This window comes from Lytechinus variegatus, chromosome 4 (genome assembly GCF_018143015.1).
Source record: "Lytechinus variegatus isolate NC3 chromosome 4, Lvar_3.0, whole genome shotgun sequence".
NCBI classification, from domain to species: domain Eukaryota; kingdom Metazoa; phylum Echinodermata; class Echinoidea; order Temnopleuroida; family Toxopneustidae; genus Lytechinus; species Lytechinus variegatus.
The window spans coordinates 51,908,379-51,980,467 of record NC_054743.1 but is presented as its reverse complement, the minus strand read 5'-3'; the positions used below and the strand labels follow the sequence as shown (position 1 = coordinate 51,980,467).

Here is a 72,089-nt window from a genome sequence, read left to right as displayed (position 1 = left end):
TAAGGGTCAAATCATGAAGTTCTTTGTTGTTGGACGGCCATGGTCACACATGAAGTGAAAACGACCAGGGACGTACTTATGTAGTTAGCAATATGCACTAACTGAGAACAAATTCACCTGAAATCAAGCACAAAGGTGTCATTAGGTCTGAAACCAAACCGAATATTTTCTGCTAGGATGTATTAATTAGACATGGCTCAAGCAGCCGCCAGTCATTCACGCTTATACACTGTTAAAAAACCCTGATTTTACAGAAAAATAAAAGATTTTGCAGAAAGCAATACCAGAATCATTCTTTAAATTCATGAAACATGTGAAACAGGAATTTTTCTGCAATTTAACAGAACAGGTATGTTAGAAAAAGGGGAAAAGAGTGTTTTATTTAAGGAAATTTGTAAGATTACACACACCAAATACCAATTTCCTGTAAGATTACGCAATCTGGTAAGATTACAGGTGTTCTCGAGACTCTGCTGCAGGAACTTCCTTTAGTTTAAGGATAAATTTTCTAACAGTGTATATACCTCCTCGAATCTTTCTGCTTCCTAATTCATTTGAAATGACCATGGCATTTAGTAGACTTGTTAACTGCAAAAAAAGGGGTGAACGCTGCATTTTTGAGTACAAATGTCCCACTTGGCACAAATGTTCCTTGAGTCAAAAGAAAAAAATTCATCCAAAGAGACACGCTGTATCTATGCAAATAAGCAAGTAATTTGCATAAATTTGCATATTATGTCGATATGTAAAAACAAGTAATTCAGAATATATATTTCACCAGAACTGCCCTAAAATTGGAAATAAAGACTTAGGGTAAGACAGGGAAGAAAATTGTCATTAAAAAATTGGGATATCCTTGTTTATTATTACCTAATTTACATAAATTATGCTAATTATAATTTAAAACAGAGTATTTTTTTCAAGAATCCTGAACTGTTTTACAAATAACAGCAATTAATACAAAATGTCAACATTCTACATGAAAGAGAATATATTAGCGAAAACATCGATATGCTTCATGACAGTATTAGTGTCTTAATTTTCTTAGAAAGAGGGCAAATATGTCAAAATGTATGACGTGATATTGCGCTAAAACGAGACCAAAACAACCTCTATGTCACAGTCACACTCACGAATCGGACAATAAAGCGATCAATGGTATGTCATTCGAGATAACACAATCTCAACACAATAGCTTCCATCGGCTTCTCGTATCGCTTTTGTTGGTGTGTCTGCCACACCGTAATCTATGCTATATACGGGCAAAATGCATTTCGGTATCGGTAAAACACTATTAATTTTGTTTTATTTGTTTCTAATTTGTTTCTCTTTGAAAATTTACAGGAGACATTGCTTTGCAGGTTACTGCTTAAATGAAGCTCTGGCACATGAATCATGACGAATGTACCCCACCTCAATCCATATTTTAACTTTGTTCAAATATATGTCTTTTGGAGACCCCGAAGTGGCAAAACTGCATTCCCCCGCGGCATTCCCGCTACATTACAAAACCAGTTTGACTTGTATTATCGACTTGGAAAAGACAGATGTATGAGACATCAGTTAACATGTTTCCTGAAGATAGGTTTTTTTTTGTTTATTTAAGCCTACGTCCACGGGAGCCCTCCGAATTTACTCCATCCCCTCTCTGTATTTCGACACTAAATAAAAAAAAATATCGTGTTTAAAAGCCACCGGCAAGGCAAATTGCGTTTTTGGTATAATAAAGCAACTTTTATATCTATATTTCATATTTATCTATATTAATATCATATTAATGCTATTATTATTATTATTATTATTATTGTTCTGCAGTTTGAAATAATGCTCAAGCACAGTAAAGGCTATAACCCAACAGAAGCATGCCTAGGATACCCTTTTCCCTTTTGGTTTTATGTATTCAAAAATAGTTTATTGTCTTTAGAACTCTTAAAAGATTACTTTTGTTTGTATTGATATCTTGGAATAGATTGAGGAGAAAATACTCTACATTTGACATGTAGAAGAGCTGTAGTACATTGAAAAAAGAAGCCACACGTAAGCTCTATAATACTCAAACCCCGTTATTGCTTTCACTCTATGTTAAATTTAAATATTTTCAGAGCCCATTCGGAAGAAAGATACATTTCTACTACACACAGTAAAGCCTCTTTACTTTCTCCTCTTGAAAAATAACATAGAAGGCATTGTTTTATATCGCATAAAATAAGTTCGTGTACATGACGGTGGCCTGTCGAAGTTGCCCAACCGTTTATTTTGTTTTGACAATATATATTTACAATATCGTCTAAATGAAGCCCTCATCTGGAAAAGGGCACTTATTAAAGGCAGCATCTACATTATATAGAGGAGGCCCTGGTACTTGGAAGCGGGGGCTTGTTTTAATAAACAAGGATATCCCAATTATTTTATGACAATTTTTTTCCCTGTCTTACCCTAAGTCTTTATTTCCAATTTTAGGGTAGTTCTGGCGAAATATATATTCTGAATTACTTGTTTATACTATATCGACATAATATGCAAATTTATGCAAATTACTTGCTTATTTGCATAGATACAGCGTGTCTCTTTGGATGAATCTTTTTCTTTTGACTCAAGGAACATTTGTGCCAAGTGGGACATTTGTACTCAAAAATGCAGCGTTCAACCTCTTAACAAGTCTACTAATTTGGATGGATGAAAAACTATACCAAGGCCGGTTCTTTTACATCAAACAAAGCTGTGTTTCCGTTGTTGCTAGCAACAAATATCTGACTCTATCAAGGAATAATTTGCACTCGCCCGTTCCGAACTGCAGTGGATGAGTAATACATTTAGACAAATACTCGTAACCCCTAGCAACGGCTGTTTGCATTTATTCAGAATGTCCTCGCTGGTTTTGTTTCCACCACAGTGCATCCATCTGCCTGTATTTCAATAGACGCCTCGTTACCACGGCAACCATTCATGACTAATCGAAGCGCTCATTTTCCTAATTATTCTCTAAAAGATGACTCGTAAATTTTGTATTGGATAGCGATGGCAATAGGGCAGCATTTTTTTTTGTATTCAGTATGCCTCATTTTAGTGGAAAGAATGTCAATAATACAGCTTTTCAAGTATTTCCACTAATTAACTTTAAGAGGTTTTAAAAGACGTCGTTATTAGATTTACGAATATCTAAAATTATTAACAGTTAACCTAAGGTGAATTATATTTCTTAACTATTTAAATACTAGAGATTCGTAATCTGGAAATATGCATTTGATTAAAGACATTTCTCAACTTTTCTCAACTCTGTTGACACTTGGGAAACACATCTCATGATAACAATTGAGGATTGATACCATGATTTAATTTCGACTAAATCTCTTTCTGGAAATGGGCCTACCGTTGTCCTTATGAAAATGAAATTATAAAAAAATATAAAAATATGAAGCCATCACCAACTGCATAGAGAAGATGAGTTTCATTGAAAGACATGTTACAATATTTCATGATATTTAGTAAATAAATAAGACCTGTTGTTTTTTTTTTGTTCGAAAGGAGAGGAATGGGGCTGCAACCGCGTAGCCAGGGTTTCATTTTGGAGGGGGCGGAATTAAGCTAAAGCGTTTTATCAATTTTTTTTTCATGGAAAGGGTCCCGAGAAAAGGGTATTCTCAAAGATATATTGAATAATTCTCTTGGAAAGATCAGATTTGATTACAAAGATTTTAGCGACAGTGCATATCTTTAATTCGCAAAACAGAGGAAAAGAAATATATTTGTCGGGAGGAAGATATTCCTTCCCGCGCAGAGCAATGAAACTCTGAAATTTCAAAGGGCAGACGTTTCATAAGATGCAGGTATCTTGTACCACATCGGCTCTAATTCAATTGATTTTCTAAGATTATTTAACTTCATTACAAGGAAAATAGTGCGCAAAAAGTTGAAACTTCTCTGATTTATTGAAATTATATTAACAAGGATGCCTAATTTCTTTGACTTATCATGAAGCGCTTCATTTTGAATCAAAGACACGTAAGTGTCATTAAAAATTTCAAACTGAGGGCGCAAAACAGGACAGGAGATGAATGTGCAGGGAAATGACATGAAATTTAATAGAATTTGATAAAAAAAATATTGTACTTTTTTATTCAATACGACACGAATTTTATACCTTCCTCTTTTTAAATTAGGAACCTGTTTCCCCCAAAATTATGGTTGTTTATTAATGAGCTGAAAAGCTGCGGGAGAAGTTGACTTTATGGAGGTGACGGCAGAAACTGATATAAAGATTTTACCCGCCCGGAGCCGACCAGAAGTTGCGCGATAAAAAAAGGATAACTTCATATACTTCGGCCTAATTACCTTACTCTAAATCCATGCCCTATATACATTTGAACTTTAATTGGCAAGAAACACATATAGCTGAGGTGGAAAAATAGGGTAAGAGAAAGGGTGGGTGAAACAATGGAGAACTTCAAAATTGTAATTTACCGCGCGCAGCGGGGAAGCAAAATTCATATAAGAATATAGAGCAAGAATGAAGGAGTTTCTCTTTTGAGAAAAAAAAAGAATAAAAAGGGGAAAAAGCACAAAGCTACCTTTCTTCCCTTTCCTCCCTTCCCTTTTCCTTTTCTCCTCTCTTTTTCCCTTCTTTTTTCCGGACTTTTTTTTTTTGGGGGGGGGCGACCGCCCCCACTGGCTACGCGCCTGTGGGGCTGAACACCACATCCTTCAATGTTACTAATGGAAATGTAAAAGTGCCCTTTTGATAGCCCAGACGCTCCCTATTTTTGAGTACCTTCAACAAAAAGATACTACGCGTCTAATCTAGAACTTGGAAAAACTCGGCGTACGGCTTTAGTTGTAATCGAACAAATTATGAATAAGCCAAGCACCATCCCCCCAACGGTGTCTATGGGATTTTGCCCCCCCCCCCCCCCATTCATCCAGAATTGCTTCTGATGCGACTGGAGTTAATACAGGATTGGAAAGAAGGGGAACTAGATGGATGAAAGAAAGAGAAAGAGAGGGAGGGAGAAAGGGGGATAGGGAACAAAAAAAAAACATTTGTCCTATACCATATTGATATTGGAATGCAGGTTTGATTGATGAAGCAGAATCAACCTAAAACTACATCTCAAGGTCCCTCTGAGACGACCTTCTCGGCCCTCTGGTTGGTTATACGTACAAATCACCACCAGACACTATTTATCTTTATTACCCTTTACAGTATACGTGTTAGCAATAGATTATCTTTTAACTTATAGACGTTTGACAGATTCTTTTTCTTCTGAAATAAATATAGAACATCCCAACCACCTACATATTCAAATTCAAATTATATTTCATTTTCATGAGAAAGACATATATATGATACAAAATAATTGCATACATGTATAATCATAATTGTTCAATAGTGCTAATTTGAGGTAACAGCTAATGTATACAAACATCAAACAGTCTCACAAGAAATATATGCATGGAATCTAGTTTCAAATCCACTCACCATGATAGTTGATTTTCAATCCTCGTGTCTTGCGATGAAACACAGTGAGTGATGACGGTCTGAGTCAGATATGGAGATGGTTTGTATCCAGGCTGGTTTTTATCCCGTAAGCCACGCCCATGATACATGTCCCGATGCTCTGTAATGGTCCAATCACCTTCCGCGATTAAATCTCCCCGAAATAATTAGCATATATGTACATTAATTACCATGCTTTGCTATTGAAATACCTGCTATGACGACAAGGAACTAATTTGCTCTCATTTTTTTGTCATCACTACCAATAATCAAATGAAGTGGTATTGTGAAATGCACCGTGATGTGCAGGGTTATACGAAGTGTGATTGAATTGATTATCATTTCCAAGGCCAACGTGTTAATCATTTCCTTCAGCAAAAAAATTTATCCACATTGTGCTGCACTCGACCCAGGTGAGGTGAATGGGTACCCGGTAGGATTTTTCCTTGAACGCTTTAGCGCCTATTAATATGGCGGCTCAGCTACAGCCGGGGTAATAATATGATACCTATTATCAAAGTGCAGTAGAGTATATGCACATAGTAACTGCGCTATATAAATGGACCTATTATTATTATTATCATATATAGTGAACATATAATTAAAGAATACACAGATATGTTTGTTTCATGGATTGGATGTTCGCATTAACGGAGTGAAGTCAAATTCAAATAGGTACAGATTGATGCTTTTCAGAGATGTTATGCGGTTAATGCTGGTGTTGAAATTGATTATTTCTAATTTCTCCCGCTATTCTCCTTCGCATCTTCCTTCTTTCTGACTCTCAATTTGTATTTCCCTCTCTCTCCCTTTCATTTATCTTTTACCTTTCTCTCCCTCTCTTTCTATTTCCTCGTGTGCTATTCCATTTACTCAAGAATTTCCGAATGTATATTTAAATTTTGTTATGAAAGAAAGTTGCCTTCTGCAATGACAAAAACTTGTTGATGAGCAATTATTGCAGGTTATTATCTTAGATTATCATTCGTTTGTTTTGGCTCTTATGAATCAAAGCCATCATGGTCATCGAATATAGAATAACAATTTCAATTTTCACAGGTACTCTGCACGAGAGATCAGAGTAGGGGTGGGGACAATATAATTTTTTTAATGAAAGAGAATAACAGAAGCGGTTTTGGTCGTGTGGCTACGTACAATGTATTACCCCTATAACGCAACTGGGAATAAACTACATGTATGGCGTAACTTGTTAGGTCATTTTGTCCCCTCTCAAATAATCTGGCGCCTTACCGGGTTCTAAGGCCATGCTTAGGGAGTGAAAGATCAGGGTTTTGATCCGCGATATGTTATAATCTTGCCTTTGACCAGACAGAATAATTTATTTAAATATACATGTTCGTGGGATAAATGAAAATGATGTTTAAAAACAATTATGTTGAAAAATGATATTTCGTTTGTGAAAATGGAAGAAAACAATATTTATTTAAACGAATGGAAAATTCATCATTGGCACCAACACATCCACATTGACTTGCGATAACAGTACTTAAAACTCGACAACGGTACTCAGGTTCTTTTTTTCTTTAATTTTAAACAATATTCTTTATTGTGCATGCTCTATCGAAACGATGAATGCCCCATGTGCTATATGTAACAGTCACACCATCGAAACTAACTCCAAACCGACCGATTATTATGCCAATCGAATAACGGTTTGTAGACGGTCTTGTTGGTGTAACTGTGACAATATTATGAATAAGAACCTCTTTTGTAAACATGTTAAATTGTATTGCAATGATCCAAGAACTGACCCTCTGGCACTGGTTTGCGAACAATTGCAAAATGGAAAAGATCTGAATCAAGATCATTGTAATTGCATATAATTATTCAAATAATCACCGACTATCAACCAATCACAAACTGTTTACACCTACATGACTTTGTGTAAAAGTGTCCTGGTGAAGATGTGAACAGTTTAAGTGAAGATTAACATGATAAAAGGTTGGAAATAACTGATTAGTATCCCATATCGACTGTGGTTTTCACCTTCAGATACATATACGTGCGTGATTATTTGCTTGTGCATTGCGCCACATTGTGCGGATGGTGTAAGGTTTTAGGGGAAACTGCCGTGGTAACGTGTAATGGGTTTTCTGATTGTAAAATAATAATCCTTATTTTTGAAGGTAAATGTAAATAATTCAACAATATCAAATGCCGAATGTATCTTTGATTTAAAAACAAACGCAAGATTGTCTGTACACTCGAGAAAAATGAAATATTCAATAAAAAAAATGAAAGGTTTGGGGAGTGACCTTTTCTAAATGTTGCATTTACCACTTAAAATTGTTCCACTCAACAATTGAATTGGTGAATTTATCGTTATGCAACATTTGGAAGAGGTTATCACTCCTCCAACCTTTCATTTTGGGGATAATCAGACGATATGTCTCCATCGAGTGTGTGCAATAATTGAGTTGCATTTTAGCTTTGAGTATTATGGATAATATTGGTGAGAACCAGACCATTAACGTTTGAGATTTTTTTTCCTATTCGAAAGACGATCATCGTAATGGTAATCTTTTAGTATTCCTCTCCTTCTTCTTCTCCCTCTTCATCGACGGAGTCGACACCGACTTCTTCGTAATCCTTCTCGAGAGCAGCCAAATCTTCGCGAGCCTCAGAGAATTCTCCTTCTTCCATACCCTCTCCGACGTACCAATGGACGAAAGCACGCTTGGCGTACATCAGATCGAACTTGTGGTCGAGACGAGCCCATGCCTCTGCGATAGCGGTGGTGTTGCTCAACATGCAGACAGCACGCTGGACCTTGGCAAGATCACCACCTGGAACGACGGTGGGTGGCTGGTAGTTGATACCGACCTTGAAACCAGTTGGACACCAGTCGACGAACTGAATGGTACGCTTGGTCTTGATGGTAGCGATTGCGGCGTTGACATCCTTGGGGACGACATCACCACGGTAAAGGAGACAGCAGGCCATGTATTTGCCGTGACGGGGATCGCACTTCACCATCTGGTTGGCGGGCTCGAAACATGCATTGGTGATCTCAGCAACAGTCAACTGCTCATGGTAAGCCTTCTCGGCAGAGATTACTGGGGCATAGGTCGCCAATGGGAAATGGATGCGTGGGTAGGGTACGAGATTGGTCTGGAACTCTGTCAAATCAACGTTGAGGGCACCATCGAACCGCAGAGATGCAGTGATGGAGGAGACAATCTGGCCCATCAAGCGATTGAGGTTGGTGTAAGTGGGACGTTCGATGTCAAGGTTACGACGGCAGATATCGTAGATAGCCTCGTTGTCGACCATGAAAGCACAGTCGGAGTGTTCCAGGGTAGTGTGGGTAGTCAAGATGGAGTTGTAGGGTTCAACAACAGCGGTTGAAACCTGAGGAGCTGGGTAAATGGCAAACTCCAGCTTGGATTTCTTTCCATAGTCGACAGAGAGACGCTCCATTAGCAGCGAAGAGAACCCTGACCCGGTGCCACCGCCGAAGCTGTGAAAGAGAAGGAAACCCTGTAGACCCGTGCATTGATCAGCCAGTTTCCTGATCCTGTCGAGGACAATATCGATGATTTCTTTTCCAACCGTGTAGTGGCCACGGGCATAGTTGTTGGCAGCATCTTCCTTACCGGTGATCAGCTGCTCAGGATGAAAGAGCTGGCGGTAAGTTCCGGTACGGACCTCATCTACAATGATAAAAAAAACATTTCATCAACACTTGTGTGTGACAAGTCCTTGAAATCGATAAGCTGATAAGTACATGTCTGGTTATTACTCTCTTTACTGTCAGATAAAACATTATTTATATTATTTTCCTTTTCTTCTGTTTCTATATCCTACTACAAGTATATGGATTATTTTTTTTCTTTTTTTTCTTTTCTTGGATTTATATATGTAATGTAAATAATGTATAATTTTAGACTTATATACATAACCTCTGTAGGCCTAAACTCCTCTTCAACTCTTGATTCTGAGTGTCTAAAAAAAATCCTCATAGCGATATTTAAGTATTTATGCTAGATCTGTTATTTATTCATTTATACTTACTACAGACAACTGGATTAGTACCCCCCGCCCCTGTTTTGTCGTGCTGTGTACTTACCTTCCTCTACCCTACTCTAGTTAGTTGTTCTTTTTTGTTATTACTGTATTTATATGTATGTATACTTTTTTTTTTGCTTATCTGCTTTTTTTTTCAATGCAGACGTTTAATTATATTGTATCATACATATTTTGTTGTTGTATCAAAGGTGATCTGTGCTTAACAAGCGTTGCTTCTATACAGACCACCTCTTTCCCATATTTTCGATATCTTTTTTTTAGCTCATTGTCCATAAGCTTTTATTCCTGTTGTGTTTTTTTTTTCTTTTAACCTTATTGATATCGTACATGTATGCATTGTATTTTGGTTGTGGAAAGAAATAAATGAACTTGAACTTGACACATTATTTTGTCGAATACAATATTCGACCAGTCCTTTCATTTCATGAAGTCCCCAGGTTATCCTGTCAAGTCTAACATTGACGTGCGTTGGAAGAGCAATGTGTTTTAATTGAAACCATTGGGTTGTGAGGAATCGGTGCTGCAACTATAAACATGATAAATGTGAAAATCCCAAGATGGTGATTAGTGCACAATAATGATCACTTATAAACCTAATAGATGTTATTCGACCATGATGTGAATAAACAAAAATTCATTTTCAAACCGAGGTCACCGTGGTAATACTATTTCTCTATGGGTCTGCAAAGACCCAAACATATGTATACTTTTTTTTCTAAATGGCTTGTTTATTTTATTTACAAGTATGCACCCAACGCAGTCTCAAGAACAAACGGGGGATTATGATTTTAACAGATGTATTTAAAGACGTTATGGACATGATATGATACTAAGACCATAATGGGACTGAAAAGGTTCCAAAAATATAATGTTCACGATTATAAGTAGAGAAAACAAAAAGAATGGCTAGACGTGCATGAGTATCCGAAATTGGACTTTATCAATTTCTGTAAATCCGTAACGGTCGAAGATCGGAGGTGCCGTGGCTTAATGGACATACCTAACGAGACACACGCAAGTCCGGGATTCAATCCCCGCCCACGCCATCTACGCCATTGAGCAAGGTATTAAATTGTTCAATGGTTCTGTGTTTTCCTACACTGGAATAATTTGAAAGGCGTTGGCGTTATTGGTGCCAGAATGTGTGAGAAAAGAAATAAAGATGCATGGAAAGACAGCTTATTAGCCTCGACAGAAAATAACATTAGGATTCATTTGGGATTGAAATGACGTAGGCTACCACTCTGACAAAATGATCGATTTTGCTTACCGACTACGGTTGGCTCGAGATCGACGAAGACGGCACGGGGCACGTGCTTGCCAGCTCCAGTCTCACTGAAGAAGGTGTTGAAGGAGTCATCACCACCTCCAATGGTCTTGTCTGAGGGCATCTGACCATCAGGCTGGATGCCATGCTCAAGACAGTATAACTCCCAGCAGGCATTACCGATCTGGACTCCGGCTTGGCCGATGTGAACTGAGATACATTCACGCTACAAGGAAAGAGAGAGATGAATCAGTGAAAAATCATTAGTATGATAAGTATATAATAAGGGCGTGTTTAAAAAAGATGCAATTATTGGTAATAAAAACTACCCCCCACCACTCCTTACCACCAATGGTGATCCCCTTCTTGTCATGGAGAGTCTAAAGCGATTTGATATGTTGAAATCGGTTGATCGCTTGCAAATTTATTTATTGATATGAATGCAAATGATATTTTTGCTATGTACACATATTTGGTTAAATTAAAATATTATGAACATGTAATTTGTGGTGTTATGGAAAACCTTTGGTATAAAGCATGTTCCGTCGAAGAAAATCAAAATTGCCAATTCATAAACTCATCGGAATTTTATCTAAAATTCTTTTGATTGGAGGTATGATTGATGTTAAATCAACGGATATTCTATTGTAATTATTTAAACAAATGGAAGTACATTTCTAATTTCCAATTTCATAAATATAGATAGAAGATCATCATCGAAATCTTTCCTCGATTTGATTGGCTAAGAAGCAATGTTACTATGGTAACTGTCACATAAAACAGCCGGCATGTCATTTCATGAAACGCTCTCCTAAACCTTTCAGACGACATAATTATATGCCGACATACATGTGACAAGACATGTTACTTCTAATTGAATTTCTTTCTACAATAGCCATCTGTTAACACCACGTTATGATTATTTTCTTTGATCAGAAAATTAATTCTTGTTCACCTTTTTCAAATTCTTGAATTGGAACACTGCATTTTTTATATCAAGGGAAAGGGGGTTGATGAAGAAAATATTGACATGCGTCCGTCGGTAAACACTAAATTGTGAGAGCCCATAATTAGAAGCCTACTGGTTCTTATCACTCTGACCCGGTGTTTTTTTTTAAGGGAGAGGGGTATATGCCCACGGTGGCGTTGTACATACATCATTTCAACCAGTTGCAGCAATTTCGTTGGGGGGGATCAAAATAATTACGAAGCATAACTTCTTGTTGATCTCAGGGCGGTGATTGCCGGGAACGCGTCATAAATGAATTTATATGAATATAAAATGAATTCATGTTTCAAAATATGTCGCGTATGCTTTGAAAGTGGTAAACCAAATCAAGCTTTGAAAATCAAGAGGGGGGGGGGCACGTCCCCCATCGGGGATCGACGGCTATGATTTCAACGCCCTATAACGTGACAAACCAGCTCATTTTTTTACTACCATACTACTATCTTCGACATATAAGACCATCTTCGAAATATTAGCTGTTTTTCTGACCTCAATCAGTATTCTACCGTGGACTTAATTACAAATATTTGCAGACGATGACTCCATATGAATAACAATCTTGAGTTACAAAAAAAGTTTATTTGATCGCCTCTTTGTTTATGAGCTGACAGAATGATCGAATTTGTTTTCGTGTCCTTAATTACTTGTATCATATTTCGTTTTTGCTATATCAAATGGAACTGAAGGAGATTCTCGTTTTGTAAATGTGGATCGCTTGGGGGATTTGACGCCATTCATAGTTGGTCATATATATTTTATCAACCTACAAAATGCCATATAATAAGTGTAAACAATGAAGTACATCGATTTTCGTAATAACTACATCAATATGAAAGAAAATTTACATCTTTTTTTTAAAAAAAAACACGATATTTTCCAGAAGCAGTTTTACACTAGGACAATACTGCAAATGTTTTTTTAATACATGACTTTACACTCTACCATTCGTAAATTATACAAAAATTAATCGAATTAAACTCCTAAGTTTTTTTTTTCATTTTTTATGGCTTATTGAATGATTTAACCTGGTACTATTCGTCAAAGAATTCACATTTGATTGAATTTAAAAAAAGTAGATTTATACATGTATATCAATTACTTGATCCTCGACTCAAAATACGGTTTAATGTCAATCTATCTCATTTACGTTCATTGAAAAATTAAATTATCTGAAAATGTGATGATTGCACGAAAGAGGGAAATAGAAACCATTCTATCGTATTCACATGAACTGATAAAGAGGAACTGATTTAGTCAAAATCTACAATTCTGCAATGCGAAGTAACCCAATGCAACCATTAAAAAACAGCCTCCATCTCAATGCTGAGTGATCTTATCATTTATTGTTTTTCAATCACGTAAATATTACCGAATTGCTGAAGCTAGGTGACATCTTTCGGAGTTTTATTCTTTGATTGGATCATAGAGCTGTGCTCTTCATTGTTTACTTGAAATTCGACTAACCGTTATTACTGTTATAGATTTACGCGTTACAACCATGTATACGTTTATCGAAAAGATGCTTAATAGGAGACCGATGCTCTACTAACCTTGTAACAAAGCACGATTTCTCTGTGAACTTGGATTTAAATCAGATATTACTGAAAATGGGGAGCTAGCTGCACGACGCTTTGGGAATATATTCATATTTTGATACTTGACATCTGTGGTATACACACAGCAGGCAGGCGTATCTAGTTATTTGATCTTTAGTCTTGGGGCTATCACAAGATTTCCAGCGAATCATACCACACAGAGACCATGTTATAAATACCTTTGACATTTTCCCACGCAAAAACATATATATATATATATCCACTCTCCACGCATGATCCTTTATTCACTTTCGCTCCCTGGACATGTGGAATTAGCATTGTTTAATGGTTCATTCAATTTGGTCCTTATTTTAAAATATGTAAAAAAAAAAATAATTCAAACAATAAAAAAACAACAGAAATAGTGAGTGAAGGACACGAGCCTTCATATTGTGCATATCACAGTTTTGAGCAAAATAAGCGAAAATTGAAAATGTCATAACGTTCATAATTTACATCCGATTTCGATGAAATTTTCAGCGATAAATGCTTGTTTGTTTTTGTCTTTTTATTCAAATCAACATTCTTCTGGAATGTACAAGATCTTTAATATACCAATGGGAAATACAAATAGTCCTCTATTATAGATGATCGCTAGATTAATAACTGTACGACACACAATCTGTATGATGTAAAACTACACTGGCATTGGTATGTCTTGGTTATCACGATACTGCTCAAAATAGTCTTTGGACTTTGGTCTTCTGACGGTTGGATTGTGGACACAGTTGCTAAGCTGCCAACCTCGTTTATAACCATTGAAATATCTTAACAGATATGTACCTCCAATGAGAACGGGGGTAAAAATGGCGCGCAAAAAATAGAAGAAATCATTCGTTATGGAAGTGGATTTCAGGATGCAAATCATGATTAAGATAAGCATCGGGTATTGTTAAAATACGGCGTATAGTCAAGGAATTGAATATGTATAGAGAGAACTTCCGAAAAGCATGTATAAAAAGCTTTGATTCATGATAAGCTAGATTCATTCTTATCAATAACATAATGAGATTTATAATGATACAAGAGTCAGTTAGAATGCATTCTTAAAATAAATTGTTACTGAGTCTACAGTAAGGTTAGCAACTGCTGGGATATACCACAGAACAGAGTAAATTAAGAATAGGCGATGGCAAGTTAAATGATTTAAAATCTTAAAACCTGCCTTGGTGTCGAATCACAATTTAAAATACTAACACTACTAAAAGAAATATTTAAAACTAACTCACCATGATTAGTTTTGGGTGGAGGTTAGACTGCTGTGCTTTACGATGTAACAAGCAGACGACTGTGATATCGAATGATGATCGTTTGCCACGAACCAACCTTTAAATACGACACATTACAAACCTGGCGCGAAAGATCTGACGTTGACATTTACTAGTTGTCATTTCTAGACCCCGTTAATACGAAATAGGCTACGAAATATAACATATTCTCCCTTTTCTGATTTTTCCATTTTTCTCGAAGGGATTGATTACGCATTTAGATTTAAGATGAGCTATGTTAGACAATATGACATAAAAAATCCTTGGTATACTTTACTCTGATAGTTTTATCAAATTTGTTTTTTTTTTAATAGGATGCAGAAAATAGGAGCGAATTTAATAGAAAAATATTGGAGTTACTACAAACGATATACTCGTTCAATTATATAAACAAACAAGCTTGATTTTTTTTCAAGATCTGTTCTCATGACTTTATATTGAGCCGTATTATTATCAAAGTAACAAGTTGCTTTTATTTCATTTCGTTTGTTTCATTTTTAACAAAAGGAAAATTTTAACAGGAAAATACAGTTTGGTTAAGTTACCATGGATACGCTGGCGTATAGATTTGGGTTTTGGTGCCCTGGACCCACAGCAGGTTTATGAAGAAGTAAAATAAAAACAAGAAGTGCAAAAGCAAAAAAATGAAATGGAAAAAGTGAAATATAAAGTCAGCTACAATAAAAAGTAGATGCTGTTCTAAAGAGGTTAAAATTGCCTTGCGCTCGCTCGTTTTCGACCGGCTTTTTAAAGAAATTTTGCTGTATGCGCCTTTTTGCGTCCCCTCAAAATGTTTGGCTCATAATGCGAACGTATATTATATGAACATGGACATACAAGACCAAAATAACTTTTTTGAAAATGTCCCTTCTCGATATAGCAAGGTCTTAAACTAAAGACTTCTCCTAGTAACGGTCGCATAAACTTTGAATTCAACAATGGAATGTGTATATTTGTTTTACGAAGTGACACACCTTACCACGGTATATACTGATATCAGTTTTATAGATTATATAACTCCCGAATGAGTTAATCATTAATAGTTGGTCGTTTTAGGGTGACGTCATGCTTATTTCGCCTTTTCTATGACCATATTTTGCGAGTGCCTATTGGCTGATTGGTTCATGTCTAGGTCATACTTTAAACGTGTCCGGGTGGGTATCTTGGTATCGGGGTGGCAAAAATATAGGCCTAATATAGAAAGATTTTTGAAAAAAGATCTGACATATACACGGTCCTGCATACTTACTAAATATGCATGAATGACATATATGAATAATACAATACATATATATCCAGACAACATAGAGAGATTACATAACATAAATACGCGCCCCACTCAATTTTTTTTTTCTTCTCGTTATCATACTCATGACTGCAATTTTGAATGTATGAATTTATTTCTGTTCTGTTGGAAATGAAACCGAATTTTATTTTTATTTTTTCTACCTAAAAAGAAATGATATCATGGCAATTGCTAAACTCGGATTACGTAATCTGATGCGCCTAATGAAATATATTATTATTATTGTCCTTATTATTATTTCATTCTTTGGCTTCTTGGAGAATAAATAGTACATATTTTACTAGAAGCCAGTAATGAATTAATAATATACGAATGAACTATTTTCCGTATTTGGATTACTGTTTTCGAATTTTATTCGAGCATAGATTGAGAATAAGATCAGATATGACTCACAGAGGGTCAAAATGACCCGGAATAAGGTCAGATGTGATTCACAGAGAGGGTCAACATGACCCGGAATAAGGTCAGATGTGATCATAGAGAGGGTCAACATGACCCGAAATAAGGTCAGATCTGATTCACAGAGAGGGTCAACATGACCCAGAATAAGGTCAGATGTGACTCACAGAGAGGGTCGTCCTGACTCCGAATAAGGTCAGATATGACTCACAGAGAGGGCCAACGTGACTCAGAATAAGGTCAGATTTGACTCACAAAGAGAGTCATCATAAGCCGGAATAAGGTCAGATGTGACTCACAGAGAGGGCCATCATGAACCAGAATAAGGTCAGATATGACTCAAAGAGAGGGCCAACATGACCCGGAATATGGTCAGATATGACCTACAGAGAGGGCAAACATGACCCAGAATATAGTCAGATATGACTCACAGAGAGGGCCAACATACCCGGAATAAGGTCAGATGTAACTCACAGAAAGGGTCATCATAAGCCAATAAGGTCAGATGTGACTCACACAGAGGGCCAATATGACCCGGAATATGGTGAGATGTGGCTAATAGATCATATGATCGCACACCTTTGGATTAGTCCACAATCTGATAAAATTCATTTTTTTATTTCAGGTTCAGATTAAATGCAAAAATACTAATATAAAATGGATGATTGTAAGCCTTTATTTTGGAGCCCGATGTTTGATTTCGATTTGTAGGCAATTACATAACTGCTAAGTCATTATTTCGACTAGATATTCAATTCTCTTTTATTCTAATGATAGTATAGTCACAGATCATTTAGAACATTACACAGTAAGATGTTCCATGTTTCAATACTGCAACAAATTCTACTACGTTTTATTCTAAAATCTGGTCGCAGACCAGTCGTATGGTGTGTGGTTGCCTGCAGATAGAGTGTGGCCCCAACTGACAGACATCCGCGGAATCTCGAAATAGTTTATGTCTATGTCCCTTTGTCATGTTTGTGTGAATGTATCTTTACCTTAGACAAGAAACGACTATATACGGCCTGCTAGGAAGACTATACTCTTCATCCTCGGAGCGCTAAACCAAAATGGAAGCTGCAAATAGTTTCCATGGCAACATGTGCCGATGTGTCATATAAACGTGTCAACTGTGAATTTATGATCTATTTGTTTGATAGGAGAGTAAGCACATGTTGGTGCAACCAGATTCATTTCAGGAATAGAGAACACCTGTAGGTAACAGGGATGCTTTCCGGCCTCACTTCATCTCTGACAAAAGAATGGAAATAAAAGTGGATACTAAATTATAAAAATATCTGCAGTCAGCGCTTTTCCGCAGCAAAGGCTTTGTTTCATTATGTTATATAACCTTTCCTTTTATTTCCATTTTGTGCATGTGTGTAGAGTTTGCAAAGTTGCACTTTCAGAATACACAGGTCAGCGCAATTGCGCAAGGCATTAGTTTGTCCAGACATATTTTTCTACATACAAATAAAAACATTTTTCTACATACAAATAAAAATAGCGAGGGTCATTATACGGTGGGAATAAGAGAGAAACAGTATCGGTGACCCACGAAACCGAGGTAAAAAGAGGGGGTTATGAGCAAAATCGGCCTTTTGAACGTTCAATTATCCTCGTTCCAACGAAACCGACTCCTTACCAATCGAATATGTAACTGATGTTACATTATTTTGGATTACATACATCAAGAGTCTGTATAGAATGAGTGGGATATCAAAACTTAAGAAACGGTCTGGGATTATTAAACATTTGCATCTGGCAATAAACTATGTTTCAACAGATAACCTATGTTTGGATATTTAATTACGTACAAATGTAATCTTACATTCTTATTTGTTATGAAATAAAAATATATGTATATAGCATAGTGCTGAATGAAGAAGTCGAATATCAAATTTTAATGAAATCAAACCAAATTACCCCTCCCCATCACCAATACAATCGAACCTCGATGTTGATAACCATGATAGGCTGACATGTATATAAATAGACCGGACAACATGAAAAATGGAAATGTTGGGGGGGGGATATTGATAGTATTTATAACAACATACCAAAATAAATGTTGCATTCAGGTATCACTTGAAAGCATTGCGATCTCGATTCGACCATTTTGGTAAAATACAGTCACATCTCGACACATACTGAGTGAAAGGATTATGAATTCATTTATCTTTGTATTCTGTTTCGTTGTGTATCTACTAAAAAGAAAATCGATTTATCTGGCGAATATTATCCATCATTGTGAATCATACGCGTATTTTAATACCCCTCAACATTGATCAATGATTTGTCAACATGTAGTTCGATACAGACGATGGTACAGGATAGATATCGATCATCTTAGCACCTATCGCTTTGACTTTTAATGGAATGACTTTGTCGCCAAAACACCGTTTCATGTTGTGTAGATTTTAAAAGTACAGCTGAATGCTAATCACATGACTGAAACTGTCAGATTATTGGAAAACGAATGTGACTTTGTGCGTGTGAAATATAGTTAATGCTGCCTTTTTAAAAATAAAAATAACATGGGATTTCAAACTGACGTTACGTTACTTTTGGTAACATTGAAATAAATGCGTGTATATTATTGATGAATTACGAAGAGAAAATGAATCTGTTCATCTGGACTTACTGTTATTGAAAGGGAGAACAGTTTTAAGACCTATCCGGGACGCTTGATCAGCTTATCTGAACTGGATGATTCCCTCCCCTGATTCCTGTTCCTATGAATCGTATTTCTTGTTACGGTATAAGACGCACTAATTCATACAGGTTTCTATTAAAATACATATTCAATTACGATTAACCATATGACACTTTTGCCATGGCACATTGGGGGATCTCCGGAAAAAATTAAGTGGCATGATTAAAACATTAACAAACAAATTCTTTGATGAATTTTCCTCAGGGAAAATGGCTCGTTTTCCAATAATTTTGATGGCAAAGTTTAATACATAATACAAGAATACATTGTTTTGGGTCTATATCAAGTAGGCTATATCATGTATCTTGGGTATTGCTTTACTGGAATTACCCCCCCCCCCTTGCCCTCCTCTATGAGTACAGCAGGGTGGAATGGGTTTATGCAGGTCTCATACACCTATGTGGATCAACGGATTGGGGAAAGGACACTTAATAATATAGATCACACACAAATATACAGCTTTAAAATCCATTGGCATAAAATCATAAAAAAGCTTTTATTTATTTTCTACAAATAAAAATCAATTTATACAAATTCATCTGTTCAACAACCTATGTCGGTTGTATTCAACAAAATAATAATACATTTTTGATCGCTTGTTTTCAATATTTTTGTTCTCATTCTAAAAGAGTCGACAATCGCTTCCTTTGGCAAGTGTTTAAAGCACAATACTGTTTTTGTTTGTATAATCCGGATATAAATATAAGCCACTACTGTGTAATTTAAATCCTTACAAAACGTCTTCCAATTCCCCCGTACAAATACTACTTTGCATTGATACTATACACATGAGAACAGGGGTTCTCAAACTACGGCCCGCGGCCCGGATCCGGCCAGTGGAGCTTCTCAATCCGACCCGCGAGACTCTGCTTGGGTTTTTTTTTAAAATCACTTAAGTCACAATATGAAACATAGCTCAATACGATTACATTGTGTATCCATGTAGACCTAATTGTAATGAAAGTATATTGGCAGTCAAATTAATTTGACTTTTAAACAAAGTTTAGTGGAGTCTTTTCTGTCTGTACGATCTATACTTTCTTATTAGATGACCAGCGCTGTTCTCACCATGTTTGGATTTAAATTCACATAGAGGTGCGAAAGTGCATTTTCCACAATGAACATTTTAAAGAAATAACTCATACCGAGGTACCTTGACAGGGACCTCGGAACGGTTTCCAAAGTGGGGGGGGGGGGGGGGAGGCGGCTGGCCATGCAAAAAATCACAATCATATGGTCATTTTACGTTTTTGTACATGGTTTTGGAAAAAAAAAGTGGGGAGGGGGGCTGCTTGACCAGTAAACATTTGGCAATTACACCTTTTGTGCCAAGGTTCAAGCAACTTGTTGCTGACAGACTGTCACGTTTCCCATATTGAAAGTGACTAGGAGACTGACATCCTTGTTAGAGTCTACAACAGACATGCTCTATTATTCATTCTACTTTGATTCCAAAAAACTATTGATACTTCAAGACATTATTTGTCTCCGCAATTTAGATTCCATGTAACGAAGTACTACAATTTTGTTATCATTAATATTGACTCTCGCTGTATTTTGAAATCTTTTTTAATTTTGTCTGCGTTCCATATGAAACTGTTATGAAATTTGTTAATGTTGGAATAAATGCTCCCAAAATAAGCGCCAGATTGCACAAGAGAGCATCTAGGACCCCGACCGCAAGGGTCTTTGCGCTTCAAGCACATTTTTTTCTAAGTATCCACTTCACCCTGGCCCTTTCAGGTTTACTTGGAGTCTCATCTGGCACTTCAAGGATAAAGTTTGAGAACCCCCGTAATAGAATATGCCACTGTTTGTCTTCTAAAAATGCTTGTTGCCACACAAACGTTATAAATTGTCGGATGTTTTTTTTTTCAGTTGCGTAGAACAGAATCTACATAGAAATATTGAAATTAACTTAAACATCACGATATTGTACAACAATAACGTCATAATACTCACAATTATTTATAGTAATATGAAAACAAAATAAAAATTGTCAAATTTTCTTAAATTGTATTATCCTGGATGGAGATCCTTGTCCAGATGCTGACTTGGATGGAGTTGGGGGAAGATTGGGGAGGAAGACCTGTGGGTTATGGTTAGCCTTTTCGAAACCCTGGCAGCCTCTACAACTCTCATCCAGGTCTTATTTTCTATATCATGTAAAATAGTTTTTTGATCTTCTCTCTGATTTGTTTGTATTATCTATCTTTTTAACTCTGTATCCGGTTTTCAGGTTCCCTTTACATGATTGACAGGTTTTAGGTCTACTTGATTGTAAAAGTTAAACCAAGTGAAACTGTCGTTCGATCATATCCACTCTAAAAAATGAAGTGCTAATTTAGCTCTTAAAGAGCGTGTTTAGTGATTGCACTTCGGAGTGCTGCTTTGTCTAGTTCAAATTTGAACTAGACAAATCAGCACTCCGAAGTGCAGTCACTATACACGCTCTTTAAGAGCTGAATTAGCACTTCATTTTTTAGAGTGTACATTTAAATGAAGACGAATAGCTTCAATCATCAATTAGTCATTATAATTATTATGTTCTTTGTATTATCACGACTATTTGGGGTGAAATTTTCAAGTTGACTCCATGAACGTGTCGAAAAGTCAGTTGTTGTTTTAGAGATAATCATAGACACAATGAAAAGTGTGTAAAATTGTGCAAAGTGAGCTGACGCCGATCAAACATTAGAGCTGTAAAATTATGGTTTTATGAGTGTGTGGTGTTACATGGACATGTTCGTAAGTATATCACAACTTTACGCAAGATGATCGAAGTCAGATGCCAAACAGATTTTTAATAAGTTTGATTTCCATCAGTTAAAGTTGACATTCGAGCTTTGAAAATAAGATTTCTTACCATCTGAATGCCAATTAAGTTAACCATTCCTCAGGGTGATAAGAAATACCCCCCTAAAACAGTCAAACATCGGGGTATCTCAATTGAGCACTGTCTCACCTAAAACTGATGAACAGCTTTAGGAGACGCGATCCGAGCAATGTTACCGCACTGATGATTGCAACGCTATACAGTCCATACAAATATTGTGAGAGGCTTCACTCAAAAATTACCTGAACACATAAAAATTTTAAATATATCCATACCACTTATTAGACGAACCGACTGTAATATATATAGCAAGACGAACGATACACTGGATTACACACTCATAGCTTATGTTACACGAATGTCCACATTAAAAGTTGTTTCAGAAAGATACTTCAGAAATTTGCACAATAACGCAGGTGACTTTCACATGGTGTGAACCCGATCGAATGATTTACACACTGGTGATCTTATCATCTAGAACTCTTCTTTGTTTGCATCTTCGTCTTCCTGGAGGAGGGAATCTACTCCAACCTCCTCGTAGTCCTTTTCTAGAGCAGCCAAATCTTCTCGAGCCTCTGCAAACTCACCTTCCTCCATACCCTCACCTACGTACCAATGGACAAAGGCTCGTTTAGCGTACATCAAGTCGAACTTGTGGTCCAGACGTGCCCAAGCAACGGCAATTGCAGTCGTGTTCGACAACATACAAACTGCACGTTGAACTTTGGCAAGATCACCACCGGGAACGACGGTGGGTGGCTGGTAGTTGATACCGACCTTGAAACCGGTGGGACACCAGTCGACAAACTGGATGTTGCGCTTGGTCTTGATGGTTGCAATGGCGGCGTTGACATCCTTGGGGACGACATCACCACGGTACAGGAGACAGCAAGCCATATACTTCCCTTGCCGAGGATCGCACTTTACCATCTGATTGCATGGCTCAAAGCAAGCGTTGGTGATCTCAGCAACGGTCAACTGCTCGTGGTAGGCCTTCTCAGCAGAGATGACTGGGGCGTAAGTGGCAAGCGGGAAATGAATACGAGGATATGGCACCAAGTTGGTCTGAAATTCTGTCAGATCAACGTTGAGGGCGCCGTCGAATCGCAGAGAAGCAGTGATTGACGACACAATCTGGCCAATCAGCCGATTGAGATTAGTGTAAGTTGGACGCTCTATGTCCAGATTCCGACGACAAATGTCGTAGATTGCTTCGTTGTCAACCATGAAAGCGCAGTCGGAGTGCTCCAGAGTAGTATGCGTCGTCAGGACAGCGTTGTATGGCTCTACAACGGCAGTCGATATCTGCGGGGCTGGATAAACGGCAAATTCAAGTTTGGACTTCTTGCCGTAGTCAACCGAGAGGCGTTCCATGAGCAGGGAGGTGAAGCCAGAGCCAGTACCACCGCCGAAGCTGTGAAAAATGAGGAAGCCCTGGAGACCGGTGCATTGGTCAGAAAGCTTCCTGATGCGATCCAGGACACTATCAATTAGCTCTTTACCAACTGTGTAGTGTCCGCGGGCATAGTTGTTGGCAGCATCCTCCTTGCCATTGATGATCTGCTCTGGGTGAAATAGTTGTCGATAAGGGCCAGTGCGGACTTCATCTAGAATGACAAAGAATACATAAAAAGTAGGTTAACGTGTTCAAGGTGGTGAGAAATTATTTAGTACATAAAAGAGACTTTGTGTGAATTCTTTTTTTTTACAGAAATAGTTTGTAATTGTAGATTCATTTTTTGTTGAAGGCGTGTGTCTGCGATACACCCCCCCCCCCCCAAAAAAAGAACTTGATATGTGTCTGCGATACACCAAACAAAAAAAACCTGATAAAAGCATCATAGTTTTTGTTTGTTTTACATATTCCATTATTTGCTTGAAAATGAAATGTAATTCTTACCGACTACGGTTGGTTCGAGATCGACGAAGACGGCACGGGGCACGTGCTTCCCAGATCCAGTTTCACTGAAGAAGGTGTTGAAGGAGTCATCACCACCTCCAACAGATTTATCGGAGGGCATCTGACCATCGGGACCGATACCATGCTCGAGGCAATACAGCTCCCAGCAGGCATTGCCCATCTGGACTCCGGCTTGGCCGACGTGGACTGAGATACATTCACGCTGTAAGAGAGGTTGAAAAGAGAACAGGTGATTGAATGCTGCTGTATATAATATATTTCGGAGAACATTAGTATGTTGGTCCCATTGTTCCGGGATTGGATAAGGGTGCATTTATGAACTAATTTTGTCCCTATTTTTATCTACATCTATAGTATAAGTCTTTCACTCGAATTCCCACAGAATTGACAGCAGATGCATATCCAAAATAAAAAAACATGTAGGGATACATGGATAATATAGCGTCAATTAGGATTATGGTAATTCCACCATGTCATACCTTCCCCCATCCCCAAACCTCAATGTGAAATGAAGCTCAAAAGACCTGAGGGCTGCAAATAGGAAGGCTGTGCAACATGCTAAGTTCCGGCCAAATATCTTACTCTGATCTTTACAAGTCATGGAGATGATGGCCATGAATGAAGACGATTAGACCGTGTCTCCCAAAAGACATTGTATGGGTTTACATGCAGACCTGGAAAATATCGTCAGGAGCTAGGGGTACAAAGATTCCTCACAAATAAAAACTGTGGGGAAAAGAAGTCGAGCTCACCACCATTTCTGGAATTTCTTTACCGTCAAAATTTTTAGACAACCCCCCAAAAATGATTTATAAGAGGTCAAAGATATAATATTTCCAGAAACCACAGATCACAAATATTTTCGAACAAGCTAACAAAAGTCATCGAAATTCTGTCGGGGGAGGGGCGGGGCACTCTTATATTTTAGTGAAAAGGTGAATTACTAAATCTATTCTACATAAGATGAGCCAAATCTTACTGTCACAGACAGAATGAAATGCCGTCAAGCATATGCATACATAATCTATAGTGAGACAAACAGAGTGACATAGCACATTAACGCACGCAAGGGTATATCTTTAATCATCGACACTTTTCACTCGTGGTGTGAGGTTATTTTCCTTATTTTTTATTTTTCCTACAGCAGGGTACACTGCACAGGTAAGGCGTTAAAAAGTTCGTGTCATCCATAATAATAATGATAATATCAACTGTTTAACTAGATTATGATGTGCAGAGAAATAAAATGACATCAGTGAGATCGATCCAAAACTTTACCAATACAGTCATGCGCAGTTTTTCATTTACAACTTTTTGAAGCTATTTCCTTTTTACCTTTATCTTCACATAAGAAAGCATGAAAGGAGAAAATACACCAATGCTGTCAATAATGGTAGAAATATATTTTATAAGGTAAAGACAATTTTACAAATGTTGCAATGATCATTCCAATAGGCTATATTCACCACATCAAAATAATTGTGAATATAAATAGATCTGTCATAGTGTGTGTGTGTGCGTGTATTTGAGTTTTTGTCAGACGTGTATCAATCAGATATGATTATTTACGTCTGGGACCGACCTTTAACGTCACCATCCGAAAGACGTGACCGGGGCTCGAACCTCTGCATCAATTTCTAACTTCCCCACAGCTTGGATTACAGGCGCACGCCACAACGCCCAGTTGTGTATAAAAGCACCGTAGCTGGCGCTAGAGAAATTCTGAATTACATCTTGTTTAAACTTGCTATACTGTTGCAATAGGGTAGGTAGAGAACAAAGAATAATAGACTTGTACTTGGTGTATAAAATGGGCAATTATCTGTGAGGATTTTTTGTTTAACAACGGTAGATTTGCCTTTAGTTGTGTCCACATCAGTATGGGCGCCAAAGATGGATCAAGCAGATCCAAGAGGGAGGGTCTAAGGGGGGCACTTACATTGACGAGTGGATACCATGCGCGACCAAAAAACAGGTAAAAAGGATGTATTTTTTCACGATAGGGCACGTTATGTAGGTAACGTGATAAGGGTGTCAAAAACACAAAAATAAGAAAAGCGGTATCTATTTCGCTAGGAAAATTACGTATTTAGGGTCGAATTTGCGGGGATGATAAAACAAAATTAAAATGTTTTATAAAGAATGTCCTTTTTGCCCCAACACTTCGGGTTTAGAGTCTGATTTACGAGAGGTGTAGAAGGTGGGGTCATACTAAACCAAATAAGGTAAAGCCGACGACCGGAGGACCCGTAACGTAACAATAAAACATTGCTGTACTTGTTTAGGGGTTCATTTCAGGGAATATTTGCCAAGAGTATCGTTATGTTTCCAATACTTGTTAAGGGTAGGGTTTCACACGCCAATACTTGTTAAGGGGTGCATTTTCAGAATATGGAAATTACGTGTTTAGGGTGCTTTTCGAGACCCCATGGTCGCGCATGGTATCCACTCGTGAATGGAAGTGGCCCCCGGGAATAGCCTACTAGACAAAATGGGGAAAAGGAAGGACAATATTAAAATATCAAAATGCCCCCATTATTACGCCAGTGCTACTACCTTATCTTTCCAACACTCGATCCCTTTTCCGTCTAGCTGTTATAGTTTCCGTATACGTTCTTTTGCATACGAGTAACGATGTTAATACTGAATACAAACATGCATGACGTTTCTTGTTGAAGGTGTTATTAGCCCGCAGTATGCAACAACTAACTCACGGTCATTGGAACCCCGGGGTTTTTTTTATCGAACAGTAGCGACCAGCTCACATTACCGGTTGCCATAGAAACCGTCTTATTTGAACAAAAGTGTACTTTTCAGGTCACATTAAATCTTTTCAGAAAATAATCTCTCCTGCTCTCCCTCCTCTCTCCCTCCCATTCTTCAACCATAGAGCTCTGTTAGCTCCATGCTTCAACCATACTTGCTTGAAACAGTGTATAGCCACAGATGTTATGTGCACGATCGTGACTCATATCATTAAATACATAGTGAATTGGCCAAATTACAGTCTGTGAAGAAATGTAGAATGAAAAAAAAACGTTTGTGGTGTCAGTGTATTAATCACAATTCATAGATAAAAAATAATGAATCAATATACATTATTGGGAACAATAAATTTTCAATACAGTCAGTATTGATGATAGAATTTGGGCCGTCGTTTGATGCAATTATGTTGGCGATTTTGGTATTGCCATTTAGATTTTTTGTCCGTTATACATATTGCACACTTTGTCACGTCAGTGTATCCTATTGTATTGTAGATTTACGAAAATGATGGTAAAGAACATTCGAAATCTATTTAGATAAATGCACGAAAATAGCTACCAAAACCGGAATCAGAATATTTTTATTAGGGATGTATGATAATGAAGAGAGTGAAACCTCCAACCACTGCTCAGATTTTAGATAGAGGTAATAGTCGTTGCAAAACTGTAGGAGTAAAGACTCTTGGCATCTCCTATATTGTTACATGAAATGATTTCTACAAGTTGTGTGTGATTGAAAGCACTAAGCGGTCTTTGTAAAATTGTATCAGCAGAATATTTGATCATTATTGCCGAAAAATCCTCTTTCAAACAAATCGTTCTTTTTTATTTGATCTATTTGCCGTTTACCAGTAAAGCCTCAAAACATGATAAAATAGTATTCACACGAATAACAGCACAAATCCATGAAAAGATATAATTTATGATAATTTCAAACGAAATCATATATTTACTGGCAATTTTGACAATATTGACAAACCGTTACTTTGACCAATCATTTTCAGAGTGTAACTTAAAGAGAATTACTAACGTCTGTACGGAGAAGACTAGACTGTTTGAGGGATGATTGCAATGCGTACTATTTACCCATGTCATCCTCCATCTCAAACCCTACTCGTATTTCATCGTAGGATGCGATCCAGCGATGACTCATCCATTCCTCATAATGAGATGCTGCAACATCCATAAGATACTGATGGAACGAGATAATTTGGTGAGGAATACTGGAATGTGTAGTTTTGTTGTTCGCTACCAATTTTCGTATCTCCAATCCCCCACTCTTTCTTTCTTTTTCTCTTTCTTTCTTAATTTCTTTCTTTCGTTCTTTCTCTCTCTCTCTCTTTCTTTCTTTCTTTCTTTCTCTCTTCCTTCTTTCTTTCATTCTTTCTTTCTTTATTTCTATTTCTTTTTCTTTCTTTGTATCTTTGTATCTTTCTTAGTTTTTTCTTTCCTTCCTTCTTTTCTTTCTTTCTTTCTTTCTTTTTATTTCTTTTTCTTTCTTTGTATCTTTGTATCTTTCTTTCTTAGTTTCTTCCTTCATTTCTTCCTTTCTTTCTTTCTATTTCCCTTTCTTTGTTTCCATCTGTCTTTCTTGCTATTATTAGCTAAGTCATTTCCCCCTGCCACTTTTTTTTTAAACCCAAGTACAAACCATAAACAGAACACAGTGCGCTTAGAAACACCAGCATGCAGTAAGCGCCTTATAAATGTTATTATTATTATCAACTTATTTTTCTGACTTCCGTTCCCCCTTTCCAACTATCTCACTATTTCTCCCTTTTCTGCCCACCCTTTCTCCAGTCCTAGTACTCTAAACAAAATAAAAAATTTCATCCCCCTCATAGCCATAGAGTATATCTAACCATAAATAAAGACGTATTTCAAATAATGTTCTGAATAAATGCTGAAAGTATAGATGAAGTGGCTATTGCATTTTACTTTCAATACTTTTCTCTTTAGACGTATTTATTAATCAGAGAACTGTTTCTTTTGTGCTTTATATACTGTGATCATATAATTTTGAGGAAATACTATATCTCTCCCGTGGACAATGGCTTACTCTTTGTCATTTCGGGGAAAAGGTTATCGTCTCTAATAATAATGATAATGATAATAACAACAATAATTTTTGTTATTATAATAATTACAATGATAAAAACTTTTATTATAATTATTATTGTAACAATAATACCCCCCCCCCTTTTTTTTATTTCACCCTCTCATGATAACCGAATGATAATATTCATATCAGATATATTGCTAGGAAATAATTCAACAGATAATGTCTCGGGGAGTTGATCGTGAATGAGTCATTGGACTGCTCAGTAATTAGATGCAGGCAACGAAATCGAGGGGTGAAGTGGTCGTCAACGCGGTGAATCTCGAGAACAGTGGAGGGATCACCTAAGAGAGGAGTGGTCGTCAAGCGGTGAATGGCAACTTTCTTGAAAAAAATGTCTAAAATTTGTTCTCCAACTTAATGTCGATTGTTTCCTTTCATGCAAAATACTTTAATTGTACTTTAAAATATAAGATTGCGTAGGTACACAGGCATGTTAGGTAGGAGTGTAATCCATGTTTTGATGTATTTTATGTATTTTCCAAAATATTCTTTCATTTTCATTTATTGCGTGTAATTTTCATTTTCACATGCATGCGCCCTAATTCAACGGAGAGAAAAATTAAACTGTAAAAGAATAAAACAGTTTAAACATTTGATCGAGGGAACCTCTTTCCATGCATGTGTAGTACGAAAATTAAGATCTGGACTCATGCTAAAAAAAATTGGGATGGATGTTTGAGGATGTGGAAGGTGACTTATTTCAGTGCCATGCACACCATACAAGCAAGCTGAACAGTTTTCTATCTCAAACATGTCTACATGGTTCTATTAGTAGTGTTTACCTACTCGGCTAGACGGTATATGAATTTCATTATCATCGCTGGCATATGGGGGAGGGGGGGGGGGGCTAAGGGCACGTTACATCCCCAAAATGAATAAATAATGAATGAATGAATGAATAAATCAACAAATAAACAAATTTATTAATTAAATTAAATAGATTTTAATTGAATTAAATAAAAATAAAAATCAACGATCAGGAAGTAAAAAAGGAAAAGCTAAAATACATAACTTGCTAAATGTCACGTCAATTTTTTCGTTTCAAAAGTGTCAGAATTTTTGTTTTCAATTTTGCCACATACACCATGCTCGACCCCCTCAAAACTTGTGGCTTCGTCACCGACTGAATATTTAAGAATATTTGCATACCGCCATCATGCCCATATACGCCCCTACATTCATTATCATCAGATAGGCCCATGTTACGGCACAATTTTATAAATTGCATATTTTGGTAAATTATCAAAATGTGCCGTAAATTAGTTACGACACATTTAGGTAAATTTACCAAAATGTGCATGACATTGACGGCACATTTTGGTAACTTCTTGGATTATTCGCTCAGTTTGTCTGTACTCATTTATTGCGTTGAAAAAAATACAAATACCCTGTAACTGCACAAGGAGGGCATTTCAGTTGGTCTCTATTTTCTAAAACCACCTCGGTAAACTCATTTGGTGCATGGATTTTGTCTAATCTCGAGTTGGTCTAATGGTCTAGTAGCCACTACGTCCAATGCCATTTCGTCCAATGACAATGTCGTCTAATGCTGTTTAGTCCAGTAGCTTTTTGTTCAATAGCCATTTCGTCTAAGCATGGACCTAACAGGTCCATGGTCTTATAATAATTTCATCCAATAACCACATCGTCTAACACCCATTTCGTCCAATATTTACTTCATCTAACACCTATTTCGTCCAATAGCCACTTCGTCTAAGAATCACTTCGTCTAAAAGCCACTTCGTCGAAGATTTACTTCGTCCAAAAGTCACTTCGTCGAAGAGCTACTTCTTTTTAAATGCCACGTCGTTCAATAAACATTTTGCCCTATAGCCATTTCATCCAACAACCAGTTTGGCCGAAAGCCACTTCGTCCAATAGCCATTTGGTCTAATGTTCTTTGGTTCGACATCCACTTGGCCCAATAGACTGTTGGTCCAACACCGGCCCCGCATGATCTAATTGACATTTGGTCCAAACTGGCAATTGGACCGGACTGCAGGCAATGAAGTGTCTATTAAACGAAGTGGCATGACGAAAGGGCTCTTAGAGGAAGAGGCTATTGGACAAAATTGCTCTTAGAAGAAGTGGCTCTTAGACGAAATGGCTATTGGTCGAAATGGCTCATAGCTAGATGAAGTAGCTTTTGGAAGAAGTGTCTCTTAATACAGTAACTGGATATCGGACGAAATTATATTGGACCAAACGGCACTGGGGATTGGACAAAATGGCATTGGACGTAGACGCAAATTACCCTCACACATACAGACCAATACTACCCCTGACTTTGTCTTTATAACCCAATACCATAATTATCAATCTTTACTCCATGATAACTGTCAAATCTGCTTTTAAGTTGTCACCAAAATGTGCATATTGTATAAAATGTGCAGGCACATCACATAACTGCACATTTTGGTAACGAAAATCCTGTCAGGCATATAGGTGCACTATTGATACATTTTTCTTTACCAAAATTTGCAATTTACCAAAATGAGCCGTAACAGCCATATGAATTTTTAATTAAAAAAATCATCCTTATGAATATGATCACAAACCATTAAGCAGTTATTGTGGATTTTAGAACATATGACAAATAGGTAATCTGCTCACATGTGACGTAACGATGTAAAGGTCAAACATTCGATTCATAATGTTTCTTTTATTCTTGGATGGTTTTTGTTTAAACCTCATTGATATGCTTCTATACAATAATTTCGCAGTATTTTTTTTATCGAATTCAAATTTATGTCACAGTGACATTCGCCTTTTAATGTGCTATTTTACCAATATTATCCATTAAATATTGCTTGGATATTCATAGAGTACGATCATGGTACGATCCAGTTCATGAAAACCCGTTGACCGAAATAAAAAACCTCTTCAAAGGCACAAGACGCTTGAACATTTTGTCAAAATAGATTCAGAATATAGTATTTATGGATGATGATACCAAAATAAATGATACAGCAGAAACAATCGAAATAAAAATCTGAAAAAACAAAAGATCCAAGTTTCTGCAATACACACAGAAATTGTAATTCTTAATAATACCATGGATAAGTAAGATCATTGTGATTGTACAGTAGAGGTCATTCCATTCGGAGCAAAGGCGATCGCGCCACTATAAAAAGGGCGCGCTTTCGCAAGATACAATCACGGCCGATTAATAAGCATCCCCGGTAAGCAATTACAATCTTACAATCTTCATATTTTGATAATATTTCTTACCATGGTTGGATGATTCTGGATGCTTGTAAAGGACTGAAGGATGGTCGATGTCAGCTGCAGTCTCGATAGCAAGTGCGATGTCGTCGTCGTCGTAAGGTGTGGCTCTGTACATTAGCATCTGCCGCAGCCTCAGCGAGGAGAAAGAGAGGAAGAGAAGGAGAATGAGAGGGGAGAGAGACAGAGAAATGGAGAGAGGGTGACGGAGGATGTATATGGTTGTGAGAGAGGACAATCTCCCGACTGGACTCGCGGAGCAACGCAATGCATCTCCGTTGACACCTGTGAATTGGGAATCTTGATTTATGCAGCAGAGAAGTCATCTCATTCGCGACGATTTCTGTGTAGCGCCATCTTGTGGCAAACACTTGATCAAAGCCAATCTAATGATTTGGAATAAACATTCTAATCTTTCAAACGTGCCTGGGCTAGTGAATGATCTTTTTTGTTCAACCGTTATTCTTCGTCAAAATTCAAATTTAGATTTAATAAGATAAAGGTAGACCCTTTTCCATATATAATCCCATTGGAATTTAACCGGGGTATTTTTCCAACAAAAAGTCCGGTAACTTAACATGAGGTTACAATTTCCTATGATAATGAATTCATTTAATTTATTTATTTATTTTAGTGGTCAATTGGGCACTTTCACCAGTGTTCACTGATTGGATAGTAAAAAGCTACTAGCTACAGGCAAAGGTCATATTCTGTAATCTGTAGATCGTTCCATGATTGAGAAGTGGCTTTGTGAAAGAAAAGGGGAAATATTATCTTTTATCCAAATAAAGATAAAATTTCAAGTAGAATTTTTAAGAAAGTAAAAGTTTCACATCATTGCTGTTTTCGTATGTATTCGATGGTAGCAAAAAGCAATAACGATGACGATGGTTACGATGACGACGATGACAATAATGATGATAAAGGTGATATTGATGACGACGACGATGATGGGATAGTGCATGGTGGGTAGGAAAATGATGAGTGATTAAGATGATGATGATGATCGATGATGATGATGATGATGATAAGGGTGATTAAGATGATGACCGATGATGATGATGATCGATGATGATGATCGATGATGATGATGATGATGATAATGATGATGACCGATGATGATGATGATGATGATGATGATGACCGATGATGATGATAATGATGATGATGATGATCGATGATGATGATGATGATGATCGATGATGATGATGATGATGATGATGATGATGATGACCGATGATGATGATGATGATCGATGATGATGATGATGATGATGATGATGATCGATGATGATGATGATGATGATGATGACCGATGATGATGATGATGATGATGATGATGATGATGACCGATGATGATGATGATGATGATGATGATGATGATCGATGATGATGATGATGATGATAAGGGTGATTAAGATGATGACCGATGATGATGATAAGAGTGGTTAAGATGATGATGATTATGATGATGATGATGATGAGAGTGATTAAGATGATGATAATGGTGATGATGATAACGATGTTGGTGATGGTGATGTTGATGATATACAAAGTACTGTACATACTACACTGCTTACATGTATGTCCATGCATTGACCACCATCATACAAGGTCTGTATACAAACTATATTGTCATGAGCTCTTTATTGACCTAGATGCCTCAGAAGTTGAAGTTATATTTTGTCTCAGAAATTTAAGACATATTTATTCTATCGAGGAGTACCCCCCCAGTCCCCGCAAAATAGGTTGAAATCAAACAATTGCTTTAAATAATATATTGATCGATGTCGTATAACAAATAAAAAAAATCCGTACTTTTCACCCTTTATAATGGAAAAAACATTGTCATATTGACAAAACGGAATACATAGGCGGATTCAGGTGGGGGCCCAAGGGGCTACGTCCCCCTCCCATTGGCGGCGCAAAAGAAGAAGAGGAGGAGGAGGAAAAAGAAGAAGAAAAAGAAGAAGAAAAATATATATGTATATATAAAAATCAGCTCGCGCTTCGCGCTGCCATCAATACCCGTCTTGTACAAAGTGCTTGAATGTCCAGCGAGCCGTTTGGGTGGGAATATCACAGGTCTTAAAACACGGTTTTTATATTAGTGTTTTTAAATTCTAGAGAGAATTTAAAGCTATAGATAAAGCGAAAAAAGCAAAAAAATAAAATAAAATAAAAAATGAAAAAAATAATAATAAAAAAACGAAAAGTGCACTTTCTTAATTTAAATGAGATTTAAATTAATCGAGAACTTATCATGACCTAGAGGAGCCCCTGTTTAATATGTAGATGTTGATATGCTGGGAGTTAAACAAAATAGAAAATAGATAGAAAGCCTTCACAATGTAAAAAATGACGAAATAGATAAAATAAAGTACATAGGGATAATATATTTATATAGGCCTATTGGTGTGTGTGGGGGTACAAATGTCATCTTTACATAGAAAATGTATGCATGATTTTCATTAAAAAGGGGGTCATTTCCAGGACAAAACTTTTGACAATTTTCCCAAAATGCATGTGGGAGGGCTGCTTGAAAAGGATGGCGCATCCACTTTAGTCACAGCTAGCTGAAATAATTCATTTTCTGAAAAAAAAGAAGAAACACTTACGGTAGGCCCTTGCAGGGGCCGCGGAACGGTTTTTAAAGTGTGTGTGTGGGGGTGCTGATCATGCAAAAATCACAATAATATGGTCATTTATACGTTTTTGTACACGGTTTTGGAAAAAGAAGTGGGAGCCGGGGGCTGACTCTTCAATTCGTTCGCGTTTTGTAAACCAACTAGACTCTTCATTCGTTCGCGTTGTTCCGTACCGAATCATATCCGTTATTAGACCAAAAGCTTCGGTCTCTGTTATGTTGGTTGTTCAGCTGAACTTCGTTGGCTTCACTCACCAAATATGTCGACGAGGAGAAATTAAAAAATTAAAAAATGTTAAAAAACTCCTCGAAACAGACGGCTGCCAGCTGTCTAATCCGTTATAATCAACTTGTTGATGGGCCCAGCGGGTGATGAGGTCGACTTGGGCTTGCAAAAGAAGAAAATTCTGAAAATCTATTATTTCTTCATTCATTTTTCACTGCAGCTGAAAGAAAAGGACATCAACAGAAAATGTTGGATATCGCATAGGCCTAATGCGAGTGTTTATTGATAAAGGTCATTCAAGGTCAACTCCCTGAAAATGGCGACTGTCGGAAGTAAACCGAGTGGGACCGGAGGCGGTGGAGGGGGAAGTTCAATGCTCAAAGTAAGATATTGCAACTCAAAATTATACAAATATTCTGCTTTGTTATTTTGATGATCGCCTAAATATCTTCTGTGTTAAGTTTTAGCATTTAATCATTTGATATGCGTTAACTATATGCCCCTAATAAACGATTAGGCTTAGTGGATTCGGAGCAACAACACCATTCGCACCCAGCTCGTTCGAGCCGCGCTCGGCCGGTCGCTTCTGCCTGTCGACTCTGGCTCCCGCTAGCTGAGCTATAGTAGTAGGATGGGGGTCGGGTGACGTCCGGACACTTTATCTATTTGAAGCCTTCTTTTTTGTATGTGGATTACACTAAAAATATGAATGCATTACTTGTAATAATTTTCTATTTTGTTCTTTATAATATTTCCTAACATTTTGAACTAATAATTGATAAAACTTCGCTTGTATTTTTCCAAATGACATTGATTGTCCGGATACACAACAACTGGGTACCGTCACCCATTCAATGAACAAGGTTATAATATAACCTTGTTCTCGGTTATATATCCATGTGTGACAAAATAAAGGTGGCAATGTTTGGCTTATTATCTCTTTTTCTTTGGGGCAAATGCTTGATTTTTTTACACTGACAGTTTCCATTAGACCTGTTAATTCATAGCGCTTGGCTCTTATTTAAATTTGATTCTTTATATCATTTTCTTAAAATTAAAAATAGAGATCAAAAAATGAAAATTTTCTTGCCATATTACTTTCCACCAATAGAGGGTGTACACAAAAATATGCCAAAAATTCAAGTTTTTGAGTGCTCTGGTGAATACAAAAATTATTCCCACATTACTAATGATAAATAAATTAAAACTATATGGAAATTAGTAATTTTGGTCACAAAAGTGATATTTTAATGATTTTTTTGAAGTGTGTGCTCTATACAGCATTGGCATACCATAGTCCTACCTGTAGATTCTCCACAGGCCAGATGGTAGCAGTGAACAAGTGGGTACCGTATAAGGCGAAACTCCTCTAACGAAGATATCAACATCGCGTCGCATAGCCGTGAAAGCCAGGCATTAAATTAGATTTAACTTACACAATCTGTGATTACCACTAGCATTATTTTATATTGCCTTACTCAGCACAAATCATTATCATTGATTCAGCATGTTCAGACACATTTTATTTTCAACTCCTAATCCAATGAACGATGAATGACGCGGCACTCTGTAAATTATGTAACAGTAAGAATGTTAGATCTAGAAAAGTCTACATGTAAGTAAGACATTTCATTACATGTAGGCCTAGACAGCTGGCAGCCGTCGGTTTCGAGGAGTTTTTTAAACATTTTTATTATTTTTTTTATTTCTCCTGATACACAGACGGCTCGCTATCGTGCAGCCACCATTCGGCCCTTGCAATGCAAAATCCCCCTGTCGGGGGAATTTTGCATTTTTGTCTTTAATGAATAAAAATTTTGAAAATTAACGCGACCAAAATGCAAATTAATATTCCCTCTTGGCATTAATTGCCAAAAAACAGAAAAATCAAGTTAAAAAGGAACAAAAACAGTGACTTACCTCGGCTGTCGCGCAAATTCACTTCCCCGTTTTATCCGATCTTAAGTACATAAACATATGGCCATTGAGTCCCCTGTACAGATCGCGCTAGAACTTTGGTCTCTGTATTTGGTGAGTGAAGCCAACGGAGTTCAGCTGAACAACCAACATAAAAGAGACCGAAGCTTTTGGTCTAATGTAGGCCCTATTATTGTGGCAGCCCAAAATATTTGCACTTCTTTCTACATGTTCTAGTTTCTTTTCTGTCTCCATGTTTGGGTTGCAAATAGTATTATTTTGAGTGAATGTATGAAAACAAGAAAGGCATCCTAAAAAGAAATTAAAAAGTAGGGGCCTTGTTTGAATACTTTGATACCAAAACAATGTCAAGTGGGAATCTAACAAAGTTAGATTTATGTAGATCCAACAGATCTAGAGACTATCCAGTTGTTGTGTGTCCGGATATATAATCAATTTTCAAATCCATTTAGAAAAATTAATAAGCGAAAATTCATCAATTTCTCATACAAAATTGGAGTAACTTAAGATTCCAACGATTGCGAAAACATGGATACTATCTTTGCCATTTTAGTGTAAGAACAAGGCATCACACACACACGAGACATTATATCACATAGATCTGATATCGATTTATGACATTGGATTTTAAAGGTAAGCCACAAAATTTTAGGAAATATTATAGTATAGAGAACAAAATAGCAGATGATTACTGATGGACATTCTTTATGCAGCACCCTGCTGTTGATCTCTTATATAAGCAGAGGAAGAAGAAGAAGATTACAGCTATTATTTTTTCATATTTTTAGTGTAATCTAAAGACAGAAAAAAGGAAGGGCGCGACAAACCCGCTTGCCCAGGGCAAATGAAACTTGATGTGCGGGCAAGCATTTCTCAAAGTCGATTGCCCAATTTGGCAAGTGGTTGTTTTGAGAAAAAAAATGACTTTATATTTCATTAGTTTTTTTTTGATAAATCACAATTATCGGCCAATTATTTCTCATTCAATGTCAAACCAGTATTGGAAACATGTAAAACCAGCACCAAAATACTGATCATTCATTGCCAGGTAACTTGTTAGAAGAAGCGCTATGGGGGCTGCCATCTTACATGTACATTCTAAATTACGCTGTGCGCATTCGCTACTATCTCGCGCAATAAGCCAGGGAAAAACGAACGTTGAGGGCTTCATCACACGGCATGCTCTGTACGTCGGCGCTACATGAGGAGGCAGCTGATTCTCCAGCTCACTGCAAACTTTGTGACTCAGCCTCACGATTTATGATTGTCCCAACCAAGTAAATAATGAGCCATCAGACTAAAATCAGTGATTTTTGTCATCATGATCGGCAGTGACTTGGGTATATAGCTCCAATGGTAGTGTGAAAAGCTACTAGCAAAACTGATTAAAAAGTAGCAGATCTATGTCTTCGATAGCAATAAGAACTGATGTCATGATTTTGCTGAAAGTTACACGATTCTCATTTGTAGTTTTTTTTCTCTTGACCTTTGGAATAAAGGGTAGTACCACAAAAAAAATATTTAAGAGGTAAAGAATTATTTCAAGAAATTGGGCAAGCACTTTTTAACTATCCGGCAAGCAATTTTTTTCATCACTTGCCCTGTTGGGCATGAAATATGAGAACGTTTTGTACAAGGTATCAAAATCTGATGAATATCCCATGGGCCATATAGAAAGCAATATGGTTCCGTATTGAATAGTCTAATGTGCACGTACGGAATACTAGTATGCAATACGTACAAGAATTAATGCAATGTGATGCACAGTGATGCTAAGTGGCTTCATAATGTGATCACATTGATATTATGAAGTGAGGCCATTGTATTCATTGCACTCCTCTTTGATTCATGCAATAATATTACCTTCTAAGTCTTGGAATATCTACATTTATGGTATCCCATTCTGAGCCATGCAATATAAGTATTGAATCGATCATAAAATGAAGAGATCTCAATTTTAGAATGAAATGTCAAATATAGACAATTAAATTCATACAAGTATAAATTCATTTTATTTCACTATATTTCTTCACCCTTTATCCCTGATTCTCTTTTTTATTCTGTATTCTATTTCTCCTTCCCTTGCCTCAACTCTCTCTCTTTCCCTCTTGCAACCTTTATAGCAGGATAAAACCCAACCTCAGTTTGAGGATCGTTGGGAGGGTATGAGACCAACTGTTCTTAAACTCATGAGACAGGAAAATGTGAGCAGAAAAGAATGGCAAGACCTTTTCTGGTAAGTACTTTCTTGATCTGCTATACACGTACACGCACATGCGTAATGCTACATAGAGAATAATATAAACAACATTAACTGATGATAAAGTGAGAACCAGAAAAAAGAAGAGAAAGAAAGAGGGGGGGGGGGGGTGAGGAGGAAGAACTACAGGAAGATTAAAAAAGGAACAGGAAACCAGAAGAAGAGAATAAGGAGGAGAAATAAAAGGAGAAGAAAGGAGAGGAAGTGGAAAAAAGAGAAAAAGAGAGTTTGAAAGAAACAAAATAAAAATAAAGAAGGAAGAAAAATAATGAAACAAAAGAAAGGAATGAAAGAAAGGAAGGAGGGAAATAAAGCATGGAAAGGAAGGAAGGAAGGAAAAGGAAAGTAATGTACATGTATTAAGTGAGAAAAGGAAGGTAGGAAGAAGAATTTAATTGTACATGCAGTAAAAAATGTTCTGTTTCAAATTTTCTGAATGATTTCTAAAGAAATTCAGATTTGCCTCTGTCATTTGCGTACACTGAATATTACATTGATAATGTTGGTACATGACATGTAACATGATAATTTAGTTCCTTGTGAAAAACTCAAATCACCAGTTTAGCCTTGTTCAAATGTATCAGAGTGATACAATTTACAAGTCAATGTACACATACATGTACATGTTATAACAAAATGAACATGTAGGCTACATGTATGCTCTCTGGTATGAAAGTGAAACATGTTGCTTTGTGAATGATTGATTCATCAGTTCAGGGGGGGGGGGGGGGGGGTGATGGAACAGTGGTCACTGTACATAGAACAGGATATTACAATTGAATGACATATTTGCAATGTCTCGTTGGTTTGTCTGTCTTGATAATTGCTGGATGAAATTCAACAATCATGTACATTATGCAGATCAGTGTTGATTTGCAGTTTGCACTGGTGATATACCACAGTTGTACAGAGTCATGGTACAGTATGTTTGGAACATTCAAAGACATACATGTAGACTCCACCAATAAAGTTAAAAGTCAAGTCCACCCCAGATAAATGTTGATTTGAATCAATGGAAAAAAATCTAACAAGCATAAAATTTCATCAAAATTGGATGTAAAATTAGTTGTGACATTTTAAACTCTCGCTTATTTTTCTCAGAACAATTACAATGTATATGCACAACTCAGTGATATGCAAATAAGAGAGTCGATGATGTCAATCACTCACTATTTCTTTTGTTTTGTATTGTTTGAGTTATAATACTTCAAATTTTACAGAATTGACAATAATGTAAAACTTGATTGAACAACGTAATGTTAAACAATGTTAATCCCACATGTTTAGGGTGGAATAAAGCTCAATTTCACACGACAAGGGGGACAAAATCAGAATACTTCATATTTCATATACATGTAGTAGATTACATTTACAAAGGAAATAGTGAGTGGGTGACGTCATTAGTCCCCTCACTTGCATTCCGACCAGGATGTGCATATAACTGTTTTGTGAAATTAATCGAAACTTTAAAATGCAATAACTTTCTTATTTTACATCTGATTTTGATGAAATTTTCAGTGCCTGTTGGATTTTTCTTTTTTATTCAAATCAACTTTTTGTTGGGTTGGACTTGTCCTTTAATAGCAATGCCCAGATCAGTGTGTGCATATACAAACTTTTATTTCTTCTTATCTATTGTAGGGAGGTGTATTCAGTGTGTGTTTGGGATGATAAAGGCGTAGACAAGGTCAACGAAGCTCTCAAACATGATATTGTTGATTTTGTACACCAAGCTAAACAGGTAATTATCAACCCACTTCAGTCTTAAGATTACTCCAATTGCTATTTCAATATCTGCATATTTGCAGGAATTATATTTATTCAATAAATAGAATCTAATATTTACAAAATTCTTTGTACATTAATGCAATATAGATCCTGATTATTAACACACTCTCTGTACATGTATTTCCCCAAAAAGTTAACTTTATGAATAGAATATATTTAGGATTTCAATACTAACACAAAAATGGTTGTTCACACAAGTTTCAATATATATTCAGTGTACAGTACATCAGTGTCTTTTATAATTTGTTTTATCTTTCTCTCTCTCTCTATTAATGCTTTCATTGTTTAATGGTATTTAATGGTATTTCTTTTAGTTACTTGTAGTAGTTACTGTAATTAAATATTATTATGGTTATCAAATTCCATTAATAAGAATTATTAGCATTGAATATTATTAAAACTAAATTTTTAAAAAGTGGTACGTGAAGGAGTACATGTAGTGACATCATTATTGTTATTGTTATCATCTCTATAATCATCATCATTGTCATCATTGCTTTTATCATCGTCATCATCATTACCTTCATCATCCATACCATTGTGACCATCACAACCATAATCATCATGAACAGTATTTTCACCGTGACAATCATAATCCTCATCATCTTCATCATCATCATTAAAATCACCATTATCATCATCACCATCATCATCATGATCAACATCACCATCATCATCATCACCAACATCACCCTCACCATCATCATCATTATCACCATCATCATCATCATCATCAACACCATCATCATCACCATCATCATCATGATCAACATCACCATCATCATCAACATCATCATCATCATTATCACCATCATCATCAACACCATCATCACCATCATCATCATCTCCAACATCACCATCATCATTATTATCACCATCATCAACGCCATCACCATCACCATCATCACCATCATGAATCATCATCATCATCATCATCATTGCCACCACTGTGATCCATCATCACCAATATTACCATCATCACCACCGTCATCACCATCACAATCAATCACCATCATCATAAACATGATCACCAACATCATTACCACCGTGACCATCGTCATCATCATTGTTGTTATCATTATCATTATTAATATTATTTTACATGTGTTTGTAGTTGGTCAAGTTGTAGATGCTTACGTTAAAACTTGTTATCCTGACGAATATCCTAATGTGTTATGTTCATACACAGCGTGTCCTTCACGATCAAGACGAGTCTGCACTACTCAAGGCATACATCAGGGAGTGGGGCAAGTATTTCACCCAATGTGATTTCCTACCCATGCCATTCAAACCCTTAGAGACAGCCACAGGAAAGGTCTCTGGAGCCCTGCAGAAAAAAGCCAATCAACAGAATGAAGACTCCACAGTCAGAAAGGTGCGTCACTTTTCTTCATACCTTAGTCATGTTGGCAAGTTATTAAAAAAAATTCATTGTCAAGCAGAACTGCCAATTAGTGACACAAAATAGAAGTTTTCCTGTAGAAATAAGAGTTTTGTAACTTGTAAGAATGGTGATTTTTGGTATGTTTCACAAACTTTCGAAGAAAATTAATTGGATTTAAGGCTTGAAAATAGGATAGAAAAAAATTGAAAAACTGAATAAGGTTTTTTTTACAATTTAGTTTGGCAGCTATGATGTTGAAAATCATTGACAAGACTCTTTTTGAAATGCTTTCTATCTACCCCAGCAAAAGCTCCACATTTTGTGGCCATTCTACATATTTTCTTCATTTCAATGATGTCATTCAATGACTTTAACTGCTTGTGTGTTTTACTATATACATGTAATGTTTTCTTATATTTAGCAGTTGATTGTGGAATCCAAGACAAAGCACTGCAATATTGATATTGATATTGAAATATTAAAAGCAAAACTGATTATGCCAAAAAGCTACCAAGGTAGTGACTTTTTTGTGTATTATTTGTGGCATTTCAAAGTTTTTTGTTTATTTCATACCCACACACTTTAAGAATGTAATAATTTCCTTTGTGACATGATGAATGATGCTCTGCTTTGGGTATTTCTCCTTCTCAATTGTTCTCTCATCTTATATAGTTGATGTTGGAGAGTTGGAGTCATTATATATTCTCTAAAGTCAAACATAAGCTTCAGGAGAGTGCTATGGCATTGGTTCTGGCCGAGAGGAACGGAGAGGCCTTTGACAAACAGCTTGTCATTGGTGTCAGAGAGTCATATGGTAAGATATGGGAAGTATGTTATGAAAAAAAATAGTCCTTATAATGCTCTCAGTATTCACTTTGTTGTTGGCTAGGTTGTACTGACTTTAACTCTTCATGCGTTACGTTCGCATTATTGCACATCCGTAGGCGTGTTTCGTTAAGCATGACGCGCATTTTTGCACAACCACACATTTCCCATAGACGTCTCCTGTCCCATTGTTTTTCGAACAATTGCACGCCCGGAGCGTGGCTAGCTACAATGTAGCTAGACTGGGTTTTGTATACCGTACATGTGTACCGATCGACGCAAGTGCGACATTAGTTTAGCGTTCGACGGATTATCGCAGTTTACAAATTACAGAATCGTTGGGTTTTCCCAAAAAATCAATACATCCTGATCACAGCCAGGAAGTTCATTGAAGAATGAGAGGATAAAATCAATAAAACCCTCCTCACAAACAATACCAAGTCCAGGTTTATTGTTAGGAGTCTGTGACTCATGGCACGAATGTGAATGAGACCCTAAAATAATGCAACACACAGGGGGTTTACAGGTGAACGCATGAAGAGTTAAAGTAATCATAATGCAGTTATTCTCTGCATGTCAATATGTACGATGTAAACAGAGATGTCCCTTTCCAACTTAAGTCTGAATTCAGAGTTTGTCAACATTCAGCCATAAAAAACTAATTATTGTCTCACCTGCATAGCAGAGTGAGACTATAGGCGCCGCTTTTCCGACGGCGCCGGCGGTGGCGGCGTCAACATCAAATCTTAACCTGAGGTTAAGTTTTTGAAATGACGTCATAACTTAGAAAGTATATGGACCTAGTTCATGAAACTTGGCCATAAGGTTAATCAAGTATTACTGAACATCCTATTAGAGTTTCATGTCACATGACCAAGGTCAAAGGTCATTTAGGGTCAATGAACTTAGACCATGTTGGAGGAATCAACATCAAAATCTTAACCTGAGGTTAAGTTTTTGAAATGACGTCATAACTTAGAAAGTATATGGACCTAGTTCATGAAACTTGGACATAAGGTTAATCAAGTATCACTGAACATCCTGCATGAGTTTTATGTCACATGACCAAGGTCAAAGGTCATTTAGGGTCAATGAACTTTGGCCGAATTGGGGGTATCTGTTGAATTACCATCATAACTTTGAAAGTTTATGGATCTGATTCATGAAACTTGGACATTAGAGTAATCAAGTATCACTGAACATCCTGTGCGCATTTCAGGTCACATGACCAAGGTCAAAGGTCAATGAACATTGGCCGAATTGGGTGTATCTGTTGAATTACCATCATAACTTTGAAAGTTTATGGATCTGATTCATGAAACTTGGACATAAGAGTAATCAAGTATCACTGAACATCCTGTGCGAGTTTCAGGTCACATGATCAAGGTCGAAGGTCATGTAAGGTCAATGAATTTTGGCCATGTTGGGGTTTTTTGTTGAATAACCATCATATCTCTGTAAGTTTATTGGTCTAGTTCATAAAAAGTGGACATAATAGTAACCATGTATCACTGAACATCTTGTGCGAGTTAGAGTAGTTTTCAAAGTCAGCACTGCTGCTATATTGAACTGCGTGATGCAGGTGAGATGGCCAGAGGCATTCCACTTGTTTGTATATGAAATGGCTCATACTAGATGATTTTAGATATTTTTTTTAATCAGTTCTTATTTGCATCTCTGGTATGAAGATGAAAAAAAAATCTTTCAATTTACTATTAGTAACTGATTGGTGTACCAAAGTTACTACAAAGCAAATAATTAAGAACCAAGTCGACACAGCACATTGAAGATGAATGTCAGTCATAGAAATTTCAAAATGAGTTTATCCAGATTTCAAGCAAATTACCACCCAAGTGTCTGTATAAATGAAAAAAAAGGTTCTAAAGCATTCTGAAAGAAATTGTATTGTTGCTGAAAATTAGCAAAACTAGCATGAAATTACAGCCTGGTGTTGGTTCTTTTTTCAAGCAGTAAAAATGCACTGTAATATTTCCATTGATAGTCTTCAGATTTATCGTTTTTAGCTTAGATTTCATGATATCACAAATTTTCAGTCCATGTAACTCAGTGATCTGTGATGATGTAGTGACATTTAACCTTGTTTTTATAGACTTTGTCATGAAAACTTGGTTTACTGCAACTCAATTGATTTACAATGTATCTCTGTAACACCCCCTTTTTTTTACTTTCTCTTGCAGTTAATCTATGTTTGAACAGTGAAGACAGGTTACAGATCTACAAGGAGAATTTTGAGAAAGCTTATCTTGATGCAACAGAATCCTTCTACAAGGCACAGGCTCCAAATTACTTGGCGGAGAATGGTGTCCAGAACTACATGAGATATGTAAGTAAAAAAAAAACACTTATGTTTCTTGAAGACAGAAAATATATATTGAAGAAAGTACAGGTGAATCTGCCCAAGTGGAAATCTTTTGAAACTACAAAAATATGATTGACCTAAGACGATTCATTTTCTGATGCTTTGACTTCAGCAATTATTTGACTTATATGGGAGGTCAACTTAGGCATTCTCAACTTATAAACCATTTATGAATGGAACTTTTTTTGAAGTGAACATGCAGTATCTCCAGCCTGAAGAGTATACAGAGAGTCATTTGGATTCATATAATTTGATATCAACCGATTGTTACAGGGAAATTTCCAGAATAAAGTTGCAGATGCTTACAAAAAGTATGTTGTACCGTTTGAAGAGAAATGGCAAATAAATTTAAAGTATAAATCATGTTATAGTTTATTGTTCAATGGAAGCAGGTCAATAATTAACATCATTTGATGCACCTGTTGGTTTAGTTGGGGTATGGTTCATCTTATTATAGACTTTGATTTTAAGTTGAAACTCATGGTTAGCAGTAAAGAAAATGCACTGGGTATTTGAAAAAAAATTGGCCATTTTGCTCATGTATGATCAGTATTCCATATGATACAAGCATATTTCACATGACTGACATTTTACCAAAACTTTAGACATTAGACTTTAACGTTAGGTGTTTGAGTTGTTGATTTGTATTATAAAATTACAGGCAGACAGCAAGCTGAAAGAGGAAGAATCAAGAGCAGGTAGATACCTTGACACAAGCAAAGGAAGCAACTCAATGAGCTTAGTAAGTACAAGTCAAAACAATAAGAGTAGCAGTCACATTTTCCCTGCGGTGCCTGCACAGTGAGTCGAAAACAGCCCTTTTATGCGTTTCTGTACATATGACCTTCATATAGCTAGTATGTCTTGTTTTGAAAGGCCGTTTTTTACTTGCAGTATGGCCAACGCACGGGAAATGTGACTGCGCCATGGGAAAGGGGGGGGGGGTGGAGAGTGTTTTTCACAAAAGCAGATAGTTAATTTACACAAGGTATCAACAACTTTAATATGAAGTGCCATATGGGATGCCCAGTATGAGATGTATTTTCTGTATGAAGCACCATTTTAGAGTTTTCCTGCATGCCTTTTAATATGGTCATTGAGACTATGTACAGCAATTATTCTCATGAAGGCTAATGCTGTACTACCAGTGTAGTGCCCTGAACGATAGTGGATGCAATAACACTATCCACCTAGTAAATATATCAAACCCTGGTACAGTGTTAGCCATTTACTACTACCTGTAATTGAAATAGGTAAGTCAAATTTCAAATTTGTAGGAATTCATTTCCACAGAAAATAATACAAAAATAATTTCATAGTATGCATTCATGGTAGAAGCATGGCTGAGATTAAACATAGTGTACAAAGTGCACTAAAAAATAGAAACTATACAGTATAATGAAAATTTATTGATAATGTCTGTGGAATTAGGGATCCACTCTAACATGGGTGGTACACCCCCCCCCCCTTCCATGATACAAAAAAAATGTATTTTTTTTTTTAATTTAATTTTTTTTTTTTTTAATTGATGATTATATTGATTGTATGAAGGCAGGGGCAGATCCAAGATTTTCCAGGGGAGTGGGGGCATGTTGTACAGGATAATTGTGACAAAGGTCCTCACTTGCCTATGTGTGACATATTCCACTATTTAAAGGGGAATCCAGCCTTGGCCATAGAATGTTGTGTTGGGAAGGAGAAAAATGAATTAAACAGAATGGTGAAAGTTTGAAAGAAATCGGACAAGCAATAAGAAAGTTATAGCTGCTTTAAAATTGAGATCACTAATACCATGTAGATATCAAATTGGCAACTGGGTAAGTAAATTATGACAAGGGGCAAGGACAACTTTCCCATAGGCCATGTACTTTATTATCAGGGATTTGTGGTTTTCTCCTAATTACCCATTCCCCTGGGGCAGTAATCTAAATATAACCCAGGTAGTATATTGTTTAATGTCCTCATGAAAGAAAAATACAATTTGAAATAAAACTTTTGGGGAAAATGACATTTTAGCCATAATATGTATTGAAGTACATGGAAGAGTAGTCCTTGCCTTACATCACTGTGACATCACATAAGCGGCCAATTTGAAGTCTCCATAGGTATAGTGATTACCAATATTTACAACTTTTAAAAATTCATAACTTTCTTGTTATTTGTCCAATATTGTTCAAACTTTCACCTATCAACTTGTCTGATTTTTCTTTTTCTTATAAAAACAAGTTTTTATTTGGGTTGGATTCCCCTTTAACTATTTTTTTAGCCTCTCAAAGGGGGGGGGGGGGGGGCACAGACTGGATGTGCCCCTATTTGGATTCGCCAGTGCATGAAGGATACCAGATATCAAATCTATTACATGATCAGTCATGTAATTAAAGTATTAAACATTCAAATTTGCTAATGACTGGTACTTATGACCAGGTGGGTGTTTCATGAAGCTGTTCACAAGATGACTTTACGCACGACTGGTGACTCCTCCTTGTGCTAAATGATATATCTCTATGTCATTCATTTAGGACAAAAGAACATGTCCTAGTCGTTCGTAAAGTTGTGAGTAACTTTACAAGCAGGTGTTTTATTAGTTAAGAACGACTGGTGAACCTTTCTTAAGCGCTAAATAATCACCAATTAATATATAATGGTGAATATCATTTACCAATAAAAAGGATCACCAGTCATTTTTAAAGTCGCTCTTAACTTACGGATAAACTTACGAATAGCTTAATGAAACGGGCCCAGTTTTATTGAACTTTCATGGTTTTGAGATGAAGGTAGTTTTATCACATTCACATTAACACTAGCTCATTCAACATAATAGTGTAATACACATCATTTTGCTCAGGCATTAAATCACACCCCTTTCATAGAAACAGCCCCAAAACCCTTGGCTATGCCTTGTGCATGTAAGAACTATTCCAACGTTACCTTGTGTATGTTGTTATTGCTAGTGTAATATCTCTTTCCTCTTTTCAGTTAACAGAATGCTGTGTAGAATGTCTTGTTTCAGTCTTCAAAGAAGAGATATTAAGGGAGTGTGCACCAATGATTAAGAGTAATGAAACGAGCAGTAAGTATTAGTTTTATTTCTCTCATCTATTGAATAGAATGCAATGTAGAATATCTTTTTTCTAAAGGAATCTAGCAATAGGAATGAGTTAAAGGGGAAGTTCACCCTGGCATGAAGTCGATTTTCATTTATTTTACCAATTTCATATATTGATTTACTTTTTTTTATTGTATTAATACATTAACTTTACAACAGCTTTTTCCATCAAGCTAGTATAGAAAAAAACTTAAAACTTTGATGTACTAATCAAGTTACCAATCAGTTTTGCTATTTTCTGAACATGCTGTTATTGATAGAAATTGAAAGTTTATTTTACTGGTTTTCGTCCACTTGGTCGACTCATGTCCTTGCTGTTTGTTAAATGACATTTTTCTTTATCAACCGTTGATCTAATCATATAGACTAAGTAGTTTTTGACCCAGAAGATATAAGAAAAATAGGTATTGCCTACAAATGGAAAGCTTGTCCAAGTTATAAATGGGCTTAATGGCTCAGAAAACTTTAATCAGTTGGGGTGATAAAGTACATAATTTTTAAGCTTCAACCAACCTTAATGATTATACGGGGCAAGCTCTAAATGGCATTTCAACCAAATGGTTAGAATTAGAATCGGTTGTAGATTACCCAGGATGAGACAATCAATACTAAAGAAATGGATGGAGATCGTTGTATGCTGTTGCACGCACAACCCAGACGCTAAAGGAAAAGTACTTCATGACACAGTTAACAGTATATGGGACCATACCAATGCGTAAGAACCAACATGCACACACAAGAGAAAAAAGTGTGGAATTTTATGCTCGCTTGACCTCTTGTAGTACTTTTAATGGCCTCAAGAGAGCATGTTGTGACTATATCCAGCTTTTTTATATCAGTGGATGAGACCAACTGAAAAGAAGACAAAGTGGCAATTTACCATTACAACATGTTTTTTTGTTTTTGTAGGACTAAACCTGATGTTAAAACTAATGGATAGAGTTCCTGAAGGCATCAATCCTATGCTTAGAGATCTAGAGGAGCACATTATCGAAGCTGGTCTCGCTGACATGGTTGCAGCAGCTGATGTCATCACTACTGTAAGTTATGTTATAATTTCCTCATGCATATTTGCTTTGTGGAACCATCATGGTTTAGTGGTTCTGACTCTTGCCTTCAGCAGGATATTAATCCACATTGTGCTGCACTCGACCCAGGTGAGGTAAATTGGTACCAACACAGAGAAAGAGCAATCCTTCTTCGTCATACTGTGAAAATTTGTAGTCGTGAAGATGAATTTAAAAAAAGAGTTTCTTAATAGACACTACGTTATCAGATTGCTTGGAAGTTTCACTGAGATTATACAGTATGCACATCTCATGCTTGAGTTAACCCAAACTTGAAACCTTGTCTTCTCCTTATTTTTTAAGCTCTTGCTGAATTTCTCTGCATTCAATCAAGTACTTGTAATGGTTATTGTCGGTCAATTTTAACATTTCATATATCATTTTAAACCTTAGGAAATAAATTTTCAAGCTCAATAAAGACTTATTGTTGGTTTTGGGGTCACATTTATCATTATTGTTATCCTCTATCATTGCTGCATGGTCATATGTTTCACTGTTGTGTTTGTTGTTTTGATGATTTTATTGAACAGGATTCTGAGAAGTACGTTGAGAGGTTATTAGAGTTATTCCATAGGTTCAGTAATCTAGTCAAAGAGGCCTTCAACGATGATCCAAGATTCCTAACATCAAGAGACAAGGTCAGTTAGAAACCATACCAAGTGCCCCACAAAAAGGAAACTGAGATTTCTAGTTGGTTTATCCAACATAGGCAAATGATTGCTTGATTAATATGTCACATTGCAAATAACGGTGCACTATGCCTTGTTTTGCATTACTGTACACGCTAAGCTTTGTCCATTTGTAATCAATTTCTTGTTTGCACATTCATTCAGACATTATCTTGACTCCATGCAAAACAATACATGTATGACCAAGTGAAAATTTGCTTGTTTGTGCATTAGACTAACATGGGTATTTGACTGAAGTAGGTATCAGACCATGTGCACTGTAAACCAATCAGAACAAATTGAATGTAGACTAAATGTAGACCTTGTGTCCATCTAAGTAGTTAGACCAACTTAATATAAACCTGTAATGTTATTGCTGCAATTATTCAGCCCGGTGATCTACATACAACTAATATGAGATTACCAATATCCAGTCACCCCATTATTCCGGGGGCCCGTCTTACAAAGAGTTGCGATTGATCCGATCAATCATAAATATGGAAAGCCAGCAAAGTCAACATATAAAATGCATAAATGCATGTTTGTTCAAAAAGAAATTCTAGATATGAATGTATATCCATGAATTCATTGATTTCTTGACAATTTGGTGTGTTCTCCTTTGTTTACAAAGGACATTTTGCAAATTTTCTGTAGAAAAAAATTATGACACTGATGGATTTTATGATTGATTGTATCAATCATAATTCGTTGTAAGACAGGGCCAATACCTGTGTTTCATCAACATTTTGGTCTGACATGTCAGAGCTAATAACTTTCCTGATTGTTAATAGCTGAGAAGCACACTCAGTTCCAATGATAACTATGAGATAAAACATACCTTGTCTGCTAAAACGTCCAATGCTCCCGGAAGGTCAACAACGAACATGTAATCATGCAATATCTCTTTCCTCTTCTATCTATTTTCCCATGTTTGTAACCTGTTGAATTAATGTGATATTTGTTGTCTATTTCAGGCCTATAGGCATGTAGTCAATGATACTAAAGTCTTCCGTTTAGAGCTACCAACAAAAAACAAAAGGTGAGGCTGTCGGTCAGGCTAAAATATTCTGGAAATCTGTAATGCTCTCTTTAAGAGAATTCATAGAAAGATGCGTGTGCACTCTATTTTTCTGTGGCTTTGATTTTACATTTAAGTTTATATTTGGTAGGCTTAGTTTTGAATGAAATGAATCACATTTTAAATCTGAATGAAATTGTGGTGTCTTTGTGAATATCACTGTTATTGGAATTAGAGTAACATTGTGTGGTTATGTAAAGACATTTTATTTTTCTTGGGCTTTATCGGGTTCAATTGTAAATTGTATTTACAATGTTTTATTTTTTCATAGAAAAAAAATTGCTCTGCTCATTGATGAGAAAATTATTTGATATAATCTTTAATAAAAAGCAATTTATTATACAATGTAATTGTTTACAGGAATGTGGCATATCGAAGATACGATGTAGTACCTTATGTGTAGGTAAAATTAAGTAATTGTGTGACAATAATCACACAATCATTTTGAATCATTACAAGTTTTTTTTTCTTTAAATCACTATTATTGTAAGTAATAAGCTAGAACCTCGTTGAGGAAACCGCATATTGGTTCCCATATCACTGAAAGAATTAAAAAGTTATCTACTGTAAAATAAAACTTTTATAGGTTTAAAATTTGAATATTTTGCATGCTAATGAGGTACAATTTTTTTTTCTTCATACTTATCTTGAAATTTCTTCCCCTCCTCTATATCTATCACATGAATAATTAAAATCACTCTTTTTTCAATCTCCGCACACCCTTCCATGATTTATACCATCTGTCTCTCGGCACTGCTATAAATATTTCTACTCTTATGGTCTCTGCTTATCTTCATTTATTTGACTCTCACTCTCTTTCTCTCACTCACTGTCTTTTTGTCACTTGTTTTCTTACTATCTCTCCCTTTCACCCTTATTTCCTCTCACTCAACTCATTTTATTTCACCCTCCTTTTCTCTTATTCCCTGTCTTTCTTTCTTTCTTTCACTCTCACTCTCTTCTTCACTCTTTCACAACTTCTTAACGACCATCCTTACCTTATCTCTCTAAAAACTCTTTTGCTCCTTCACTCATTCTCTTATTCACCCCTCCCACTCCTCTCCCTTTCACTCACTCTCAACCATCATCTGCTTTCTACCATCTGCCTCTGTTCGACTGCATATTTCTCTTTCAATTTCCCCCTCTCTCCAACTGTCTGTCTGTCTCTCATCTGTTTGATCTCTTTTTCAATCTGTCTGTCCTCTCCATCTCATCCCTACCGCTATTTATTTATTCCTTCTTCTCTTTCTTTGTATCCTATGCATTTTCTCTCTTCCCCAACTTTTCTCTCTCAATTTGCCTCTACCACTCCTCCCTCCTTCCCTCTTCTCTGCCTCTGTACACCGCCCCCATTCTTCAACTCTGTCTTTCCCTTCTTTTCTTTTCTTTCTCTCTTTCCATCCTGCCCTCTTTTCTACATATTTACCCCGCCCATTCCTCCCTCCATTGTTCTCCCTCATATCCCTTCAGTACTATTAGTAAAGGGCAACCAGAGTCGAGATGTCCAGAGCTACTAGCAAACTACTGTGACATGCTCTTAAGAAAAACACCTCTTAGCAAACGACTCACTTCAGAAGAGATTGAAAGCAAGCTTAGAAATGTTGTAAGTATCTACCCTCATGGATGGTGCCACATTGGTGGGGGCAACAGTTCCCCCCCCTCCACATAATTCATCAGATAGTAAAAACAGAATGATGGGGGGGGGGAGAGAAAAAAGGATGAAGCATATGAAAAGGAGAAATTTGAATCATGTCACTCTTTATTATCTCTGTGACCTGCTTTGTTCAACTAGTGTCACACACAACAGACTGCCAAGTTAGACTCTAGTCACAGTCTATTCAAAATACACACAGATTGCATTAAGGCTTATTATTTGTTTGGCGTCACCTGTGCCTGGGAGGCGAAAAGCGAACTGAATCACTGTGACCCGCAGGTCTCTCCTCCCGATATAACTGATTGGGGGGAAATGCAGGTGGACCACTACACCGGGGTTTCCCCCTACTCTTATACGAATAGTGCAATGGGTTCTTAACGTGCAAAGGTGGTGACTCTCCTCTACACGGGGCCTCCATTTAACGTCCTATCCGAGGGACAGAGTGTTTTCCATTGTAACATAGCCTGCATCTATGAAACATGGGAGAGACGTTTACACACAATGCACTGGCTTCAGTCATCTGCCCAGGGTGGACTCGAACCCACGATCTTTGGGTCGACGGGCAGACACGTTACCGACTGAGCCAACACCGCTCTCTATAGTTCATACACACATACTGAATAGTGATGTGGGCATCAAATTCAATTCAAATTTTTTCAAATTTATTTTCATTCAGTACACATTGTACTGTGTACACCCAAAGCTTTTATTTACAACAAACCAATCAAAAGCTATTGTGAGCTGAATTAGCAAAGTCAATGCAAAACCCCTCTTCAGGTTACAACTTTAAATAAATATGGCACAGGAGTGATTCTGTCTGTGGTTGGTAAAGAGTTAACTGAGAAAAAATATGTCATCCCCTCCCCCAGGTGGTTTCTTTATGTCACTATGGCATGTATTTGAATTAGTTCTTTTAACTTTCATGTTTATTATTTGTCATTTTTGTTATCCGCTGCCTTATTGATGTAAATTCCATGGGCTCTCTACATGTATGTTTGTCAGAAGTACCTTATTGTACATATTGCGTTTGTAGATAAGATGACATCTTTCTGGAAAAAAAGCAATGTATGCATATGATATTTACAAGTCATAGGATATATAAGTTATTAGGATATTGATGAGGATTTATGAAATGGCTTCACCCTATTCTGTTTTCTTCTCCCATTCTTCCTTTTGTTATTTCAAGCTTCTAGTATTGAAGTATGTGCAAAACAAAGATGTGTTTATGAGGTACCATAAAGCACATCTAACAAGACGATTAATACTTGACACATCGGCAGATAGTGAGAAGGAGGAAAATATGGTAGAGTGGCTCAGGGTAAGTTAATCATTTGCTTTATCTTTTTTTCTTTCTCTCTTGCTTCCATCTCTCCTTTCTCTCCCCCAAACCTTCTTTCCCTTTTCTTTTTCCTTTTCTCTCTTTTATCTGTTTATTATTTTTGTTCACATTTGTTCTTTCTTGGTTTCTTTATTCTTCCTTCTGTGTTGCTCTTTCTCTCTCTGCTTTGCAACATGATGTCACCTCCACCATCATCATCAATGTCACTGTCATCATCTTCATCACCACAATTATCATCATTATCATCATTTTCATCATCAGCAGCATCATTACAATCGTCATCAGTAGCGTCATCATCATCTGCATCATCACCAGCATCATCAGCAGCAGCATCATCATCACCATCATCATCATCACCATCATCATCATCATCAGCATCATCACCATCATCATCATCATCATTACAATCATCATTCTTGTTGTATCATCATCACCCTCATCATTATTATTTCAATAGTTCACTATTTAATTTGTTATATTATTCATTGCTGTCATTGTAGGAGGTTGGAATGCCAGCAGACTATGTCAACAAACTTGCCAGGATGTTCCAAGACATCAAAGTATCAGAAGACCTGAACCAAGCCTTCAAGGAGCTCCATAGAAACAACTATGGCAATGTAGCAGGTTGGTTCCAACCAAACAAATCCTTGATTTGAATAAGTAGAGAAAACTTCTATAATTGAAAATGTATTGTGTACTGGTATGTAATTGAGTATTAGATTTGTCTGATAAACAAACTCATCAAGGACTGAAATTCTAAAACTCATGTTTCGAAACTGCCTGAAGTGCTATCTTTATTACGTGGAATTACTCATATAGTATGACATTCTTTTTCTTTTCTTTTTTTAGCTTCTCCATGGAGGTGTTTCACAGAGATTTAAGTCATTCCAACATGCACATGATATTTAACATGCAATCACATTGATTAGAATGCAGTAGCACCGGTTCATGAATGTGATCTGACAGATATGTTGATGCATTATTTACCTCATGCAACTAGGAATTTAAGTTTGATTTTTAAATCACCCTTTAAACTTTGTGAAACACTCTGTCATCTTTTCACGCAGATAACATGAACATCAAGATCTTGAATGCTGGTGCATGGTCAAGGAGTAGTGAGAGAGTACCTTGCTCGTTACCTGTTGAGTTAGAAGATTTCATACCTGAGGTAGAAGAATTCTATCGTAACAAACACAATGGAAGGAAACTTCAATGGCATCATCTTATGTCAAATGGAATAGTGAGTCTCATTAACTTTCCTCTTCTCATCATTTCTTTCTAATTAAAATCAGGGGGCCATTTCATAAAGCTGTTCATAAGTTAAGAAATGACTGGTGATCCTTTCTTGTTGGAAATGATATTCACCATTTAATGTTAATTGTTTATTATAAAGCACATAAGAAGGGCTCACCAGTCGTTCTTAAAGTCACTCTTAACTTATGAACAGTTTATGAAACACTCCTCTAGTTTTATGTGGTTATAGAAACCTGTGAATTATTCAAATTCCTACTATTTTTAGTCATAAAGTCAAAGCTGAAAAATGATCATAATGAAGAATGTCATCACAGATAAGCGCATGTTAAACTGTGTATTATTATTGCATGGAAAATTGCGGACACCTGACTGGAATCTAATGTGTATTTTCCAATCTTTCAGCAATTAAACATTTTGCACCAGAATCCCTTGGCACATACAAATACTTGGGTGGTCAATTATTGGAATCTGTTCAACGCTGTTTTAGATTGTTGCACAAGGGGCATTTTCATCAATTTTGAAATTTGTGTATATTGATTTAATTTAATTTAAATGAAAAAGAAAACAATATCATAGGTTCAATGTATTTAAGCTAATGATATAACACATACATATACTTTATGTATATATAGTAATGATAATAATTTATATAGCGCCATCTATCTAGAAATATTCGTTATTATTATTACCCTGGCTTTAATTAGAGCTGCCTTTCAGCGCTCATGCATTCAAGGAATTAATCCTGCCAGGTACCCATTCATCTCACCTGGGTTGAGTGCAGCACTATGTGGATAAATTTCTTGCTGAAGGAAATTATGCCATGGCTGGGATTTGAACTCACGGCCCTCTATTCCAAAGTCAGAAGACTAATCCACTGGGCCACAACGCTCCATATCAAGTGCATGGAGAGTCTTCCTTATTGTTAAATGCTAAATATTGATTTCAACTATAATTACCATTTCTATTCTATTCAGATCACCATGAAGAATGAAGTTGGTATGTTTGATCTTGAAGTCACCACATTTCAAATGGCAGTACTATACGCATGGAACCAAAGACCATTAGACAAAATCTCACTAGAAAACCTGAGGCTTGCAACCGAATTACCTGACCATGAACTCAGGAGAACGTTATGGGTGAGTGAATCTAGGCAGAAGTTAGACCAGCCACCCCAAAACCAACAATAAGTTACCCAAAATGAAATTTTATTTTCATTGATCTTAAAAACCACATCTTTAGATTTGAAATGATACATAAGTTAAAATGATTGGTTAACATTGGTTTGACTTTTAAAAAATCTGAGCTAGAAGGTCACACTTGTCACCTGTGTCTGTGATATGTTACAAAAATGAAGCCCAGAAAAAATTGATTTCGAAAATAATTATTTAGTGCTTCAAAAATTGAAATATAAAGTGACCGGAAACACCATCTTAATTTCATCCCATACACTTATGTGTACTATTTAGGCATCTATAAGACGCCGATTTACAAAATCGGGGTTTACCTTGTTGTTTTAGCTTTTCATTCTCAATAATGGTTGTTTTCAGGGTTTACTAGTTCTAATACATGCACTTGTACACATGTTTCATCTTGGTTTGAGAATTTTTTAAATCGGCTGCTCTCAAAGTTAAACAATACCTTTAATGAAATTGATCAACAATAATCCCCTCAAGTAATAGATTGAATGTAGAAGAAATTTAGTGAGAGCTTCAAAGAATGGGGGGGGACAAGGTTTTAAAGTTCAGGTTCTCTCAAGCATTAAGCTTAATCTCAATGAAACTTTCAAGTAGTCTGCACAACAGAAACCATTATATCTTTTCTTTTATTCAACTTTGCAACTTCAAGTTTTTACAGTATATAGAAAAAGAATAAATGTTTCGGAGTAGTTAATTTCAAATGTTTGCTTTTTGAAGACCAAATTACCATTTTGGCTATTTACAAACAAACAACCATCCCTGGTGATTTATTGTTGGTTTTGGAATGGTTGGTCTTCAAGCAATTGGTTTTCTTCAGACAGTCTGATACGGCATGGGAGAATGCCATTGGTCTACTATCAATTTAGTCTTATTGTATTTTGTACACCACACAAGATCCTCTTACGCTATTTTTAATCAAGTCTGATTTTTATTTTGTCTATTTTGTCTAATTTTCAATCCATCTACTTGTTATTTTGTTCTTTTCAAACTGAAATTCCATTCATAAACTGTCTAACCATGTAGATTAGATGGCGTTAAACCAAGTGGATATTTGGTGCAATGGCTATAGGGCTTATAGCCTAATCAACATACTCTCTGTTGCTGTGATACTGAGTTATCCCCAATCATATTAATCATTCAATTGTTTATATTTGGAATTTACTGTGATTAGAGCAACTTCAAAGACTGTTAGCTTGTTGGACCTCTCCGCAGTGATTTGTCACGATGTACTTATGTAATTATGTAATGTTATCATAGCTTTAGCAGTTTGGCGAGTGAAGCAAGTAGTGAAAAATGGGGTTGGACAAGTATACAGAAAGATTTTTTAATGGAGTTGCCCAACAAGTTCAATCATATCAAGGATGTTTTATTATGTTATAATACGATCGGGGACCCATTTCATAAAGTTTGTAATAATAACAAATTTGCAATAGCAGTTAAAAGCTACTGAAATCCTTCAACCTGATTGGCTGGTATTGAATTCATTATAGAAACTGTGCATTTGTTATTATAACAAGTCTTTATGAAACGGGGACCCTGAAATGAAAGGGTTAAACAGATATTGGACTAATGTTGGCTTGGGGTATTATTTATTGCACTTTAATATTTATGCACTTCTTTGTGACCTGTTACAAGCCATTAAGTCTTTAAGGGTGTACTCTTTCTTTCCTGTGTAAAATCATTGTTGTAAATATTATATTTCTCTCTCATGATTTATAAAAAAATATGTAATCATTCAATGATGAATATCTTAAACTTGAATGAAATTGTTTTTTTTTTAACCAAACTAATTGATTTGAATTCTTTTATTATTGCAGTCTTTGGTAGCATTTGCCAAGTTAAAGAGACAGCTTGTTCTGATGCAACCAGAGGCTAAATCTCCCAAGGAATTTGTAGATGGAACCGTCTTTTGGGTCAACCAAGATTTCGCTGTCATGTAAGTTGTACATATTAACTGGCTTAAATCTGCAAGAGGTTTAATCCTATCTAACCTGGGTTGGGGGAGGGTTCCTTGACACCTTTCACAATAAATCTGTGTTGTGAAAAGCTCATCCCTGCAGGTTTCATGACTTTATTTTTTTTTTATTCTTTGAAACTTTTTGCACCGAATTTCAGAGGCCTGGGTTTATGGTTCAAAAGTTTTGTAAGTGTATGTCGGACCACAAAAAAAACTGCACGTAAAAAAACCCCAAGATTTTGTGTACAAATTCAATACAATTCTGCATAAGTAGAAAAAAAATCATAAACATATAATTTTTACTTGTGCTGATGGAAAATAAAAAGAAAATCATGTTAATTATGAACAAAACAGTGTCCCCAACAATGTCCATTGAATAAGATTACCCAAAACTGACATCCCCCAAAACAGAAATACTTTAGAAAAAGAAATACAATTAAAATGAATTTAAAATCAAAACATAGATTTAGCCATTTTTTATGTACGTTTAATGAAAATCTTTAAAAGAGTGTCCAGATCAAATACTAGTTATTTTGGAGCTTTATGTTAATGATTTACATGTACAAACAAGTTCTCATTAATAAATTGATAAGTGCAACTTATTAACAAGAAATAAATTAGATTTTTTGTTTTGAACTAGTATGTGATGGTTGACGTGGGTGTCGATTTTGTCACTTTAACACCAATGTTGCGTAAGATATATAATTTTAAGAGATTTTGCTTGTTTTTATCAATATGAATTGCAGTAAGAATGGGAAGCCTCAGAAGCGTGGTAAGATCAATCTTATAGGAAGACTACAGCTCTCTACAGAAAGGAGTACTGAAGAGGATAAAGAAGGAATTGTGCAACTCAGAATACTTAGGACACAGGTCAGTCACAAATTAACTCAGTTATGTTCACATAGCTTATCAAAACTAACATAGATCATTTCTTAGAGCACAAACCTGTATGCAGTAACCTTGGTAAATCTCCCCAAATATGTCAATCATTATTCCAATTCATTACTAGATTATATGAGTATGTATGACGTATAACAGTAATGATGAGAATGATATGAAATAAGCCTGAGTCGAATCGATTTTAAAATCGGTGTTCGATCGATGTCATCGAACACCGGTGCAGATTTTGCAAAATCGGTGCATCGAAAAAAAAAAAATACGTCGGCCGGCCGATTCGTTTGGTTTACACAATCAATCATCAAAATATCAGTAATGTCCAACTTTACTACTACTTACTTGATTTCTATTGCCCCCAAAATGAAACCGATTGAGTAATTATGATGCTATTCACCATTAATTTGAAGTTTATTTCGATCATAGTTCGAGTCTTACTCGTCTGCTCGTGCCGAGATAATTCATGCACGATGAATTCATGAATGGAAGTCATGGCCATCGATCGTGCATGCGCAGTACTGTTCTTTAATCAAACCAGAAAATGGCCGGAAATTGACGCGATCAACGTAAAATAAATCTTGCTTTCATGAACAATATTAAAATCATGACCATAGAACATTTTTTAATCGTAATATTTAACAATAATTTGCATATGATAATCATTAATATGAATTTAGAGCTTGATGTGAAACGTTTGTATTTCGTTTCAATTTTCAATGGCGGACATCTCATGACGATCGACTTGACTTCTTGAGTCGAGCTAGTGCACTTGTCTAAAAAAATAATCATCACGTCAGGATTGATTCTCGAACATTGTCTACATGCAAAAACTCTGTTCAAGTTCGTAATATCACCATATAATAACATTTTACATGACAAAACAGAGAAAATTGCGTTTGATATTTTTTCCCATCAATTTGAAGCTAGTTTGTGCCCAACTTTGGGCTCTGATTTCATGAATGGGAAAATATGTCATACGTCATCAAACACGCATGCGCATTGTGCTTATTTTCTCGGAGCTTGGAGGAGACGTCCAGAGATGGAATAACAATAGAAATAATCCCAGTATTATTTCTTCCATATGAACATAACATACTTTGCTGACATCGTCAATATTCTTAGTATGACCATAAAATCTTGTTAAATCGTAATAATTTAGATGAATTTAGGGCTCGATTCGAAACATTCGTATTTATTTTGATCGCATGCTCAGTTGCGTCTAAAAAACTGGATTGTCATTATCAGGATTAATTCTCGAACATCGTCATAACTCATACTGTATTCCACAATCTTTCCTCACAATCGTTATATCATCATTGAATAGCAATTCAAATGACCATCCAGAGAAAATTACGTATTTATTCCCATAAATTTATTTGGAGCTCATTTTGGATCCAACTACACAATCTCAGGCAAGTTACAGCGCTCTCCGTTGATTGCACTTGTTTGCTGGCGCTGACGTCAAGCACGCCTGTCGTTTCGGGAGAGTGAGTGTACGGAGCTAGCTGCGGACGGGGCTGGTGAATGGACTGCGAATGCTAGTCGACCGAAAATCATTCGGATCGACTCTGCGTGATTCATGTCTTTATTATTGTTTCATTTTAAACTTATATGTTGTCATCTGCAAATATCATTGTTGAAGATATTTTGGGAAGAATTCTGCTTTGGTCCCCGGCCTTTTTTTGTGTGTTTTGTGATCATGGAAAATACAAACGAACTTTGCTCTGTCATCTGCTTGTGCAACGCTCACCCGGCCAACGCCAGCGCGTACCGTCAGTGCGTAGTGCATATGCAAAGCGCATCGCATCGACGCAAAAACAAAAGACTAAATTTTCCCCGCCTTCAATATTCGATGCATCGATGTTCGATCGAATTAGAGCTGTCGAACACCGGTTTTCAAAATAATCGATATGACTCAGGCTTAATATGAAATGAAAATGTTTTGTATGATGGGGTGTCCAAACTTCGCGGACTTTCCAAAAAAATTCATCAGGCTTAAATTTGCGCACAAAATATTCACAATTTATACAAAACCAATTCAAGAAATAGTTTCCACGTTGACGGCAAGATCGTAAACTATAAAATCATTTATGAAAATGTGAAGTAGGTCAAGGGGATTCGCCGATATCGTGATCTCAAAATTCTATTCCGATTGACAAATGCGTGTGATGCTGGAAAACCATTCTGAAAAAGTGTGCCCTAACTTTGCGTACCAAAGTTTTTGTGGAGATTAACACAAAAACTCATGCTCAAAAACGTGAGATATTCATATCAGATTGACGACAAAATGCTGTAGAATCAGTCAGTACCCCATTGAACTCACATTTTTGATGATATCTGCTTGCAAACTGATGATATCGTGATGCTTGTTGAGAATATCAGATTTCTTCAAAACGGGCGCTAACCATGAAGAATTTGCCAATCTTTTGTCAGTATTTTCATGAATACTGAACTCATCCTATAGGAACTTACGCCAAAGGGTAATTTTAGGTCGCTTTCACGTTGAGAATGTCAGATTAAAAGGATATTGGCTAGTTTTTTAGATAATGACCATCCGCGAAGTATGGACACACGCAAAGTTTTGACTCAGTGCCATGCAGAATAAAGTTTGTGATTCTACATTCTAGTTTATTTTGATCAGGTGCCCAATCTATATCTGTGTGTTTTTATTTTGTTATATAAAATCATATTCCAAAGCAAAAGCACAGGCTAAAAAATTCAAGATATAATCTATGCCTTTCTGATATCCAATCATTAAATTTGTAAGGTCAGTCAAATTCCTTATAAGATAACTTAATTCAATTCCTTGTAAGATACTACTCAATATATTTTCGCCGCGCGAAATTTTTTGACCGCGCCGCTCGCTGACTTTTTACTTTCAAGTCTTGCGCAACTTTTGAGACCAATTTTGCATCACCCCGGTACGTGGTTCCGAAATTACTTATCATTATGTAAGTGCATGTCAGACCAAAAATTGCTCAAAAATGTGATTTTGTGTACAAAGTCAATGCAAATTGTGTTTTCAATTAAAAATCATAAATATATGATTATTTTTAGTTTTGTTGGTCTAAATGTATTTATTTTATGCTATTTATGATCTCAGGAGAGTCCCTGACAAATTTCATTGAGAAAACAATGAAAAACAAAAGGTAAAAAAAACAAGAAAATACATAAGAAATAGCAAAAAACGATATAATACATAAGAAATGATTTGATATAGCAATTTTGTTCATGTACACTTGCTAAGAACACCACAAAGAGTTTCGATACCAAAAGTTAGTACATTTGGAGCTTTATATAAGGAGTATGAAAGTATGATTTCGCATACTAATTACGTATAAATTTGCATAATCACTTAATAGCAATTCGCATGAAATAAATTACTATACAATTTTGTAGATTATGTCCAAGACAACCCACGTGCCCCCCGGCCATATGAACTCCCAAAATACCCCGGCCTAGATAGGGTTAAATGCTCATCTTCAATTTATTCTGTTTGTTTTCCAGGAGGCAATAGTTAAGATCATGAAGATGAGGAAGAAGCTTAGCAATGCCCAACTTCAGACGGAATTGGTTGAAATCCTCAAGAACATGTTCCTTCCTCAGAAGAAGATGATCAAAGAAGAAATAGAATGGCTGATAGATCATAAGTACATGAAGAGAGATGATGGTGACATCAATACATTCATCTACCTTGCTTGATCATCATGCCAGTCGGAACTGACTTAGCGGGTGATTGGTCCGGTCTGAATATCCTGACAAAGAGATGAGAAATGGTCGAAAGAGAATTATTCATCATCACAAAGAATAGTTATGGGTATTCATTTGTATTTTATACTGTGAAGAAGTTGCGGAGAAAATACTGTGGCTGGATGGAAAGATGGAGACGACCCTCCACCTACCGTTCCCTCAAACTTGTTGTGGCTCTACAGGATGTGTATCCAGTTATCTAGTTATCACCAGGACAAGAATCAAGAGAAAGTATTGTGGTGTTGAGTCCTGGACTGACGGATGCATGTGAGTTTGTTTCCAGGATATCAGAAGAGGCCATTCATGTCATGAATGTGAATCAAGACAAGAAAGCTTACTGAAGATTGACAGACCTTGCAGAAAGGAAGAACTCTATATCCACCCGTTGCTATCATGTTTGCACCTGCTAAGGAACAGTTCTTATCCTTTCTCTTGGGTGCTGGGACTGTTCCTTTGTCTTCTTTCTACCCCCAAATGGGTCAGCAGTCCAACCATTGTACCAATGTGGCAAATTTATTAGTGAACATAAGGTACCTATCATGACTACAATAAAATATTTGACCATGATGTTTCAGCAGAAAGAAATTAATATTCCTTCATTTAGGTAGAGTGACTACAACTCTCTTCAATTCAGCTCAATTCGGTCAGCAAACCACAAATCCACAGTTTAGAACGTTAACTGTTTCCAAACCAGGAATGAGTTTATACTATCTATGAATTTATGGCAGAGAGAAATATCCATTAACATACGTTTGGAAACATGGAACAAACATCAATCTTGCTTTGTTACACGTACATTGTTTCAGTAGACTTCTTTATGATAAAAAGGGTTGCAAAGTTTCTTAACCCTATCAAGGCGGGGGATGGGGGGTCTCGGAGGCCCCTCACCTCACAGATTTGCGCTATATTTTCGCCGTGCGAATTTTTTTAACCGCGCCGCTCGCTGACTTTTTACTTTCAAGTCTTGCACAACTTTTGAGACAATTTTGCGTCACACGGGTACGTGGTTTCGAAATTACGCAACATTATGTAAGTGCATGTCAGACCAAAAATTGCTCAAAAATGTGATTTTGTGTACAAAGTCAATGCAAATTGTGTTTTCAACCAAAAATCCCAAATGTATGATTATTTTGAACTGTTTCCAAACCAGGAATGAATTTGTATTATTTATGAATTTATTGCAGAGAGAAATATCCATTTACATACATTTGGAAACATGGAACAAACATCAATCTTGCTTTGTTACACGTACATTGTTTCAGTAGACTTCTTTATGATAAAAAGGGTTTTTGACATGATGTTATCAAAGTAGCTGATTAGTCAAATCATCTAAGCCAGCAAGTGGGTATATAGGATCAGCGTATGGTCGGGCAGTCTGTCCGTTGCAAATTTTGCACATTGAATTACTTTCTCAGTTTTTAACCAATTCTCATGAAACTTGGCACACATAATGGTGTTGAGGTAAAGATGTGCAAGACACATTTTTCGTTTTTGTCACAAATTGTGTTTCCATGGCAATGGTATATGATGGCAAAATAAGGCAAATATCTTCCAGTTTGAACTGCTCTATATGTTTTTATCCAATTCTCATGATATGTAGCTCACACATTGGTCTTGAGGTAATACTAGGCAAGACATATTTTTTAATGTGGTGAAAATTGTTGCCATGGTATCAGTATTAATCACCTTCAGCCCCAATCCAAAAGCCATCAAGCATGTTCAAGATGGTGAGCATTAAATCTGTTTCATTCCCCATCTTTCCATTGCTGGCTTGTTAACCTCTCTGGCTCTTTGCAGTACAGTGAAACTTAAGGATCTGGCTAAAACTATTTCATGTTCCTCTGTGCAAGTAGTTTTGTTTCGAGAACAAGTCTTTGTTTATCCGTTCCCCTTCAACCCTGCTGATACTTTGGAATCATCTGCTGTGCAATTGGGCTCACAAGACAGTAATGGATGAGGTTCTTTATGTTCGAATGAGAGTTATTAATTCTTAACTATCTAAATGGTTTTTGAGGGGGTTTCTGGAGTGGTTAGGATGAGTCATATGGTATATATCATGGGAAAATTGAGAATCTCCACCTTTAGGAGAACTTTAAAACAGTATGGTGATTTTGGTGACTTATCGGTGGTTTTGAGGTGACTAGCAACATATTCATTAACTCTACTGCAATGTATCTTGCAAGAAACCATTAATATCCACAGATTCTCCTATGGTAACCAAACTCTAGAATCATTAATCTGATACACAACAGTAATATATGAAATGGGTATTACAATCTGTATTAATGTTCATGTTTATTTTCCTATGAATACTATTTAACATGCTACGTTTTGTAGTATGATCTTAAGTACAATGCACACTATGTAATTCATTGCCATCCGAATTTTAAAGAATTGTAAGAGCATTCAATATAATGTGCACTGGGCTTAATTTGAATTTCATAAATTTATGATATGTGTGGATACAAGTGTCTCCATGTTTTGTAAAAAAATAATGTCAATCAGAAGTATTGATGTAAATTGCCTGTTTCAACAGTTAATATCTGTTTTCCTGATATAGCAGAATCAAATTCACACTTCTAGCTGCTTTAAATGTTTAAAATTTCGACAGGCCTGTTTAGTTTATTTGAGTCTAGGGAATGTTCCATAAGGTTTCAAAATTTCTTGAAAATAAATTTTACTTGATAAAACAACCCCAAGAAACTCTATTTCCAAGGATATCTGATATATTTAAAATTTTTGCTCTTAAAAAACATGGTTAGTCTCAATGGAGTACACATTAAATGAATATTTAGGCCAGCAAACTTAATATATCCTTGGGTATATAATGATTTGAATGCATTTTGAAAAGTTTCTATTTTATAAAGAGTACTGTATGTTCTCTAATCCCATTCATAAGGCTGCATACCATCTGTAAGTTACGTGTGGATTCACAAACACCTAAGATTAATTTTACCAAGATGAAATCAATTTTATGATATTTGATTGGTAAACAGCTTCTAAAAATAATTCAAGCTACTAGTGTTAAGTGTACCTGATCACAGGAATTATTTTTCAAATACCTAGAATTATACTTATTGTTCAGTCCACCCTAATTCATATCAGTAATTGCACTTTCTCAACTCTTCACACGTTTCGTTTGCAACAATGCACACCGTAGATGTGTTTCGTTCGCATTTTGCAGTGCGTCTTATTGATGCCCTTTGTCTCATAGATTTCGTAGATTTGTTTTGTTTTGGATACATTCACTTTCAAGAGCACTGAGAAGTAGAAAAAAAAACTAATACATCCTCCTGCAGACCCAAGAAATTCATTGAAAAAAAAGAAAAGTCAATAAAACCTTCCTCACAAACAATACCATGATTAGTTTCAATGTTAGGAGTGTCACCTGTGTGAAAGAGGTGCTTTGGTTGAGATACATTCAACGATGGAGAATTTACCCCTTTTTTTCTTTTTCATGATAATTCATGTCACTGACACAAGACCAAGATAAGTAAGGGCTAAAGTTTTGTTGGATATGTATTAGAAGAAAACTTTAAGATGAAAAAAATATTATGCTTTATTATTGCATTAGTAATCCAATAGATATAACAAGAAAGCTCAGAAAGCGCTCTACAAGTTTGCTAAAATAAAATGTTGAGATAAAATTATAGCCTTCTAAATTAAAGAGAGTACATGTATTATACCATGTAGAAGGGTTTCACTGCGATCTGCCTTATACCTCGTTCACATTTGCTCTACAGTGGCCGTACGGCAAGTCGAAAACAGCCGTTTTAACATTTTTTGTGTCCAACTACATATAGGTGGTTTGAATCAAAATGAATAAAACGACTGTTTTCGACTCGCCGTACGGCCGCCGTAGAGCAAATGTGACCAAGGTATAAATGATGCAACACAAAAGGGGTTTACAGGTCAATGCATGAAGAGTTAATATAGCTTTCAGTTTTGTCTTATATACACTCTCTGTGCTCTTATATAAAGAAACTTGTCTGTGCAATATGTTTGTTCATTTTTATACAAACAAATTGTACTAAAAATAAAATTGGTAAAATTTGTAAAAAAAAAACAAAAAACTATTTGGTTCCAGATACACAAAATAAAATTTTTGACAATACAATCAAAAGAAATTAATTTCACAAAATCATTGAAGAATCATTGAATCATGTGTACTATAAAGCAGGTGAAAATTATCTTTCAAGTAAAATAAATTCCAATTTTAGATCTCCCTAATGTAGAGGGTTGTTTTCAATTATTCTCAGCTCTTTTGTTACCATTTCCCCCTAAGCTGACTTGTATCTTTAATTTCAGGAGTAGGGAATTATGTTTTAATTCTCTTGATGAAAGGTATTACATGCAAGGTTTACCATTGATGTGATGTATGTGTGAAAAAATACTTAAATAGTCAATAGGCATCTATCATGTGGATAGTTGCTAGATATGGCAAGCATTGGATGAAAAAAAAATGATTATATTCCCAACTGACCACTGCTCATTTATCAATATATTAAATGATGTATCAGGCAAGCACTTGAGGATTTTGTAACTTCAACTTTAACCCTAAAAAGACTGGGGGGGCTAATTCAGCCCCCCCCCCTCGACATTTTTCGCGATAAATCCGCCGCGCGAAATTTTTTGACCGCGTCGCTCGCTGACTTTTTACTTTCAAGTCTCGCGCAACTTTTGAGACCAAAATTGTGACCCCCGGGTACGCGGTTCCAAAATTACGCAACATTTCGTAAGTGCATGCAGACCCAAAATTACTCAAAAACGTGAATTTGTGTACAAATCCAATGCAAATAGTGTTCTTAGCCAATATTCACAAATGCATCATTATTTTTCCTTTTACTGCTTAAAATCAATTAATTTTATCTTTTTTATGGTCAAAATAAAGTCCCCAACAATTTCCATTGAAAAAACAATAAAAAACAAAAAGTCGAAAAACAAAGAAATACATAAGAAATTTAGAAAACAATAGAATACATAAGAAAATAAATGTGATTTTGAAATTTTTTAAAAATCAATTTGATCAGATGCTTATCTAAAGTATGTGAAACAAAAATTAGCATTTCAGGGGCATTATTTTATTAATTAGAGCAAACTTATGATTTTATGCATAAATTAGCATAATTAATGGATTTGTGTTTAAATACCACTCTTCCTGCAATGGCCTTGTGAGATAGGTAAGGGTCTTGACAGTATGGAGACTCTCATTCTTTTCATCAAAATGTATCTTCTCTTTTCTTATTATTTTGATGAAATGTTTACTAATCATTGTCGAATTGTACAGGTCATACAGAATATTGTACAGTTTATTCACGTATTACAATGATTTATTGATATGAAGATATTATTAAAGTCGTTTTGAACAATGAACCAAAAATGCATTCTGTTTATTGTCGATTATTTAGATTTACATTTGTACGTTTGCTTGTCAAATGGTCAGCTAATATTTGCAACTTACTACCCATTATACCTGAAACTGTACATAGAATTAGTACTCGTAGTGCACTAAGCACAGGTTTGATTTTGCCCAAAGTTCAAACGGAAATGGGCAAACAAAGTTGTTTGAACCACAAAATGTTAAAACAATGGTTATCCCACATGTTCAGGGAGGAACATTAATGTTTTGTGAGGGGGGAATAATCGTTTCACAAGACAATCAGGAGTAAATAAAATATTTCATTGATGAAATATAAAATAGATATTGAGTGGATGATGTCCTCAGTCTCCTCTTTTTTCATACTGACCGGGATGTGAATATTAATGTTTAGTGAAAATTGAAAATGTCATAACTTTCTTATTTTCCAACCGATTTTGATGAAATTTTCAGCGTTATGCTTGTTTGATTTTCTCTTTTTATTCAAAACAACTTTTGTTGAGGGCGGACTTGTCCTATAAACTAGTCATTAAGCATGATTATCGATTCACGGTGTGTAGTCCTAGACATATTGAAAGGTTCATGATCTAATTTACTTGAGCATTCAACTTTTCTTCAGTTCTACTCTTTAAAACAGGTTAATAACATCTTTCTTTCTCACTTTTCTCTTTTCGATGACGTTTTAATTTTTCTTCTTGTTATAATTTTACACACAAAAGATAATCACAATAAGTCATATATAAACACAAACACCTTCCCCTTTGATATTTAGTTTGCTTCAAGTTTTTCGATATAATCAGGATCTTTGAAGAAAAAAAACCTCAGAGAATCATAGCTCAGATATGCATGGTGTTGACTTAAATAGTTTACGATCGAATTTTAAACTGTTTGAGGAAACTACAATGTCCAAGCAATATTCACATTTTTGTTGTTTTGACTTTCCTTTTTCTTACCCTGCGCAGTGAAATCATATCGAACAAGATCGAATTCGTGTTCAAATTGACCAAATATATACTTCAATTGAGATTAAATTGTAGACGATGCATGTGACACATGGCTTTCTTGGCTTCATCAGGTGCAATAACCGCTTCAAAGTCAAGGACACGAATATACCACTACCTGAATACCTTTAGCATGTTTAGGGTAACGAACTCCAATGTGATAATGCCCGCCCCGACTGAACCCTAATTCAACGCCTAATAGTAATGAGCAAACACAGACACTATTGAACCATATCACTCCCACGCAAGGTAAAGCAACGGGTGTTTTTTAATCGTTCATTAAACATGAATGAATATTATACCATAGTGCGTCACTCGCATCTATGAACTATCAAGGATTTTGCTAACTTGGATGAATTCATTAATGTGTTTGTCTGGTTCGTATGTGATCGTTCACCTCTATTCACCTTTATTATAATTTTCAGGAGCGTTGCTCCTTGTAAAAGTTTGTTCACTCTCTCCATCCCCTATCCACCCTGCCTCTCCCTTCTCTCTCCCTCTCCCCGACCCCCCCCCCCCCTCCCTCTCTGTATCTATCACGGACATAACGGACACACACTCCAAGTGAACAAAAAAATCATAATAGAGGGTCGAGGTCTTTGATCCTTATTAATACGCATGTCACAATAATATTCAAACTCCTTTGAATATGTCGGTTTACATTTACAAGAAGTTGGGTTGACAGCCTGTCATTCAATGTATGATTATATTTTTGACATGTTTGATAAAATTAAGACATTTGTCTCAATTCTATCTTACATCATCGGGTGAAATAGGTTTGAAGAGGAAGAGTTAGATGATGGAAAATAAGATTCAGGTTTTGGGCGGTGTCGATATATTTTGATATGGGAGTGGCAAGACAAAACAGTTTTCTCAGTTCAAATATATCTATGAATAGAGTTTCTTGACCCCTTCCCCTCATATTTCATGCTCTCTCTTTCTTCTCCCCCCTCTCTCTTCTTTTCTCCCGCTTTCTCTTGAAATCATTGAAGACAGCCATCCCTACCCAAGGACCATGTGAACTATTTTTTTAATAGGGGGTAATGGGGAATTAGTACAGAAAAAAATGACAAGCAAAAAAAAATATACAGTCAAACGATTTCACTAAAAGATCATGGGGATTTGAGTAAGGAAAAAAAATGACAAGCAAAAAAGATTTTTGCTTCAAAATCATTTTGGAGCAAAGAGGAGGGGAAGAAGGATGGAGAGAGAGACTTGAAAATCATTTGAAGGATGACCTTATTATCATCATTGGGAATGTTTCCGTTTTTCATAAAACTAGAAATTATCATGAAAGGAATGTTTGACATGACAACGTGACTAGTTCACTTGCACGGCATGTAAGATTAAAATACCTAGCTGATAGTAGAGTCAGTAACCGATAATAAAAGAGCTTGAACTTCTATCGTGTTAACCCCCCCCCCCCTCTGTGTTCCATTTCTCCTTCTATCTTGCTTCGGGAGTGAGGAACGGTCTTGAAAAAAAATAGATGGGGGCTGAGTCGAAAGTGCGTTGGTGGAGGGGGGGGGGTGACCAACACACAATCAGATCTTTGTTCGGTATTTAGTGTGCACGTTTAGTGAAAAGGGGGGGGGTTCCACGGCAAAAAATGCGTATAATTCCCCCCACAATCTCTCAATTTACACCCCCCCCCTATATCCTACTATCTTATCATCTTATTGAATTCTCTATTTCCTTCACTTGACAGCAAGCCCTGATTTGTGTTTTATTGATAAAGCATCTATAGATGCTGACTTGAAATGGCATACCTACGCGTGCCATACTGCCATCCTAAAAGGCATTTAATGACATCTCGCCTATGTAACACCGTAACCTTAACAAGAAAATGCCCGCCTTTTTCACTGAAGATACATGTACATATTTACAGTTTGTTATCATTCACCCAAACATCGTGACGATAAATTGCGATTTGATATGAGCTATGTATATTTTACGAGTCACCCTCGCGTTCAATGTGAAGGGTGAATGGTCTCCTGACGATTGAACCTGAAATGCATTGTCATTGGCCTTAATCTTTCATTTTGATAAGACTGACACGGATCTAATTAGGGATATATTACATCACATTGACCTGAATAAATGTATATCTTGCATCATTTTGCTTACGTAATATTAGGGTTCCTTTAATGGCCGCCCTGGGAATTTCGTCGAAGATCACGACCATGAAATGATAGTAAGATAATTATGATCGTGATAATCAATTGAAACTATTCCATTGGCATATGAATCGACGGGGCCCTCGCCCCCCCCCCCCCTCATGAATTTTATTACTTATTTTCGCAATCTTTCACAACACCATATCCTTAA

At 36.2% G+C, this 72,089-nt stretch overlaps 4 protein-coding genes across 7 annotated transcripts in view; 1 reads left to right on the top strand and 3 right to left on the bottom strand.

The window, feature by feature from the left end:
• LOC121414286 (tubulin alpha-1 chain-like) overlaps nt 1-5,575 on the bottom strand; it is a 7,774-nt gene extending 2,199 nt beyond the window's left edge. The window contains exon 1 of one of the 2 annotated variants that reach the window (XM_041607412.1): nt 5,477-5,575. In XM_041607412.1, the coding sequence (XP_041463346.1) occupies nt 5,477-5,479 (3 nt within the window). In that variant the 5' untranslated portion in view covers nt 5,480-5,575. Of the gene's footprint in view, nt 72-5,476 lie in introns of those variants that run through there. The other variant, XM_041607413.1, reaches the window with a different exon arrangement.
• A 1,465-nt stretch (nt 5,576-7,040) lies between these two features.
• On the bottom strand, nt 7,041-14,748 carry LOC121414288 (tubulin alpha-1A chain-like). The gene is made up of 3 exons (XM_041607415.1): nt 14,645-14,748; nt 10,815-11,037; nt 7,041-9,168 (listed from the first exon to the last, which is right to left on the bottom strand). Exons 1-3 carry the CDS (start codon nt 14,645-14,647, stop codon nt 8,039-8,041), a joined length of 1,356 nt encoding a protein of 451 aa, XP_041463349.1. The 5' UTR covers nt 14,648-14,748; the 3' UTR covers nt 7,041-8,038.
• Nucleotides 14,749-21,600: 6,852 nt separating this feature from the next.
• LOC121414285 (tubulin alpha-1 chain-like) lies at nt 21,601-32,169 on the bottom strand. Its single transcript, XM_041607411.1, has 3 exons — nt 31,980-32,169; nt 23,841-24,063; nt 21,601-23,547 (listed from the first exon to the last, which is right to left on the bottom strand). Exons 1-3 carry the CDS (start codon nt 31,980-31,982, stop codon nt 22,415-22,417), a joined length of 1,359 nt encoding a protein of 452 aa, XP_041463345.1. The 5' UTR covers nt 31,983-32,169; the 3' UTR covers nt 21,601-22,414.
• Nucleotides 32,170-34,986: 2,817 nt separating this feature from the next.
• Nucleotides 34,987-66,634, top strand: LOC121414284 (cullin-5-like). 3 transcript variants are annotated; one of them, XM_041607408.1, is made up of 19 exons: nt 34,987-35,227; nt 38,910-39,019; nt 40,685-40,784; nt 42,021-42,206; nt 42,888-43,029; nt 45,239-45,384; nt 46,082-46,162; nt 48,397-48,490; nt 49,436-49,566; nt 50,124-50,231; nt 51,236-51,300; nt 52,810-52,942; nt 54,180-54,311; nt 54,833-54,956; nt 55,400-55,572; nt 56,561-56,722; nt 58,600-58,718; nt 59,486-59,609; nt 63,141-66,634. In XM_041607408.1, the coding sequence occupies exons 1-19, from the start codon at nt 35,162-35,164 to the stop codon at nt 63,333-63,335; spliced, it is 2,391 nt and encodes a 796-aa protein (XP_041463342.1). In that variant the 5' UTR covers nt 34,987-35,161; the 3' UTR covers nt 63,336-66,634. The 3 variants fall into 3 exon arrangements, with proteins under 3 accessions (XP_041463342.1, XP_041463341.1, XP_041463343.1); XM_041607407.1 differs by having other exon boundaries at nt 38,907-39,019; XM_041607409.1 differs by having other exon boundaries at nt 34,988-35,227; nt 38,907-39,019; nt 52,819-52,942.
• Nucleotides 66,635-72,089: the final 5,455 nt, after the last annotated feature.

Coding starts and splice junctions, on each gene's coding strand:
- LOC121414288 (XM_041607415.1), bottom strand. Junction 9,169..10,814: donor TCTCGAGCCAACCGTAGTCG/GTAAGCAAAATC, acceptor TTATCATTGTAG/ATGAGGTCCGTACCGGAACT.
- LOC121414285 (XM_041607411.1), bottom strand. Junction 23,548..23,840: donor TCTCGAACCAACCGTAGTCG/GTAAGAATTACA, acceptor TTGTCATTCTAG/ATGAAGTCCGCACTGGCCCT.
- LOC121414284 (XM_041607407.1), top strand. CDS start 35,162: ATGGCGACTGTCGGAAGTAAACCGAGTGGGACCGGAGGCGGTGGAGGG. Junction 46,163..48,396: donor GAAGCAACTCAATGAGCTTA/GTAAGTACAAGT, acceptor TCCTCTTTTCAG/TTAACAGAATGCTGTGTAGA. Junction 58,719..59,485: donor AACCAAGATTTCGCTGTCAT/GTAAGTTGTACA, acceptor TATGAATTGCAG/TAAGAATGGGAAGCCTCAGA.